Raw genomic sequence first — 64040 nt, 5'->3', positions numbered from 1 at the left:
TATGAGTTGAACTAATTAGATAAAAGTAGTGTGTGATTATCTGCCATTAAAGTTTACTTATAATATCAACTTATAAAAAATCGAACTAAAAGCTCAAGTGACTATTAAAATACAAATTTAATTAAGTTGCAAGAAAAACTTACAAATGATGAAAAAATTTGAGATTTCACCATAAAAGTAATTGGTAATATGGGGAATAACCCAACCTCTTATAAGCCCTTGCATGGTTTGGTTACTCACCATTGGTACTTTCGTCCTCGTATTCTCACAAATAGCATTTTGATTACGTGGTTGGTCGGATCATTTCACAAAGGAATTAAATAGTTACGTATCATTCTGCCTACTTATGTAAAATGAAAAATGCTAAGGATACTATTAGATGGAGACTTTCTATAAACTCTCTGTTACCTCATAATTTAATGATAATTTCTCTACCAACATCATAAAACATTTTGTTAAAAACATAAGGCGATAAAAATTTCATACAAAGTGTCATTATTAAGATAGTTTCCATAGCACTTCTACTTGTAAAATTGGTCAAGCTACCCCATTATTGGGGAGCTCCATCTCCAAGATGATTACCAAGCACATTTACAGGAAGCCGGAGTGGGGAATGTAAAAGGGAGTTGATCGAGGTGACAAAAATGTGGCCTACAAATTCTGCCATGTGGCAATTGAAAGCCCCACACGATTTGTCGACTTGGACACATCATTCAAGTCATGGAGATTCCCTGCTTCCTGTTATGATTCTTTTCCACCTTTATCTTTTCTTTCTGGCTGCTGTTATACATTTACTTTTTAAAGTATACAGTAAAAATAACATGCACTATTTGTTGGAATATTGTTTTTTACTAGAAGATGACTTTTTGTTGCAATATTGTTTTTTATTATGAAACATGAGTTGGAGAATACAATGTTTCTCGGGTAAATTATACTTTCGTATCTCAGGTTTGAGATCTATTTCAATTCCTTACAATATCTTCAAAACATTTCACTTTCATACCTTAAGTACTATTTTATTTCAAAATAATACATCTGTTACATTTTCCATCCATTGATCTATTAAATGCTAACATAGCTGCCACATATACGCCACGTGGCTGCCAAATGTCTGCCACGTGGCAAATAAAAATAATTTTTTAATTTTTTTTAAAACCTGAATTTTCTAAAAAAAGAAAAAAAAAAATTGAAAAAATAAAATAAAATAAACCCACTATCCTCCACCCACCCCCCCCTGGGCGACCCACATCCCTATCCCTAATCCAAAACCCAAAAAACTTGCTACAGCAGCAAGAAGAAGAAGAAGAGGGAGGAAGAAGGAAAAAAAAAAAAAAACTTGCAGCAGCAGCAGGAAAAAGAAGAAGAAGAGGGAGGAAGAAAAAGAAGGAAAAAAAACCCCAAACCCAGATCCCCTTCTTCCCCATAATCCCCACCCATGCGCACCCTCCTACCCCCCAACACTCTTTCTCCCACACCACTCTCTCTCCCTCAGCCAAAGCCTTCACCTCATTTTTCTTATCCGACGAGGTCGTTCCCGCTCATTTCCTAAACAGTTTCCTATGCAGCGCGGCTAAATTCGAACCCGACCCGTTTTTAACCTGTTTTTCAATTCTTCTGCTATCAAATCCAACAGAATCACCAGCCCTGTCGGGTTAATCGACTTGGCCTTGGAAGTCGACTGCTTTTCCATGAACTTTTTCACTATCGTGGAGATATTGGGATTCAGGGGCTTGGATTTGACGACGGCGAGTGAGGAAATGGGGAGCTTGAGCTCTATGGAAGACGACGGGTTGGAGAAGTGCAAAGAGGTCAAGGAACGCACATCGTACGCTGTACCGCGATGAGGGCTTCATTGTAAGCTAAAAACTTACTCTTCTGCTATGTTAGGTTTCTGAGGAAGGGATTGAGAAACTACTATTGTTGTGTCGTTTGGATGACTTTTTGAAAAGAAGAGGAAGGGAGTAGATGACACGTGGCTCTGTCAGCACCAGGTATTTTGCCGTTGCTCTGCTAGGTTTGGAGAAAAATGAACCCCAAATGTCGATTCGACGAGCTCCGACACGGAGCTACTTTGCCGGTATACTGGGGGAAGAGCTCGATGGGGAGGTTCTCATCAGAGATGGAGGCGCAGTGGGGAGAGAAGTGACTGCGGGTGATGCGGAATGGGGGATGGGGGTAGGGTAGGAGGGTAGGGATTCTGGGGAAGACAAAGGGGATCTGGGTTGTGTTTTTTTATTTATTTTATTTATTTTTAAATTTCTATATTAACTTTTTTTAAATAATTATTTTAAATTTTTATTAATTTTTTAGCCACGTGGCATAAATGTGGCAGCCACGTCAGCACAAATGGATGTATGAATTTGCCACGTCATCACTTAACGATTTACTTAACAGATTTTCTAACGGATGTATGAAATTGAAATAAAATGATAAGTAAATGTGTGAAATTGAAATGTTTTAAAGATGTTGTAAGGAATTGAAATAGACCCCAAACCTAAAGTATGAAATTGTAATTTACCCATGTTTCTTTGTTGGGAATGAGTTCCGTACTTGTGACTTACAGTTTAATACATATAAAACTTTTATTTTGTACATTTGACGAGTTGTTTCTATATATGTTTGCACACATTGTACTCTAGTACTTGAATTCAGAACCTTTCCAGATTTATGTGTTTGGAGTCAACGGACCAGAGAATTCGAACCACTTAATTTAAATCATACCATCCTCATTAGCTCATCTCACTGATCAAATTCATACAAAATCAAGCCCTTGAACAACTTGAATCTCTTTCTCTCGTGAACAGCCCAAATTTTCTAATCCGTTGATTCCGAACACTGAGATTTGGAGAAAATCTGAATTCCTTGTACTTTAGCGGAAATGAGTTGAGCATTGTTCTTTTGTCCAAGGAAATATTGGCGCATGTGTAGCGCATCACTGTAGGCTACTACTCTGTAATTTGTACATCTACAGAGAGTTCATTCATATCAAAAGAAAGAAAAGAAACAGCAGAGTTGAAGTGTTGCACAAATCTCAATGAATTCTTAACTTCCAACTTCCAAGACAAAGTTGAGCATAAGCTGCACGCATCAACAACGCAGTGCATGGCCAGTGAGGCAAGGAATTTACTTTGATCAACTTTTTAAGTTTGGCTTCCTGGTTCTCAGTTTTGGCCAGGATTTCTGCTTTTGGATTAATGAAGGTGCTTAGAGTTATTTAGTACTAAGATTGTGATACAAGCGATATTCTACTTTCAAAACTACAAAAAAGAGGATTCAAATTTAGGTGTAGAGAAGAACGCACTATTCTAACTAACTTGAATAAGTCAATGTCTGAATTTTGACACTAAGGTTAACTTAATGAGCTTTTGTTGAAGTGATTAATAGTAAAGAGGGGACTGGGGAGGCAGAAAATCCAAGTGGGGTTGAGGGAGTGACACATTTGGTTTCTGTTTTATGAAGCAAACAGACTTATATTGCTTTTGAAGGACATAGAGTCGTCTAAGACACCGCCAAACCCTAGACGGGTTTTGAGGAAGACTAAAGAGGAAAAGTGCCCTTCCTACACAACCATACTACGTACGTACATCCTGATCTCTGTCTATGCTTCCTTTTTATCAGTTCTTTTTTTTTTTTTAATTTAATTTCCCTCCCTCCGAAAAATTTAATTAACAGGTCGAGTTGATTAAACACTGTTGTTTTGCGTTGGGTTTTGGTATTTTGGGTCCTGTTAATTACCGTGGTGACAAAGTCTTGTGTTCAGGTTTCACGTCTCAGTTCTCCAAATTTGTCTTTGTTATTTATGTTGCTCTTCAAAATTAGTTGATGACTTTATGGTAATTCACTGCAAAGTACGATGGAGCAAGTGCAACCCATCAACAACGTCCAGATCTCTTTATACCTGGCGGGACATGGTGGTGCATATGCATGGCTTCTCCAAGGAACTGTATCTAATCCTCATTGGTTGCTTTAAACAGACAAGTCTCACATCAGCCTTGGAAGTCACCGGAGCACCGGTACGAATCAGTCTCTCGGGCGTGGGTGAGGAGAAATTTTTCATTGTGACGGGAGTATGGATGGTACATCACATGTTTTTATATAAGTGGTGGGAAATTGTATTTTTTAAGTTATTAACTTTTTAGCACACATATTCCACCATTGATATAGTAACATGTGGTGTACCATTCCGTGTTCCAAGCACAATGAAAAATCTCTCATGGGTGAGAGATATCTGATGTAGCAGTGGCACCTTAGCATGTGATCAGCACATGACGCATGCATAGCATGAAATGGTTGTTTTGGTAGCTATAACTAGACTCTAGTAGTGCCACTGTTCCAAAAATTGGCCTAGGCGATCGCCTAGGCACTGGGCGGTGGAGCCCCGCCCTAATTTTGGGCAAGGAGTTTGGAAAAGTCGGTTAGAAGCTAGGCGGCCCTAGGTGGTCCTAGGTGGCCCTAGGCGGTTTTTTTTTTATATATATTTTTATTAATTGTGTGCTTTTTTCTTTTTCGGTTTCATGATGGTATACTTGTGGAAATGGTGCACCTAATTTGCAAATGATGGATTTACTACAAGTTCATCCAATAGTGAAACGTGTTTGTACCATACTTGACCAATCTCGAAACTACTAAGCACCGGTCAACAGTATACCATGAAGGACCCACAAGACAATCACAACGCGACACATGTCGATATCAGAGGCCAATCATAGCGCAACACGTGTCGATATCAAAGGCCAATCACAACACGACACGTGTCAATGTCAGAACAAAGCTATGAACTCTCTTCTATAAAAGGGGATCATTCTCCCACAATAACCCCTAATGTCATTTTTACTAAACTATTCGCTAGAACTCACTAAAAGAGAGCTTGAACCTATGTATTTGTGTAAACCCTTCACAACTAATGAGAACTCCTCTACTCCGTGGACGTAGCCAATCTGGGTAAACCACGTACATCTTGTGTTGTTTGCTTCCCTATCTCTATTCATTTACATACTTATCCACACTAATGACCAGAGCAATCTAGCGAAGGTCACAAACTTGACATTTTCTGTTGTACCAAAGTCCTCGCCGATTTTGTGCATCAACAAAACGAATTGGAGCACTTTTGAGGGGATACATACAAAGAAAAGAAATAAACTAGATACAACAAGGTTAAATAATTTAATCTATGTCTAATCCAATATAAAGATCATGATTCATAAACAAGAAGAATTTGGTCTATCATCCAAATCATCCTTATTATGATTATATGCTTACTGTTTTTTAAATATTGAACTTTTTAGATGTATATAATTTATGTATTCTTCTACTTCTATTTTTGCAATTTATCATTCTTTTATTATCCATACAAGTATAGTTTTTTTTTTTAGGTGTAAATAGACACTTATTTACAAGATATATAATAAATTTACATAAATCCACCTAGGCGCTAGGCTTCTGCCTGCCGCCCGACTAGCACCTAACAATTTTTAGAACCTTGGGTAGTGGTAGATGAAAACCGGGCCCCAAAATTTGGAGAAAATTTTCAAAGCACCCGGTACTAAAGCGATTACTCTACATGTCATAAAATAAATAAAGAAACACTAAAAAATATATCATTTTCTTCAATTATATTATGATATGTAGAGGATCGCTTGAATGCCCAGTAAAAAATCTCTTTACAATTCGAGTTCATGTAAGGATTTAGGGTTTGGATATTCTATTGGTGCAATATTTTTCTATTAAATATTCTTTCTATTGGATATTATATTGGTCGATCTAGAGCCAGAGGTGCAATATTTTTACGTTTCAGATTTGTCAAAACCATTACCCTATTCAAATTAATTACCATACTAGAGAATGCTAAGGAGAGTCTCTCAAATGGGACTCTCGATAGACTTTCTATTGCTTCAGAATTGACATCAAACTGTTAGGTGGTAAAAAATTCATAAAGAGTCTCTTCTTAACATTTCTCTTACCATGCTACATGGATGCGTGAGTGTGTGTGTATGTATATATATATATCCATTCGACTCCAATATCTTAAAAGCATCATAAGGAGTACTAGTAGTAATCATGATACCCAACTGCATATATTTTCTGCATCTGCATGATGTGTGTGTGTGTATATATATATATATCATTGTAATTTCAGTGTTTTGTCACGATCACTATGCCTGCTGCAATGCAACAACAGATTCGATCATTTACTTGGTAGCTCATGCAGCTGCAGCATGTGGTCCTAGGTAGCTTTCATTCTTCCTTTATACGTACAAATCTAAACGATGACTTTGCATATGTATGTTGCACATGACCAATCAGTACCCTTATCTGAAACCACATTTGTATCACTTTAAACAGTATCAGATTCAAGAGTGGCAAAAAATGCATGCTAGCTTGCTATACTTCTTCCCTTTTGCCTTTCTGAAAGGGTTTCAAAAAAAAATTAAATGACAATAGTTCCCTCCTTCTCATAAACGTGGAAAGTCTTCTTTCTCCATTAACGTTGCAATATTTCACTATACAAATGTCATGGTCTAGGTCTCATTCCCCACTACACATTGCAGCATTTCACTATACAAAAAAATGCATGCTAGCTACATCTTCCCTTTTGCTTTTCTGAAGGGGTTTCAGAAAAATTTAAATAACAATACTCCCCTCCTTCATAAATGAGGAAAGTCTTCTTTCTTCATTAAGAACGTAACATTTTACTGTACAAATGTCATAGTCGGGTTCTCATTTCCCATTAATAGGTCTTCAAATAGAATGATTTTCTTTTAAATAATTTTTAGATAATGATAAAGAAAATAAACAGTTATAATTTCAACATTGGTACGACATAATGATGTCAAATTAGAGAACAAGACCTTTTCTCCTTACAAGGAGGGGATCTTTTTAAAATGAAAACTAATGAAAAAGACTTGAAAATTTTAAGTTTTAACGATAACGACAAAATAAAGAGTAAAATAAATACAACCAGGATTAACTTTTTATTATAAAAATATGATATTTCGTTAAAGTGAACAGTACCTAAAAATTTTCGTTAAAATTCAATCTTTTTAAAATGAAGCATTTCTAGACGCGAGGTTTGTCCAAGAAATTCTGACAATATTTGCCGCACGCTTGAAGTTGAAGATGGCACGAGGGCATGATCTAAGCATGAGTTTTTTTTCTACAAATTCCCACTCAGTCAAAGTTGTGACCTCAAAACCCTACTCATCCCACGCCATCATCAAACTATTGGTTTATAATTACAGTGTACATTAAAAAAATCCACTTTCCCCACTTTTCGAAAACCTAAAACCCCTAGAAACCCTAAAACCGATGAATATTGTAAACAACTTCAAGAATCAAGACAGCAAAATGCCAAAACACAATGAGAGGATCGATTCAGAATAATAAGGTGTGTGACGCACTAAATCCTAAACCCTAATCTGCATTTGTTCACCCTCTAGATTCGCCCTAGGTCTTGTGGGTAGGTCGGAAATTTAATTGAACATGAAATTAGAGATGGTTAACGTGTTACTACTAGTTACTGTTAGTAGACGATATTTAAGTGATGGAGATTGTGCTATTTGACTTCCAAACAAAAAATTGTTCCACTACTTGGGAGTGGCTCAACTTAAATTCTTTCTTTGCCTTAAAGTCAAGAATTTTGCTTATATAGAGAAATAAATCACAATATGGAAATGGTGAATTAAAGTCTTGACACAAAGAGTTCAAGCTATGATTCAAAGAGAGAGAAAATTTGCTTATAGCTTTGTATTAAAATGACAATAATGAGAGAACTTGTATCGAAACGACAATAGCAGTAAGAGAGATCTTGTATCGAAATGACAATAATAGTTTAAAGAGAGAACTTGTATTTGAAATGTCAGTAGCTATTAAAAAAGAGAGATTTAAAGAGGAATACTTGTAAAGACAACAAAACTATGATAAATTGAAAGAGTAGTTTGACTTTCATTGAAAGAAATGAAAGAGCTTGCAATATTAAATAAAGCTTTCAAACAAAAATGAGTTCTAAAATTAAAGGTTTCCTACGTTGGTTTTCTAGAGAGATATTTGTTTGATTGTTTTGAGTGTCTCCAACTTCATGAACTGACTTTCTTTATATAGAGATCAAAACCATAGTGGCAAAACAAAGCCACTTGCTGAACATTCCACTGTAAACTTTGTGGTTATATAATTAAAACACAAAACAAGGAGATGGTTGACTTGATCATGAAGCGATAGCCATTGGAGACCAAGCGGTGGTTATATAATTAAAACACAAAACAAGGAGTGTTGGCTGACCTAATCATGAAGCGATAGCCATTAGAAACCAAGCAGTGGTTATATAATTAAAACACAAAACAAGGACCTAATCATGAAGCGATATCCATTGGAGACCAAGTGGGGAGGAGAGCCATTGGAGACCAAGTAGAGAGGATGTATGTTGCGGCAACACCAAGGTTTCTACAAAACACCTAGCCTAATACAACTACTTTATGGGAATCATTTGTTGTGTATCTAGGGTTTGCAGAGACTTTAATATTTATGCTGGCTAAGGTATTAAGGTTCTTTCCATAAAGAAATCCCAAATTCCATTTTTTTAGCCTATCAGTTAGGTATCATAATCACATAAAATTAAGAACTTTGTCAATCTTACTTGTATTACAAGACTAATATACAATTGATATCTTTAGAAAATCAAATCACAATATCTACATTACATTCCTATTTTATGTTGTAGACCATTTGATTTACATTGGAATAAATACAACGTATCACCGCCAAAACCATAAAGGAAAAGCATTCCTTTGCCGCCAAACATGTCAACTTGGCGCCATTCAAAATATCTTGATGCAAGTTTAGCCTAATTTCTTAATAACTCTACACCATAATTTGGCTTTAAACCCAAAAAAGTGAAATTTGACAATTTTGAGCACAGACAGCATTTACTTATTCTCTGGAAGTATCGACAGAAAAACGAGGTCTTAAACATGGAAATGGCAATTTCTCGGGTCTTCAGGAGATAACTTCTGAAAGCTAATAGAATCTAAAGCTAGATATAGATAGGACGATCATATGATCATACAAAGTACAAAACTGTAACGTTTTGAGTGATGTCATGGTTAATTACTTAAGAACTTTTTACTAATTAGGGTTTTGGGAGAAACTTAAAGGCATTGTCCATTGCTTGTTGTACAAGGCATCAGTGCTGCATGCTGCTCAGGCCGACTCAGTGAGTCAGAGGCGAGTCAGATGCACACGAGGGCTTGCGATGATCCAACGGTAAACAGTCAACAGAGGCAGATATTAATTACTCACTGACCACAAATATTTTGTGATTCTGATATCATCGTTAGTGTCAAATTTGGAGACTAATTAATTAATTAGTTAATAACTAATTGGCATCTTGTGTGATTCTTGATGAAATCCCACATCTTGTATTTGAAGGATGTCACTCGTTAATTACCTCTGTCATTGGCTCTAATAATTCTGCAAATGATTTTGGATTTTTTATTTTATTTTTAGAAATGATTTTATCTATACTAAAGAATTGGGAAGTAAGTTAAATCTCATAATGGGTTAGTAATACTATCCTTAGTTTTTTCGAGGTTGTAGCAAGTGATTTGGATTTAAGTACGTGTTTGATTATTTTCGTGGCTAAACATTTTGCGATTGAGAATATTCCTTTTGATCACAAAATTAACAAGGACAACTTAATAAGTCCTTCCCTTTGACTTAGTTGTAGATCTAGGAGTCTAACTTCGAGAGTCCAAGTGTAAAACATCCAAGTGTTTTTTTGATAAAAAATAGAAAGAAGTTTATTTATTTTTAATTTTCTAAGTGGGGCATTTTGTCGAACATTAGTGTGCTCATTGTCATTTGCCGAGCCATGATGCACATTGCATTCTGTCTAGATCCATGCCAAGTGATGTCGACTCATCTCGTCGATCATACAATTCATCGAACACTTAATGAACACACAAGGTTCCATATCAGCATTCGAATGGTCCCTAAAGAACATGCCTTGTGTTTTTTTCCAGCCTCTGAGGCCCTATGTGGATGCGTCCATGGACTTAGTGACAACCAGACTTACGTGTAAACTTGAACCTACACATTCGAGTTTAATAGTCGTTTCATGATTATTCATACTTTTCGTTTTCAGTCTTGCCCTTCAAAGCTTCTCTTGATAAGTGTCACAGAAACACAGATGTATTCCTTGTGACAACCAAATTTAATTACATTAAACCTAAACATTCAAGTATACCACTCGTTTCCTGGATCATCATACTTTTCCTTTGAGTCTCGTCCTTGGAGGAATCTCGTGATGAGTGTTATAGAAACGGTTTCATAATCCATAATAATTGGGCTCTAGAACTTATCAACTCAAATTGTTCAAACTTCAAATTGGTCTTCAGAACTTGAATTTTCTCTAGTGCACATTTAAGTAATAATGACTCTTTTTTAAATGTGCACTAGAGAAACCCCCTCTAGAACTTATTAACTCAAAGACTTGAAAATCCACAGTAATTGGGCTCTAGAACACTGTAGCCCAATGCATACACTTCATTGGGCCATAAATCTCTACAAAAGATTAAACCTGATGGGAGGATCGTGGGCTATAAGAATATTAGGCAATATGGATCCAGTATATAATTAATAAATTGAGAGAAATAAATATAATTACCATCCAATCTATTTTTAAAATGTTCAGTTTCGGAAATTTTCAGATTTGGATTCAGAATTCCAATGGAGGAAACGGAAATTCCATTCCAGCTTGCACTCCGAAGTCTTACATAAGATGTTTCTTCTGTTAAGCAGCACGTGTTATTTCTCAAAAAGGACCTAAGAAAAATAAAGAAGTGTCGTTAGGTCATGGAAACACTTTCTGGTTTCGTGCTTCTTTAAACACTTATGAATTTCTCTTTTTTAAAACTTCAACGTGTTTATAATAAACGCACTCCTAGCAAAAACGGATGAATGGAAATGTCCTTACAACAGATAAATATAACGTCAAACACATTGAAAACCGGAAGAAACATCGATAACCTATTTTAGGTTTAAAGTTTCAGATAGCTAAGAAGATTAACGGCTTCAAATCTTTAACTAAAAAGGTAAAGTGAAGGCAGGCTATAAGTTAGTAGCACAATATACTTAGTGATCATCTATTTGGGCAAAGCTCCAGTATGTTTCAGCTCCACGGTAACCACTAAAACAAAGCATCGAAATATATCCAACGATTCTAAATTCTAATCCTTCGAAATAAAAACCTAGTGCTTTCATCTGTGATGATCCCTAAAAGAAACCAGTAAAGCTTTACACTACCTAAAGGGAAGCAGAATGTGAAAAACTAAATGTAAAACCATTGCTAACCGGAAGCGCGTGCCAATCTCAAAAAACATGACTGTCATGCGCGGCCTGGGTAGCGCCTAGCTAGTTTAATTTCTTCAGCCATTCACATTGTTTGTCATGCTGTACATGGTTTTAGTCGATTGAACACGTACTTGCTTTGGTTGGTCTTTTACGTTCTCCATGTTGAATTGCTGGTCACGGCATTGGGGTGAGCAAAAGGCACGAAAGGGTCTGCATCACGCCACGGAATTTTCAGAACACATAAAATTTCAGTTAATTTGCTGCCACAGGCATATAAACAACTCTGCAGTAATGTGAAGTTCAAGTCTATTGACGGAGAATCGAAGTTCAAGTATACTCAAACAACAGAATGGATAGGAGAAGATGAAGAATCATAATCATATTTGCAAGACGGAGAATCGAAGTTCAAGTATACTCAAACAACAGAATGGATAGGAGAAGATGAAGAATCATAATCATATTTGCAACTCAAACATTTTTCCTTTCTACTATACTTCTTTGATTTTCTCAGCCGCCAAACAGAAATTACGCAATCACACAGCGAAAATAGTACTAATGATGATAATTCCACAAGGAAAACAGAAGCATAAAAGAAAGTAAAAGAGAAAAGAAAAAATTTGCACAATTAAAATAGAGGAAGAAGAATTATATATCACAAGTTCACAACTCAAAATTTTCCTTGATTTTCTCAGCAGCCAAACAGACATCAAACAAGTACACCATAAAATTCTTACTACAACGATAATCAAAAACAAAAGAAAAATATCACCTGAGTAATTAGGAAAAGAGCAACATGCACAATTAAAACAAAAGAAGAAGAAGACTTATAAATTAAGTACAACGCAAATTTTTCATTGATTTTCTCAGCAGCCAAACGGAGATAAAAAAATTTACACAATGAAATTCCTCCTATAACGCTAATTTTTAAAAACAAAAAGAAATCTCATAGGAAATCAGTGAAGAAACCTTACCCGTACATGAACACGTCCTCGTTGTGAGGTAGCTTCCGGTGACAAAAGAAGCACTGCTCAAGGAACTCGTCAACCTGCGCCGCGCGTCCCATCCGCGCAGTCTCCGGCGACGACATCCTCAAAACCGACGGCGGAGATTTCTCAGCCTCCGGCGACGGCTTCAAAGCCTTCGCGCCATTACCAAAACCCGCACGGACGTGGCACCGGGGATCGGAGCCCTCGGACGGCGGCTTCGGCGGCAGGAGGTGGTGGTTGGACACTCCGGCGTCGTCGAAGCTCGACGAGCCGCCACTCCGCGAGCGCTTTGCCGACATTGAGATTGAAGATTGAAGATTGTAGGGATTTGGGAAGATTGAGAAGAGAACTTGGAGGTTTAAGAGTGTACGAACAAACAACTACGAAATTGCCCATATCAACACGTGTGTCTATGTTGTGCGCTGTCGTTTCTCCTTTTCTCGGTGGTTTTTGGAAGCAGATGTCGAACTGTTTTCACACCATCAAACGATATGCCCTTCATCCAAGTCCGGATACTTCTACACCTTTCTTTTCTCACCGTTTCGTTGCTTCCTCTCCACCGCTTCCTTCCTCTGCAGTCTGCACCGCTTGCGTTTTTGCCCTTCCTCCCCAGCTGTCGGCCATCGCAGCGTCTTCTGGCATTTGCTCTCTCTCCCTTCTTCTCTGTTGGTTTCTGTTGCTGTCAACAAGGTATTTCATCGGCCTGTACCAGCTGCACAGGAAATTCGAGAGATCGATGCGGCTGGATTCTATGGCGGACATCCTAAGAATCTAGTTATATATATTTGTCATGATTTATATTTGGTTCTTTTAGAATAAATATTTTCGTATGGTTAATTTGTTTGCTCAGTGTCTATACATGATATATGTATATATGTATGACATAATTAACACTCTAAAATCTGTTATATCAATCTTCGTCGTCGGCTTCTAAAAAGAACGGTCGGTTTTCTGAGTGCATTGTGTGTGTAACGTGGAGACTTTTACTGGTTTTGTTTTGTTTCTTTCGATTTGGGATTGATTTTGATTGCAATGCAGGTGAGTAATTTTGCAAAGGAAGAGTTTGTGCATATCCTGCGCCGCCATAGTACCGGGTTTCTGTATTTCAAGTTGGTACTGTAAGAGGACGGACTACTTCATCCCCAAGGCAAGTCCTTTTACACAAATTCGTGCGGAATACATAGTTGTATACGGAGTTTTTTTTTTTTTTTTTTTTGGGTAATCCGCTCCCATGCTGCAAACAGTCAAATCTGAACTAAACCTTGTTGCTCTTCTTTCTTTCCTCGCGGGCAGGAAGCACACCAGCAGCGTGCGTTGCGTGATTCTACTGTGTTTTTTGCACTTGACTGGGTGGACAGTTGACCGGAAGATAACTTTGATTCACCCGACCAGCAGGCGGGCGGCGTGCTTATCTTGTGTGACAACACTACAGAGCGAGTGGCTCTTCTAGGTGGGCAGCTGTGTGACAACACTCCAGAGAAAGCGGCGCTTTCGTGTAACATAGTGAGATGCGCAGGTGTATGAGCTCTGAGATGTGTAGGTAGAATGAGAAGAAGCCGTTCCAACTGGTCGCACGTAATGATAGATCACGGCGATATTATTAAAAGCTTGTGGTAAGAATGAATTTCGCTCTAGTGCCCAAAAATAATATTCTAAAGCTTTCGTATGTTCTCCGTTACTTGTGTGGATATGATCTATGTTATAGAGTATATAACTTCGATCCTTAAAAGCACAACTTTCTTTGTGTACTTTTTATATTTAAATGTGATTTAAGCCCTATGATGGGAGTGAATGTCTGATATTGCTGAAAATACACATAGCTACATCTATTTATTTTGATTTAATATTAATTAATTTTATATCTACTCTTAAACCTTTTAAGGGTATATAATATGCTTGAATTGCTTAATTTGTTAGTTCAAAGTTCCAAATCCATTCATTTGCAGCAAGCAACGAAAAAAGTCACAGAAAGCAAAAGGAGAAAGTTTTGGTTGATGATGTAATTCAAGGCCCTGTTTAACTGTTATTCCTAATTCCAAATTGTGAAACTAATACAAATGATATACATCAGAGTGAAATTAATTAATTGCAAACCATTCTTTAGTTCATGCCAAATCACATAGGCATATCCCATGTTTGTTGATCATTGCAAATTTCAAACTACGAAAAATTCAGAGTAATAAGCAAAAAGAACTCACAATGAGAAGTACAAAGACACAGATAACAATTGATAATTGATACATCTCACAATTTGAAAAATCAGACAAAAACTTTTTCATTCCTTTGCGGAGGATAAAATATCATGTGGATTCAGTTGCTTTCATTTATTTTTGAATAATTTAGAAATGAGTGTGTTAAATTTTGTTCACAATTTCAAACTAGCAGCGGAGCACGGGCTTCTTTGCTAGTAATTATTATAATACAATATTATGCCATTTTGAATTTACATTTGAGCTAATTAGAGTGGCATGCCAATCAGAGATCGTTTGAAAGTGTTTTTAAAATGACTAAAAGCGTTTTTGGTGAAAGTGATTTTTGATTCTAAAAACACTTTAAGTGCTTTTTGGAAGGGGAGGTGGATCGTCTGCCCTCCCATTTTCTTACTCTCCCCATGCTCTCCTATTTGTGTGATCACGGTTAAGTCACGTCAACATTTTATATTCCTATTACTTTTTGTTTTATTATTTCTATAAAAAATTAATATTAATATTGATGTGGCTTAACCGTGACCACACATCACAGGAGGGCATGGGGAGAGTATGGAAATGGGAGGGCAGACAATCCACCTCCTTTGGAAAAAGCACCAGGTATGTGCTTCTTGCATGAAACATTTAAAGTGTCTTTTCAAATCCACTTAGATTTTTACTAAGGATTGGTTTCAAAAATATTTTAACAGAAAGTGTTTTCAGTCATTTTAAAAGCAATTCTAATCCAGTCTTTTAGTGTTCTGTTGATGAAAGTCTTTATATTAAAAAGGGTTGTTGGATGACAGTGTGAAACGGCGTAGTTTTAGTTGTAAAAGCAAGATCAACAAAGATTTTTCACTCGATGGTCTAATTTGGGATGAATAATTTTGGCAATTTCTTTACACGTTATGCATAATTTTGGCAATTGATTTTCTCGAATTCTTGATTTTAACAGGTTAACATAGTGCAACTAGTTCATCCATTATAGCATGAGTGAGTAGTTGGTTTAATATCAAAAAGTTTTTCAATATAACTATCACACCGTTGAATGATATTATTAATTTACTCATACTATATTAAGTGAAGTCGTGTATCTATTATTAATACGTGAATTAATAGAATACGTCGAAGAATGTAAAAAGTTGAGTGGTTTTATTCTTAAATGCATGGATGCCTTTTGTTATAAGATCTCACACTTGCTGACTGGAAAGTTAAGTTAGGGACTATATCAGTGGTGGATTGCTGCTGAGTAAATAGCTAATTAACACATTTAAGCAAGCAAATCATACAATTTTTAACTTATTAGATTGAATTTGAGGCATGTATGAAGCAAATAAAGACAGTTTCCAGCTTTCCATTAGCCAACTCCGACCCAATTCTTAAACGCCAATGCAGCTTCCCTCCTTTTGTGTTGGGATTCTGTCTGGAATTTGGGAGCCTTGCCCTTGTAACTTGTTCTATGGTACTTCAAGAACAGCATCCGGTACTTGTACTTATCAACGAACATCTTACCTTTCTCCATCATCTCCACAATTTCATTTGCTCGGCTGAAAAATCCGCCCCTCACGAATATGTAAAGAACCGAATCCAGGAGCTCCTGATCGAATTGCATTGAGGTGGCAGCAGCAATGGACTTCATCTAGCCCCACAACTCCGTCACTTCTGTATACTTTCCTCCTACAGCAGCATAACCAGTTACAATAGAATGGAATTTTTGTGCATTTATGGCGTGCCCTAGGCTTCTCATCTTCGCCAGCACCTTCTCAGCATCTTGCATCAATCTTTTCTTGCAGAAGAAATGGATTACGTTGTTCCAGTCGTGAACCCCAGAACCGGATTTCTGCCCTTCCTCGATTTCCCGCAAGAGCTTTACCATCAACTTAGGTTCACCATCCCTGTGTTGGAAATACAAATTAAAAGTCATGTGATATGTCCATGTGATGCTAACCTTTCTTTACAGCTTGTTTCCAGCAAAATATAATCATCATTGCTCCTTCATTATTCAGCCGAATGGTGATGAAAGACAGCAAGTGTGCTGCCATGTGATGTGCTAGCAGGAAGACAGCAGTGTGCTGCCATGTGCTAGTTGAATCTGTGTTATTTGCAGCTGGAAAGACAGCTGCTGTGTGCAAGCCGAAATGTGGTTATTACAACCTGCCATGATGCAATGCATGTGTATGCCAACTATCAAAGTTGCTGCATGTGTTTGAAAGGGTGTAAAGATGTGGAACACCATCATTCATTATATGTATTGTTGGATTGTTTATTTTTTCAGTTTTGTATAAATAGGCCATCTTGCTAAGCCTTAGAGCATCCCATCCAAATCCCATTTCCCATTCATTTAATTTCAGCTTGTAAGCTTTAAGAGTTGTAAACTCTTCTAATATTTCAAAGTGCTTGTTATCACCAAGCTTGCTACTTCTTTCCTTTCTTTGTCCAATTTTATTGAGAGTGAAAGTGAGAGGTGTGATAGAGTTTGTAAACTTATCACCCACATATTTTGGTATTGAGTTAGCAAACTCTTCTGAATACCAACAATTGGTATCAGAGCCAAAATACCATTCTGGCAAGTGCAGTAGCTATGGCGTCCAATTTAGTGCAACTCCAGGTTCCCACATTGAAGAAAGAAAATTATGAAATATGGTGCATCCAATTCAAAGCATTGTTTGGATCACATGAGCTATGGGAAGTTGTCAGTAGTGGGTATATTGTACCCACTGCAGAGCAAGAAGCTGCATATACTGCAGAACAAAGGAACACTCTCAAGGACTTACGAAAGAAGGACCAGAAGACACTGTATCTTCTATACCAGGGTCTAGAAGATTCAACGTTCGAGAAGGTTGCAGAAGCAACAACGAGCAAGCAAGTATGGGACACACTCAGTACAATCTACAAAGGAGTAGATCGGGTCAAGAAAGTGAGATTACAGTCACTTCGAGCAGATTTTGAAACTGCTCACATGAATGAAGGAGAGAGCATCTCCGACTATCACTCAAGGCTCATTGTGATAGTAAATCAGATGAGGAGAAATGGCGAGAGACTCGATGAAGTACGAGTTGTGGAGAAGATACTCCGGTCACTCACATCTAAGTTTGAGCATGTGGTGACTGCCATTGAGGAATCCAAGGATTTGGAGGTGATGAGCGCAGAGGAGCTACTAGGATCCTCCTAGTTCACGAACAACGCATTCAGAAGAATGCAAGCCCCACAACGCTAGAGCAAGCTTTGGAGTCAAAGTTGAATATTGACAAACCAAATAAAGGTCGTGGCCAGTGGAACTCACGTCATGGGAGTTCATCTAACCGTAGCCGAGGACGAGCTCGAGGAAGAGGTCGAGGCTATGCACAAAATCGAGGTCAGTCTCAATAGTGGAGATCTACTCGAGGAAAGACGCATATCCAATGTCACAATTGCAAGCAATATGGACATTATGCCAATGAATGTTCACATAAAAATGGTGAGCATGTCAACATGGCAGAATCAAGTGGAAATACTGATGAAGAACTTACAGTCTTGCTAGCACACCATGATTCCAGTAGCCAACAAGATGCTTGGTATTTAGACTCTGGTGCAAGCAATCACATGTGTGGAAAGAAGGAGTTTTTTGCCGAACTAAAAGATGGGGCCTATGGATCTGTAAGTCTTGGTGACTCCTCAAAGTTGCCAGTTGAAGGCAAAGGGAAGATCAAGATCATCTAGAAGGATGGTAAAGAAGAATAAATCTCCGATACCTACTACATACCAGGTATGAAGAGCAACATTCTAAGCATTGGTCAACTGCTCCAGAAAGGGTACATTATACATATGGAGAATATGTTTCTCACTCTCAGGAATGCAAGGAGAAAACTTATTGCACGTGTTCAAATGTCAAAGAACCGAATGTTCCCGTTGAAGTTGAACACAAAGATTGGGAGTTGCAACATCGGTGTGATGGAAGATGAGTCATGGAAATGGCATCTTCGATTTGGCCATCTTCATTTCAATGGCCTAAAGTTGTTGTCAAGTGGAGGAATGGTTCGTGGTTTACCCCAGATTGAAGCCACACGCCAAGTATGTGAAGGTTGTGTGCTTGCCAAGCAAGCACGACTATCGTTCCCTGTTGGTGATACATGGAGAGCAAAGGCACCACTGCAGTTGGTGCACACAGATATATGTGGTCCATTGGATCCCATGTCTTATGGAGGTAATAGGTATTTTATTACTTTCATTGATGATTTTAGTAGGAAGACTTGGGTTTACTTTCTCAATGAGAAGTCGGCTGCCCTAAGAATCTTCAAGGAGTTCAAGGCACTCACAGAGGCTGAAAGCAACCACAAGCTTGTGGCTGTGAGATCAGATAGAGGTGGAGAGTACACCTCCAATGCTTTCCAAGCATACTGCAAGGAGCAAGGAATTAGGCATCAACTTACTGCTGTCTATACCCCACAGCAAAATGGGATAGCCGAAAGAAAGAATCGAACCATCCTTGACATGACAAGGTTCATGCTTAAAGAGAAGAATTTGCCAAAAGAGTTATGGGCAGAAGCTGTAGCTTGTTCGATTTATTTGTTGAATCGATGTCCAACAAAGAGTGTCAAGAGGATGACACCACAAGAGGCTTGGAGTGGATACAAGCTGAATGTTACACACCTAAGAATTTTTGGGTGTGTTGCATATGCTCAAGTTCCAGAAGCCAAGAGGAGGAAACTTGATGATAGAGGTAAGAAGTGTGTGTTTGTGGGCTATAGTGAAGAGTCCAAGGCGTACAAGCTCTACAACCCACTAACTGGCAAACTAGTGGGTAGTAGAGATGTCATCTTCAGTGAGAAAGAGGCATGGATGTGGAACAACAAAGAAGTCAGTAAAGAGAAGATCGTCTCCACTGATTTTGAAGAACCAGAAGTTGTACCACCTGTTGAGCAACAACCTGCTCAAACAATCACAACAACTCCAGTGCACAGAATTGCAAGGAGTGGTCCTACATCTAGTGAGGAAAGCAGCTCCTCAACTCCAATGAGGTTAAGGAGTCTCACAGAGATTTATGGACAAGAAGAAGAATAAACCAATTTTTTCTGCTTCTATGCAGACCATGAACCTCTCTCATTCAATGAAGCTGTGGAAGAAAATTGTTGGAAAAAAGTCATGGAAGAAGAGATCCACGCCATCGAGAAGAATGACACTTGGGAGTTGACAAAGCTCCCACCAAATCAGAAGGCTATTGGTGTCAAGTGGGTTTACAAGATCAAACGCATTGCAGATGGGAGTGTGGATCGATACAAATCAAGGCTTGTAGCAAAGGGCTATAAACAGAAGTATGGAATGGACTATGATGAAGTCTATGCTCCACTTGCAAGACTTGATACGGTAAGATTGCTAATTTCTTTTGCCGCTCATCATAAATGGAAAATTTATCAATTAGATGTCAAGTCAGCCTTCCTTAATGGAGTTCTTGAGGAAGAAGTGTACGTGGAACAACCAGAAGGCTTCCAAGTACAGGGAAAAGAAGATAAGGTGTATCGTTTGAAGAAGGCTTTGTATGGCCTCAAGCAAGCACCACGAGCTTGGAACTCAAGGATTGACAACTACCTTCATCAAAATGGATTTCAGAAATGTCCATACGAGCATTCAGTTTACATGAAGAATGGTGCAAAAGGGGAGTTCTTAATTATGTGTCTCTATGTAGATGACTTGTTGTTTACAGGAAACAATGAAGCAATGTTCTGTGAGTTCAAGCAATCCATGTTCAATGAATTCGAGATGACTGACAATGGATTAATGTCATACTTTCTTGGCATAGAAGTGAAGCAAGGAAGTGATGGTATCTACATTTCTCAACAAAAGTACATGAGAGATATATTGGAGAAATTCAATATGGACAAGTGTAATATTGTCAACACTCCAGTTGCAACTGGATTGAAGCTGTCTAAGGAAGGAGAAGGTGAGTTTGTAAACTCAACCGTGTACAAAAGCTTGGTTGGAAGCCTAAGGTACCTTACAATCACAAGACCTGATATAGTTTATGGTGTTTGACTCGTGAGTCGATACATGGAAACACCAAGGGAGTCTCATTGGCTGGCCGTCAAGAGAATTTTGAGGTACATAAGAGGTACTCTAAACTATGGTTGTTTTATAATTTTGGTGAAGATACAAAATTATTTGGTTATTCAGATAGTGATTGGGGAGGTGACCAAGATGAAAGGAAAAGCACAACTGGCTATGTGTTTTTTCTAGGATCAACAGCTTTCTCATGGACTTCAAAGAAGCAATCAATTGTTGCTTTGTCATCGTGTGAAGCCGAGTACGTTGCTGTAGCCTCAACCGTGTGTGAGGCAATTTGGTTAAGAAATCTGTTGAAGTCAGTGTGTCATCCACAAGTGGAATCGACTGTGATTCATGTGGATAACATCTCAGCTATCAAGCTTGCTAGGAATCCAGTCCAACATGGAAGGAGTAAGCACATCGATACCAGGTTCCATTTTTTGAGGGACCATGTGAAGCAAAAGACAATTGAGCTTGTCTATTGTCACACGAAGGAACAAGTGGCAGACATCTTCACTAAGCCATTACCAGTTGAATCATTCCGGCTGTTACGTGAAATGCTAGGCATGAAGGCGTTTTAATTTGAGGGGGCATGTTGGAAATACAAATTAAAAGTCATGTGATTTGTCCATGTGATGCTAACCTTTCTTTACAGCTTGTTTCCAGCAAAATATAATCATCATTGCTCCTTCATTATTCAGCCGAATGGTGATGAAAGACAGCAAGTGTGCTGCCATGTGATGTGCTAGCAAGAAGACAGCAGTGTGCTGCCATGTGTTAGTTAAATCTGTGTTATTTGCAGCTGGAAAGACAGCTGCTGTGTGCAAGCCGAAATGTGGTTATTACAACCTGCCATGATGCAATGCATGTGTGCCAACTATCAAAGTTGTTGCATGTGTTTGAAAGGGTGTAAAGATGTGGAACACCATCATTCATTATATGTATTGTTGGATTGTTTATTTTTTCAGTTTTGTATAAATAGGTCATCTTGCTAAGCCTTAGAGCATCCCATCCAAATCCCATTTCCCATTCATTTAATTTCAGCTTGTAAGCTTTAAGAGTTGTAAACTCTTCTAATATTTCAAAGTGTTTGTTATCACCAAGCTTGCTACTTCTTTCCTTTCTTTGTCCAATTTTATTGAGAGTGAAAGTGAGAGGTGTGATAGAGTTTGTAAACTTATCACCCACATATTTTGGTATTGAGTTAGCAAACTCTTCTGAATACCAACACCCTGCACATTTGTGTACTAACCTCTTGAACTCCTGATGGCCGGCTTTTGGTATCGTAGCCTCTTTCATCTCTTGGTCAAGTGCAGAGCTCCCTGTGTATCATTTTGAAGCACCCTCGATTGGATCAATGCCTTGCAAGAGCTCGAGTCTAGCTGGATCCCAGCTTTACGAGCATCTCTTAAAAGCAATGCTCCATTTCTCACTTGCTTTGCTTGACAATACGCTTTTAAAAGAGAGGAGTATACAGCCGAACCTGTTCTTATACCAGCCAAGAACATCTCATCAAGAAGGTCATGCGCCTTATCTAACCATACAAGAGATATGCACGAATTAATTACGTGAACCAAGGCTGAATCGTCATTGGATGCTGGGGAGTTTTCTTTGTCTGCCTTTATAAGAAACTTTGTCAAATCCTTGGTCTTGTCCGCTTCCAGAAACGCCTTGACTAATTTTACGAATATTTTTTCAGTTGGCTGAAGGATACCACGGTCAGTTGTTACCAATTCGACTTGGATCTGCAACTTAGCTAACACTGCACCGAGCACTTCCTTTGCCTCAGTCTCGAGTCTCAAGAAATTTCTATCCCTAGAAAACTCTTCGAAGGTTAACAAACGGCTACTGATTAATCCATTATCTTCATAATCACATGATTCTCCACAGATAGAACTTTGCCCGGACACAGACCCCGGTCCAAGAGGGGGGTTGTTGCCCATTCTAGCGGCATCAAATACCAGTGTTGCTGCTGCAAGAGAACATCGTGCTACTTTTGCTTTCCTTAGCATTTCTAAGACCATGTTGGATGCAGAATCTAGATCCCCGAATTTCAAATGGCACGTCAACAAGCAGTTGCAGAATTGCCGAAACTGGATATCTGTAAGGTTGTGCGCTTCATCTATGTATCGTTAAAGTTTCTCTTGATTAGCATTAGTTTTGACTCCAATCGAGTCATCATGTCAAGCAGCTGCTCGGCTTTTCTAGTCGTCCCAAACATGAGACAACCAGCCAAAGCGATGTTGAAAGTGTTGGGGTTTAAAAATGCTTCACTACTTTGGAGATGTTTATCTCACAAAGGAGAATGTAATGCAGCAGAATTTGATAGGCAAGAGAAAGAAAGAACACTCAAAGTGTTATACAAATTTTTTATTCTCACACAAACTTAGTACAAGAGGAAACACTTAAACACTCTTAGAAGCTTTGTTGCTTCTTCTCACTTCTCACTTGGCACTCTCACTTCTCACTAATTCCTCTCTTGGTTGTTACATCACAAAGCTTAGCACCTCACGTATTTATAGGCAAGGTTTGCCAATTAAGGCATTGCTAGAACTTTCTAGCTAATGCTTAACAACCAAACAATTTTACAAGATTCTAGATCTTTCTACAAAAAACCTTAGATATTTATGTATGCATTCCACCAACTTGAATTTGCTAGAATTCTCTAGCATGTGCATGGATCTTTCTTTGTGTATGGGCTGGATCAATTATCTTTGGGCCAAGACAAGATTACAATTCAACAGAAAGCAGTAGTATTAGTTTTCATAGCAATCAAAGGTGCACTACACTTCTTACGCGGGTCGATCTTGTTATCTTGGAATAGGTACCTTATCTCGAGTATCAACTATGCAGCAAGTTAAGCCCCTTGAGCTTTTCGAGACATGTAAGCCAATATTGCAGACCAAGCTGCAACAGGGGGAAATTGTTCCATCTCTACCATCTTTCTCAAAACAGTTGACACAGGAATAGGTAATCCGGCTTTGGCAAGACCAAAAGACAGATAAATCAGCGTCTCCTTCTCTAACAAATTCAGTTTGCTTTTCTCAATAGCATGTTCTACCAACCCATAAGCCTTCTCCAGCCACTGAACATTAAACTCTATACGAGCTCATTCATAACAGATTTCCTAGGGAACCCTTCCATCTGCATATGCTGCTCATGCAACTTCCAAGCATCACTTAGTCTGTGCTCATCAATTGCATCCTTTATCTCCACAGTTAGTTTAGCTGGGTCTCGAGCTTAGACCAAGATTGTTCCTACCGTTCTAAAAAACTCTAGGCGCTAGTCGGATGGCTGGCAGGGGCCTAACGCCTAGGCGGCTAGGCGGGGGGGTCTAGGCGGATTTATGTATATTTATTATATATATTATATAATATAAGTATATTTGTAAAAATTTTAGGGCTTTTTATGTTAGTTTTATAACATCTACTTAGCCTACATATTTTAATTATTATTGGGCTTTGCTTCATTTCTTGATCAAGATTGGGTTTTGCTTTTCATTTAATAAACAACCTTATTTCTTTATATAAAAATAAATTTCTTATTCCTAGTGACATAGATGTGGCAAATAGATAGCCACATATTTTTTTCCACAACTATCTTCCCACTTTAATTTTCTATTTACCCGTGAAACACAAAATCCCATAAATCAATCTCTCTCTCTCTCTCTCTCTCTCTCTCTCTCTCTCTCTCGTTCTTTTTCTAGAAACCTCTAGCAAAGCAACCATAGCTATATTCAAATGCGGACACAGGTGGAAGTTTCGATGCAGATGCGGGAGTTAGAGTTGCAGATCCAATGAAAGTTCGAGACAACAATAGTTGCAGAGCCTTCAACGCTGGCAAGAATTTCAAATTGCCTTGAGCACCGCCTAGAGTGCCTAGAGGGCCTAGCAAGTGCCTAGGCGGCTACCTAGATACCCACCGATTTTTGTAACGATTTCCCCCAAATCGGATCGGGAGACCACCGCCAAACGCCTAGGCGCCGTCTAGGGCAATTTTTAGAACACTGTTCTCGCCATAGTTGACAAGAAGCTTTCTTTAGGTGTAAGTTTATCATGTTGGACATTTGACTTGGCCAAAGAAGAAGAGCCAAGAAACCCAAAAACTAACCCGACACTTGAATAAGCTCGAAGATGAGATTCCGAGACCCGAGCTACACTATAACTAGCATCAGCAACAAGTAGAAGATATAGAACAGATGGGCAAACTAAAGTTGTCCGACGACTAAACTTTTTCACAGAAAGCATCTTAACCATACAAAAAATTTACCCTCAACTCACTACCAAATATAACGAGAAATTCTACCTTCAGAAGCAAGCAAGCAAGCAAAGGCATTGAAGTGGGACACATGGTTGAGTTCCTTTATCGGCAGCTGGTGGAGAGATTTTTCAATGTGACCAATACATGAGGTGGTACACTACGTAGATTATATGTGTTAAAAGATTAATAACTTAAAAATTAAAATTTTCCACCTGTTGCATAAAAACACGTGATGTACCATCCATGTTCTCATCGCAACTAAAAATTTCTCTAGCTGGTCATCGAGTTGAGGTTAGTAGAAGCACGTTTTATTGGATAGGTGGGCTTATAGTAATTGGATAGGCTTAGGGAAGGGAAAAAAAAAAAAGGAAAAGCGTTTTTTTTCACATTTTCTTTAAATTAAAGACACATTTCTTTATGTGTTATCTAATTTTTTTTTTTTTTAACTTAATGTAATTTAAATATTAAAAAATAGTGTGCAGAAGTAGGAAGAGAAAATAAGTATGCAGAAATCGATCGATGCTCTCAAATAGTACTATTTTATCCTAGTACTATGACTATAACAAATAATCACATTATATGGGTCGCTCCAAATTCTGTACGGATCCAACACATCCAAGACTTAGGTTATGGTCTATGTTCTCTCATGATATCAATAAGAAATAATCTCATATGGTTTTATTAGGAATTTTAGCATTTTAAGAAACTCAGTTACGCATTCATCTCTAAAAAATAAAAAATAAAGATGTAGTGCTAATGAGAATCCAATTCTTTTTTATTATGGTATAAACAAATTATAGTATCAATATATTAGCGATCAACATTGTCAAAATAGTAGTGCTAGCTAGTTTTTAGTTTTATTCCTTTTTTTTTTTTTTTTTTTTTTTTTTTTAGAAATAATAGGATAATTTACATTAATATATTTAAATTACCAAGAAGGGGATTCAAATATGAAACCTCGAATTGAAGGTAAGGACAAATGCTCTTAACCAACTATATTAAAGGTCAGTTGCTAGTAATACTAGGTAGTTGCAAGATCCTTAACAAGAATTTTGTTTGTTATTTATTTTGCAAAACAAATTTTATTTTTATTTATTTTTAAATTTAAGTGAGCCATTTAGAAATAATAATTACTCGTTTTGGTTAAGTGACCGACTCTAATCCTTTTTTGTGTTGGTTTTCCTTGTGGTCAAGTGACCGACTCTAATCCTTTTTTGTGTTGGTTTTCTTTCGGTCAAGTGACCGACTCTAATCCTATTTATACCCTTTAAAACCCTAGCAAATTAGCAAAGCTACTACCATATCAAACCCTAGCTAATTAGCTACTACGTACTTCAACAAACTCGATACCTACAAAAATCACCTGCAACCAGAGAAGGAAAAATGGCCATTCTGCCGATGCCATTCTCCATTGTACCACACCATCGTCGCCATAAGCTTGTTTGTAAGGCCAGTTCGGTCATCACAACACATCAACCACAAACCCTTTTCCAAAGAGTCGAGTTTCAAGAGCCGACGCAACATAAACTTGTTAGCGATTACCAAAGTTTGTTTGGGTTGGACGTTCACATTCTCTTGAAACCCGAGCGAAGTAAGAAAGAGTGTTTTGGAGGACAGGAGAAAGAAATTGCTGCTGTAATCCAGAGGTTGGAAGCATTTGCGGAGAGAGCCATAGATTTGGAGACCCAGAAGTTCGAGAATAAAACGAAAGGGTTAGAACTATCAGACGAAGAAAGCAGGATAGTGCAAGATTTGAGCAGAGAGATAGTTAGCAAGTTTTTGGAGAAACCCATCCAGTTCTTGAGGAGCAGTGATGGGGACTTGGAGGAAAAATTGAAGGAACTCCAATTTCTTGCGACCATTCTTGAAGAGTCATGTTAGAAAGGAGGAATTCATCCATGGCTAGCTAGCCGCCACTGCAGAAAAAACCCTCAGACCAAAATTTTGTCGGCTGACGAGAGATTCCATGGCACAAAGTTTGTAGCGGAAAATCCGTCACTTAAAGGTTTGTCCGACGAAATATAAGCATTCGCTTGGCGAACACAGTTGACCCGACGAAACAAAGTCATTCGGTATAAAGGAGCGTTTCTTGGTCTAAGAACTATTTGTTTTTTTGGATCTTTTGTACATGTATTCTTGTGATGCCACGAGAATTATTATTTGTTTGTAATTAAATCATGAACAATATTGTTAATGCAAAGAGTTTAGGTTATTGCCTTTTTTAGGAAAGTTTTTCAAAGAGTTTTTTTTTTTTTTTTTTCTGAACAAACGATATTATCTACGCTAAAGAGGAGGAGGTTGGCTTAACCTCATAATGGGCTAGCAATAATATGGTTTAAATTGAGTTACTTTTCCGCATAATTTATAACATGTTTATATATTTTTATTAATTTACCCTAAAGATATTAACCGTTACATTGTTCACCTTATTATAAAGCGTGAAAGGATTGCCCCTCTTATCTTGATATAGTTTGGGTAAAACTCAAATCTATATCCTTTCACCTTATCTTGGCATAGTTTGGGTAAACTCAAAATCTATAGTACTACTGTTATAGTATTGTGGTGTGTGGAATGATGAGTTTATTTGTTTGGTTCTATGGGATGGATTTATACCTTCGAGCAATATTCTTTGTGAGGTGATTTGCGTATAGAGTGAAGGGCCTATACGGATGGAGAGATTTTTTAATGTGATTAGTACACAGAATGGTACAACACGTGTTATTATACAAATAGTGGGATATATGTGTTAAAAAATTAATAACTTAAAAAATAAAAATTTAAAAAAATACATGGTGTACCAGTCGTGTTCCGATCATAATAAAAACTTTCTCCTACAGATGACCTTAGGATTCGATACCTTAAACTTTCCGAGGATTTGTACGGACATAGTCCAATACCCTGCAAGTGCGGTTAGTTATGTTGTCTGGCCATGGAAGCTACTTTATCATGCCTGGTAGGAGGAGTGGGTCTTAAGGTTAGATACTGCGATACCTTAAAGCGTTTGTGAATGCTAACGTGAGCACATAAGCGTCGTATTGTTACGTATCTATTTCAGCATGACAAAAAGCTGTATATGTTTTATATAAACGATCATTTACACTAAAATTTATCTAAATTAAAACTGAAAACTTAATCTATAACCTAAGTATAATCACAGTAAGCAAAAAAAAAAAATATATATATATATATAAATAAATAAAAATTAAAAAATAATCCACAAGACGTTGGCTGCAGAAGTCATTCTCTTATTTAAGGATACGACCCGAAGTTTACAACATTTAGTTAGCATGCATGTGAGTCATGATCTTTTATTTAAGATTACAACCAAAATTTACATTGGTTGACCATGTTGTAATATACACATCATGTCAGTGCCACAAAACTGCAACCTTCTCCTCCTTAGAGCTTCTTAGTTCTCACAAAACCTCAACTTTTATGCATGAGCCCGGCCATGCTCAAGCTGATCATTTGGTCCTTCGAAAAACAGTTCATCTTTCTGGTTGTTGAAAATACTTTCCACCTCACTCGCCGGCACATTAAACGACAGCTCCTTGGCTTGCCTGTCGAACTGGCTCACCACATTGTTCTTCCCTACCAGTGGGAACCTGATGTTGTCATGAGCGTTGACCTCGAAGCAGAGGACTTGGAGGTTGTTGTTCCTTGAGGCAATGGTTGTGACAGGATGGCCGGCGGGGGCAACGAACACCGCTCCGCGTCGCAAGTCTCCGCTCATCTTTTGGTAAGTTGGGCTGCTCTTTTGTCTCTGCTGTGACCTTCCACTGGACTGACTTTGTCTACCCCTTGACTCAACATGTGGACATGCCATTTCAAAGTAGCCTTCGCCATCTAGCACAACTGATATCTTCGTAGCCCTTGAGTTGAAATATGGACCGGCCATTCCACCCTACGTATATCACAAGGAACATAGAATCCATCATTATTTACTAATTTAAGTTACGTAGGAGTTGTGCTGAATTAATCTGGTAGAACTATTTGAAAAGAAAATATTACGAATGTTGCTTGGCTCTTTGTATTCAATGATTTAGTGAAATCACAGTTGAAACAGATGTAAAGAATAAGTTAGACCAATTAAAAACACAAAAGAAAAGACGAATTTATGCCGACAAGTATGATGTCTAGAAATAAGTCGTACAAAAAAGAACAAGTTCACACGGACCAGGATTGTCTGCTCTCCCACTTTCGGTACCCTCCCGTGCCCTTTTATTTTGTATGGTCAAAATTAAGCCACGTCAACATTTTATATAGTTTTTTTTATAGAGATAATAAGACAAAAATGAATAGTAATATAAAATCAAAAGTGACCCTCCCGTGCCCTCTTATTTTGTATGGTCATGATTAAGCCACGTCAACATTTTATATAATTTTTTTATAGAGATAATAAGACAAAAATGAATAGTAATATAAAATGTTAACGTGGTTTAACCGTGACCACATAAATAGGAGAGCACGGAATGACACCGGAAGTGGAAGGACAGACAATCCTTGTCTAGTTCAAGCATGTGTAAGTAGGAATTGCAAAATCACATATTGACACGTACAAGAAATCAGAGTTTGACACATACAAGAATAAGTGATTAAAAACACGATTATAAGCTTGTATAAAAGAAGTCAATCTGTAATCGACTTATATACAAAAATAAACCACTAAAAACACGAAGGGATGAATTTATAAACTTATGTTCTTATATTCTTATATTCTTACCCGGGTGATGTTAGCAAATGAGACGACGAGGTTAAACTCCTGAAGCTGCTTGAAGTCGTTGAAATCGGCTTCAAAGAGACGGCCGAATTTGTTTTCATGAGAAGGATGCTTCTTGAAAAGATTGAATGAATCTTTTGAAGATGATTCATCACCGCCATGGAAGGGCAACGGCCAAATGCCTTCGCCGCCACCGTGACCATGCTGCTGGCTCATTCTCTGTACTTGTTCTTTGGAGGCCCTTATGATGCTGCCTCGCCTCTGCTGCCCAAATAGCCTATCCAACTTATTCCTATCCGTCTGTTTAATTAGAAGCACAAACATAATTAACTCACCAAATTAGTAATAAAGCACAAGTATAACAGAACGGAGTTGAAGTATGTTATACCTTAAAAGCGGCTTGGAGAACTTCGGGGCTGAATGCTCTGAAAAAGGATTCGGGGTCTTGGCCTCCGGATGAGTGAAACGACGCGTACTCTCCGGGCGTAGAGACTGTTTTGAAGAGTTCGACAATATGGAGCTTTTCATTCTCGTCTCTATTGAGCACATAAAATGGGGTGCCTGCTGGAATCCTAAAGAGATCTCCACGTTCAAGATTGTGGCTCTCTTTCTTCTCCCCCCTCACCATAGTAATTGTTGGTCCGCCTTAATTCCAATAAACAAGGTCAAAAAAAAGAAGAAAAAAAATGGATTATGTGGCTGGGATTCCAGTAATTCACAATAATTAGAAGAATTACTAACGAGTGACCTACTTACCTTGGAAAACAAATAGGATACTATCCGCATCAAGATGAGTCGGAGAAACGAATGCATGAGGCTCCGTGACAAGAAACCCGACTCGAAAGTTCTCAATCCCACGCAGAAGATCAGACCTTTCGTTGAATTTCTGCAGAACCTGAACACTACCTTCCTCGGTTTGAATTCTCGTCTCGAAATGCTGGTCTTCGAAGAAGTAAGGATTCTCGTCTCCTTGTTGTTGTTGGTGTTGTTGTTGCCCTCGCCCCTCGAACTCCTCTCTCTCTCCTGTGTAAAAACTTCCCCCTTCTCCTCCTCTTCCTCCTCCGCCTTCCGACCTCCGCCGCTGCTCCTCCTGCTCCCTCTTCTGCTTAATGTAGTCCTCGCACTTCCTCTCGCACTGTTGCTTCTGCCTCTCATCAAACCCTCGCTGGTGTTTGCACTGGTGCTGGCACTGCTTCAGTTCCGGATCTTCCAAAACCACAGAGGCCGCAAAAGCACTCAGAACAAAAGCAGACAACAGCAATAAAACCACGAAAACCTTGCTTTTCAACTCCATGGCCTTTTTCTAATAACGCAGAAATTATTTTTTTGCTTGATCTTGTGTTTGATGGAGATGATGAACGCAGGTAGCTCTATAAATATGGAGGGATTATGGGATAAGGAAGTGGGATCGAAGCCATGCATAGCGACGAGTGTCCGATTTACGTGTCGATCGTTAGATCAATCCAGAGCTCCAGTGGAGACTACTTTGGTATGCCTCGTAAGCTTTCGTAGCAGCGGTTTCTGGTTTTGGATTTGCATTGAATTGTTTTGCGTTGTACTTCAATTAATTGGGACGGACAAAAGGTCGGGGGATTTTTATTTGGGGAGTTTTGGTGGGCATGCAAAAAGGATGCGACGTCTGATCGGTGTCTTCTGCAGCGCTCACCATGTCCATGTGAATCACATGGCAGTCGCCTGTACGGACATGTAAGGTTCTAGCTACCAAACAATTTATCCATTGACTTCCTCCACTTTTTTCTTTTCTTTCTTATTTAATTTTTTTTCTTTGTCAGAGAATTCTCTCACTACTATAGCTTGCAAAATTCCGTTACTGAGATCAGTGTAGTAATCATGTTGATTAGAACAAGTGTTTTTTTAACTATAAATTTGAGTTAAATTTTTATATACGTTTTTAATTATATTAATATTAATATCGTCACGCATAATGTAACGTAGTTGATTCCTCATTATCTGTATTAGCTCGTGATTCTTTTAATAACTATGCTCATAAGCGTTTTTACTAAAAACATAGCCACTTAAGAAAAAGGTCACAATGCTTTTCATCTGCAATGTGTTTCTCCAGAAAGCGTTAAAAATGATCTTCTAATCTCCTTTAAGATTGTTTGCCAAACATATCCAAATGCGTGTTGCACTATTTAAACACAATTTTATCCGTTGTTTGGGATCCATGTACTAGTATAGCGATGTGAGGTGTTCCATATGCAAGAATAAGTCATTCATCTCAAAAATCCTATAGCAATCAAGCCATCTCGCTTGTACAATGCTACCAACGAAATAACAAAATGTAAGCACAAGTTCAGTACACAAACTTCTCAACCATGTTCCCATGTCTTTCTGCTACAATCCACCCTCCGAGCTTTAGAATGATAGTAGGAAACTCATTCTCTCAAAGTTCAGGCATGCCCTTCCCCGTCTTAGCATTGTAAGTCTTCTCGAACACGACATCGGTCGGAGTGTCCTTGAGGCCAGCTGCAACCAAAGTTTGTTTGGATTATCAGCGGAAAATATGGCAAACTGAGATATGTGTTCACAAGTAGCAACAAAAGAATATAAGATCTCAGGACTTGAGATACGTACCAACTGTAGGTCTTGGAGTAGTCCTTATCTTCAATATCTCAGGACGAGGGATTATAGATCCCGACGCGCCTAATCCCCTAGATACTCGAACTTTCGTTCCATCCTCGAGATATCTCACACCAACCTTAACAGACCTCCTGCAGGATGAAGATTTTGATCACCACACTGCAAGAGTGAAACAAAGGAGGAAGACTTGACGAATTTTAAAACATAATGTTAAGACAAGTGCATCCTTACCCTGTCACTGGATCAACAACTTGAACATTTGAGGCATGGAGAGGCGCTTCGACAGTAAAAATCCCACCTTCATGACCTTGGCCTTGCTTGATATGTTTCTTTACCTGCAACGACAGAGTACTTGTTCAGTGGCAACCAAAATCCACATAATTCATTGGAACCTTGAACATCATATGCTACATGGTTCTCGTCTGAATGGTATCCTTCAAACCTATGGATTTTTTCAACACAACAGGACTCATTCCATGTGCATTGCACAAGATAGAGACTTCACTACTAACATGATCATTAGAAGACCTTCCGACCATTAAAGATACTTTTGATAAATAAGTATACTGTCGACAGACTATCACCCACATTACACTGGTCAATTCTATTTGCTTAATAGTACGCGTGTGGAATGAGCACACACCCAAAAACATGATCACACATTTCTCATGATAATGATAGAGATCATCTACAATCTCAATCTGATTGAAGTGACCAGAATAAAACGGATTTATAGGGCCAGAACGATACCAGATTTTTTCCCTCTACGATGACACGATTCTGAGAGCGAATGACTCGCTTGATGACACCAGTCTCACCCTTGTCTTTGCCTCTTGTTATCATCACCTGTAAATGAGATTAGAAAAACTGTTAACTAATAAATAATGGATAAAGAAAGAGGCACAAAAAAAATGATACACATTCCCCCCTCACATTATCTCCTCTGAGAATCTTCCAGTGCCTAATGAGTTTCTCAGCCGCCTTCCAACCCATTCAAATTAAACCCAGATATCTGCAGAAGCCAAAACAAACATTACAACCAAAAGATGCGATATTTCAATGGAAGATTAGCATAACACTCACATTAAATCTCACAGCATAAGAAACAACCCCATTTCCTAAAATCAGCGAGTAGGGTTCACCGAATTTTTCCTGTTAAATACAATTTTTCATAGCAAAACTTAGATTTCCAAGTACACAAGCAAAGAACCCAGTTTCCAAACGCATTCCCACTTGTCAAAAAGCGTTGAGGCATTTCGTCGAACGCTTGGTGGGCATTCTATGCTTAACGAGTAAATCCAAACAAGCCGGTGCTAACTATTACACAAGCAACAATAAGCTCACCTAAGTGAGAGTAAAAACCGAAATTACATACTGTTAACTCGGCGTCTGCGTCCGCACGGTCGGTGGAGTTATCCCAGAAGAGCTAGCTCGGAAGAACAGGAAGAAGACGAAGTCTGGAAAAGGATCTAGGGGAAGAGGAGCGAAGAGAAGGATTTCTATGGGCTTCAGGTTGGGCCCAGATTCAATTCTTTAACAACAGGCTCAAGAAAGACACTAATGCGATGTCGCTTACGTATTTTTTGGCATGAATTTGGTCGGTTTTATTCAGATACTTATAGGTTGTAGTTAATTTGGATTTGATAGGGTTTTAAGAGAATTTTATTAAGTGATAGATTTTAAATAATTTTAATAGATTCGAACAATTTTATAAGATTTTATAGATTTCTATGAATTTGTTTCTTTCGTAGATATCTTATGATTTTTAGTATACTTTTACAACGTAAATGAATTTCTTTGCACAATCTGAAAGTCCAAGTCTTTAACATCTTTCTCGCACGAGTATTCCTGGTTCGGAACTCTCTCTCTCTCTCTAAATTATTGTATTTTTAATAAACAAAAGTTTGTCCGTAATTAAAGGACACATTGCCTCAAGATAACTACGGAGCATAAACAAAAGATAAAATAAAACACTCATCTTGAAGACAAACTTCAAAAAATAATACACTGCTAAAACGAACTTCGGCGTTGAACACTAGTATTAAAAACCTTCTTTAAAAAAAATGAGTGAGACAAAACTTCTAAATAAAGATAAAAGAACACCGCACATGTCCCATTTAACACGGGTTCTAATATGTGCTTAATTGGTCATGTTCTAATTTTTTAATGGAAAATATGAGGGTCGTTGTTTATAAGGATCAATTCTTCTCTTTACGCATGTCCCATTTAACAAGAATATGTGAATAGCACTATTCTCTTTGTAAACCTTTAGATTATACGCAATATCGGTTTGATTGCAATTAGCCAAAACAAGGGAGAATTTTCATTTTCCTTTTTGACAAAATAAGGAGAGTAATCGGATTGTGTTTGACCTATATATACGACATTATTAATGTAAACAAAGGGTAATCTGATTCTGTTTGTTCTAACACCTTGTTTCTCTGTGTTTGGAGCAACGTCGAATACCATATTTATCTCCTTAAACCTACCCGCTTTTCAAGCCTATAAATACAATTAGGAATAAGAAATGACAAGTAAAGAGCTCCTTGTAAGATTCTATTCTTCTAATATTATTGTATTGTAAAGTTATATAAGATGGCTAATACATTGTCGCTCGTTGGTTTTCTGGTCATTTTTGTTCTTCTCGATTTAGGTAACGTCAACATGTTATCTGCACATGAGAAGGGTATACTTTTGTATACTTCATTTTTTTTTTTTTTTTTTCTTCCTTTGAAAAAGTGTATTCTTATAATATGTTCAATTTCAATTTTTTGTAGCTTCTAGTTTGGTGGCAACGAGACCGATGGATGAAGGCACTTGCGGTTCAACGTTAGAAGATGTCAAATGTGAAATTCCAGGGCCGAGTCAATCATGCACTGATAAATGTATCTCTAGATTTCCTCAGTATCCCGCAACTAAGGGAGTTTGCCAAGAAATCTACAAGCTTCCCATAATTGGAAATATGTTATATTGCTTATGCTCATACCCGTGCTAGATTCTCTTCCTCTCTCTTCATGGATTATCAATAAGAAAGAAATAAAACAAAATATCTATAGCATGTTTGATATCTATTTGATTTTTAGTGTTTAGGTTTTAATTTTTGTTTAATATATGAGGAGAATGTACGAAGAAGAGAGGATAATTTTTTTTATTTTTAGTACGATATATTTTACACTAATGAGAGGGGAGAGTTCGGTTAAACCACAAATGGGCAACCTAATTTGGTATCGAATTCGTCATCCACGAGATTCAAATCTAAGATCTCTCACTTACAAGTAAAGAAGAATATCATCAGACTATAGTACTGAATGGCAGGAAGAGAGGATAATTGAGTAAGAGTGAAAGAATGGTGAGAGAGATAAAGAAGAAATGTGTAAGATCAAGTAGATAACGTGTTGTTAGAATTTTTTATTTATTTTATTATGTTTATAAAAGATGTTGATGAAGGATTAGACAAGTCGATCTATACATAAAGTTTGATCATCAAACTACAAAAGTAGCCTAAACTCTAGCACCATCAACTACAAAACAAAAAGGTTATATCATATTTTCGCATAACCAAATGGTTGGGTATGAGTTCATAGCATCATGTATTAACATTTTGATTTCATCCAACATTTAACTTATATAGTGACTTTCCATATATTTCATCCCTTGCAAAGGTGGTAAAAAGGATTGATATTAATCAAGGGAAATAATCAACAATATCCTGTACATTTGTTTGTATATGGCACATAGTATTTGAAACCATCTATTGATTTACTAAGTGCCGGAACCCAAAAATCACTACGCACGACTTAGAAAGGAATTACAGACTTTTTTTTCTTCAGAAGATGAGAAAGGAGGTGTTCTAAATTTTTCCTGTAAACAACTTTGACACATTGTAGGTAAGAAATCCTTCACAACTGACACTTTGGACTTAATAAGCATAAGAGATGCTATTGACTTGAAGGGATGACTTAGTCTGCTATGCCACTTTGGACTTAATATGCAATTGGGTGAAGGGGCTTGATCCTTCGGTGATGGATTGAAGGAAGCAAGTGAAAGATGGAATACGATCCATTATTGCATAGGCCTTTGAATAGAATTCTCCCTATGGCTTTGTTCTGAATCCAAAAGTAGAATGCATCGAAAATCAACCAAACAGTTATTGTCCAAACAAAGTCTACACACAAACAGTAAGTTATAAGACAACTTTGGAACATATATAACCGTGAATTCAACTTAAGAGGATGAACTTGAGTTCAAAGGACTGAATTCCCTATATGGGACACTTGCAAACCATCACCTTTAGCTGTTTGCATTCATTCAGTGGATTAGATGATGCTAAGGACAAATTGATGAGATTAGTGGTCATGTGGTTTGTAGCACCTGAATCTGTGAGCCAAACTTGTGGAGCAGATGGTGATGCAGACATAGAGCTTGACATAGCATTTGACACATGAGATGAAATAGAAGGTGGCAAGACAGTGGACATATGAGATGGCATTGCATACATTTGATTTTCTCCAGGGAAACTAGAATGCATCGCAGTCATATGTGGTGTAGGTGTATAATTCCTATTTCTGCATAAGCAAGTGACAGCACTATGATTTATCCTGTTGCAAATTTGGCAAGGTTTAGAAGAACCAGTGTTTCTGTAAACACAATTAGCCGCACCGTGTCCTTGTTGAGCACACAATTGGCAAGTGATTGTAGATGAGGATACTCCAGTGTGAAGTTGAGATGGATTTCCCAAAATTCCAGGAGTATACTTATGCATGACAGGTTTAGGTTAGAGTACCTTTGACCTTGATTATACTAAAACCTGCCTTTGCCTTTGGATTTAGAATAGAAAAGGTCGATTGTCTCCATTAGCCCACCTCTTTATCAAAACCTATAGCTTCGCCGTTGTAAACGACGGTGTTTTATGGTGGTACTACTACAACGACAAGCGACCAAGTGATTTTCTTTAACGAAAACAGAAAGAAATCCGTCTATATAGGCAACATCAGCGAAGTAATCGGGTTGTGTTTGTTAGACATTTCCTTGTAGCCTATGCAACACTGATGACTAATAAATTGCTTTAAGACTTGTTTATACACCATTAAATGGAAAATATGTGGCTATTTCCTATAAGGAGTAATATTTCCTTTCAAACAAATCACAATTAGGCGAGTATACTTAGGTTTTTCTTTTTGTGCTTATTGGAATTATCTTGGTACACTTGATTTACATGTAAAATGGAATGACTCCTTGCATAGAAGGAGCTAATTTAGTAGTGTTTATTTGTAATTTACCATGTACGTCTCGCTATAATATGTGCTTGTTTAACATTTCCTTATCTCCTATGCAACATTAATCATTAATACATTGTTGGTGACTTGTAAGAATACATTCATCTTGCAACTAAATCACAGTTTGACATATATACAAATCTTTTTCCTATTGTGGCCTTTGTCAGTTATTTATGTGTACGTGACAAATACGCTTAATTTACATGTAAGACAGAATGACTCCTTGCATAGAAGGAGCTAATTTAGTAGTGTTTAATTTATTTGTAATTTACCATCTAGGTCTCATGATAATATGTGATTGTTTAACATTTCCTTATCTCCTGTACAGCATTAATCATTAATACATTGTTGGTGACTTGTAAGAATGCATTCATCTTGCAGCTAAATCATAGTTTGACATATATACAAATCTTTTTCCTTTTGTGCTTTTTGTGAGTTATTTATGTGTACGTGACAAATTGTAATTCACAACTAAAAAGGAATGGATCCTTACAGATTTGCCCATTAATTTTTATTTTTAATTTACGATGTATGTCAAGAAATATTGTGATACAAAGACAAGTTCACAGGCTCAAAGCTATTTGTAGGTTTTCTTTTGCTCACAAAACGCTTACATTTTAAATGTTTAAGATGGCCAAATCCTTTTCACTCCTCAGCTTTCTAATCGTTCTTGTTCTTCTGTGTTCAGGTAACTACTAGGTCCTCCACGTCCTATAGCAAATATCCATGCATGCCAAATTAACTTGTCATATATATGTGCAGCTACTATTGATGTCAAGAGATGCAAAGTGGTGATAGCGGATTATCGCTGCAATTAATAATACACGGTATGACGAGAAATGTGAAGAAAAATGTTGGTTGCAAGACCTCAGCGGCTCGTCAAAATGCGAAAATGCCCCCGGCGTGTCTGATGACATATTTTGCACATGCATGGTTCATTGCGATTAGGGTTTCTCTTTTATGTTATATTGATTATACACGACGGAATCCGCATAGGGTTGGTCGAGTTTATGCAATTGTCCACCTCACCATGAAATTGTCTAATTCTTCTTTGATGTTTTCCTTAAGCATGGAGCGGCAAGATCAAAATGCCTCAAAATGGCACGCGGACTTCATCTGGCTCCCAAGAGGAAAATACAACGAATTCGCCATTGTAAACATTTGATTGGCTATCACGTATTAGACGACAATCACTAGCCCAAACGATTAAACATCTAATAAGCCAAGGTAACAATTTTTATCAAGCTTACACCATCCCGATCAACACAACATAAAATTAAAGATCTTAAACCATAAAAAAATGCATATGATACAGAGGTAACTAGCAATAACTAGTAAGAATTGAAAACCATAATTCCCAACATTATCAGTAGGACAGATGGTGGGGAAACATAAGATAAACTCGATGCTGATGGGGTCAGCTGTGGTCGTCCGATTCCTTGGGTACTTTGTGTTGGAGCTTCTGATTCATCTGATGGAGATGCTGGCTGCAGATCATCGGATGTTCCAGATTCTGGTGCAGGACCTGATGCAACTGCCTTAGAAGCTGCCCATCAATTCCAAGATATCAACGTTAGTACTATAGCCTTCATAAAAAAGAGTAAGTCTTCTTTGAAATTTAATAGAAAATTAGCTAGTAATCAATAAATATTACCTCTTGGACTTAAAGGTGAAGAAGCTGTTGGTGGACGAGCTGGCCCTAGTAACGAAGGACCTGCCAGTTCAAGTACTAGTTAACACATTGGCACATTGTGAAATGACCCGTTTGGTGTCCGGGACAGGACTACAAAGTCTCACCCAATCTAGATGGGTTGTGTAAGTCACAATATGTCGGACAATTGCCCAATTTAATAAGTCTAGTCTTAATATGTATAAGTTAACCGAAAATAAGACACGAGAGACCATTTTAATTGATTATTAGTCTTGTCTTGTCTCAACACCAAACGAGGTTTAAATTTTTACATCTTAGAATAACATGAATTTGAACATACCTGGAGCAGGTAAAGGACTACCAGAGGCTGCAGATTGAGAAGAAAAAAATCGCAAAATTAGATTTCTTGTCCAAGTGAATTATTGTCACCTAAAGTATAACACAATTAAAAAAAACAAAAAACTTATGTGAGTACGCACCTTTGCATTGCAGTGGGACGCCTCCCATCTTACAAGCTCGAGGAAGAGAAAGCGCGAGGGTTCGGTTAATGGGCAGTTGGACAGGAACACCACCAGTTATAAGAAGACAGGCACAGTCCATGCCGGTGCCCATTAACGACTTTAACAAACTGCAACATTCGGCTGTCGGTGACCCGCCGTTGCTGGTACTCCCGGTGATGTAGTTTACGCATGGAGTGACGCTGCTTATCATTGAGGCTGTGCATGGTGTACTTATCTGCCCATTAACCAATCTTAGTGAAATGATTAGGAGGGTAATTGGGATTAGACTTAATCGACAATCCTTGAATGATTCCATGATTTTGTCTTCAATGGAAGGCTATGGGAATTGAAATACTGGGATTTAGAACTTAGTTGGGTTTGGCTCAAGTTGAGGAGGTATTTTATAGCTGATACAATAGAGAGGTTTCGAGTGAAAATATAAAAATGAATAGTCGGTTTTGGAGTTCAACAACTTTATCTAGTTATTTTTCCTACTTGGACGAATCGTTTTTTACTTATAGCATTCTCTTTTACTTCTAGTTAGCGAGAAGATATTCAATAGGAGATATTTTTCAGTGTGTACATACGCCATATGTTAAGTAGAGGAAGAGACTTGATAAAAAAAAAAAAATAAAAAACTTTGACTTGAAAAAAAAACTTCCTTCTATTTATATGGTAACATATAGAGTACAACTCCGTATTCTGAACACGGAGAAAAATTTCTCATTCAATAGGGTGTGCAACTGGGTCGATCTCAAGGGGGATATCATGTAAGATTAGGTGAAACCAAAAAATAGATAAGGATTTTTTTTATAAAAAAAAAAAGACAATGTTCTCTCTCCTTTTTTTTTTCCTCCCTTTCCCTCATATTTGAATGCTCAAGATTTCATCTTGTAGATCTTGAAGAGAGAGAAAGAATGAAAAAACAAAAAAAAAACCTGTGAGAGGAGGAAGGGAGAGAGAGGGGGGGGGGGGGGGGAAGGGAAAAAGAAAGGGGAGAGAACCCCATCCTAAAAAAGAGAGATTCATACTGTTGCGAAAAGTGTTTAATAAATAACGTGGCATAAATTTTTACAAGAGTTTCCCTAATTAACTTTTGATTTATACCTTAATGTATAAATCAAAACCCTTGGTTTCATACACATTGAGGGATATAGATCCTCTGGTGTACTAGTAAACTATTTTAATAACTTGAGATGCTTTAAGTGTAGAGATAAGCACGTTTAACAACTTGAGTTACAAAACATTTACCGGATAATTGATGATCAAATTATGTAAATTTTATTCAATTATGTATGACGTGTTCCTCTCAAATATGAATATTGTATATGTTTATCAACTTTATCTTACTTTTTGCTTTGACATATCAAGTTGTTACTGAGTAGCTCCAAAAACTAAGGTAGGTAATCTGATTTTGGAGCATATCATTAGGCATGCTTATTATTGTATTCTAGTAGGATGAACATTATTAATTAATGACAATTTATTATCTAATTTTATTAAAAAGCTATTTTTAGTTGCCAGCAAACACTAATTCAGTTGAAGTTGGCCACCCAAATTCACCAATCTTTTTTTGACAAAACATACCAATCTTAATTATTGTCTCTACAGAAAAAAGAAATCCCTATATAATTTCCATCCCATCCCTTGTCTTTCCTCACTCAAACCCAAATCAGAAATATACAAATTACACACACATCTTTTAAAATTTTAATCACCAAGTCCATCTCTTCTCATTATTTTTAAACAAGTCCAGTTGGCCATGTCATTCAAGGGGATTGAGATGGCTCTAGCCCTAGTCCTTGGTCCATGCTATTGGGTGGAGCCATGGCTCAGTCAAGCTGCACCAGCACAATCACAAGCCTGGCTCCATGCCTCAACTTCATTACTGGAAACTCATCAAACCCTTCATCTTCTTGCTGATCACAGCTCTCCAATGTTGTCCAGTCATCTCCACAGTGCCTTTGCTCGTTACTCAACGGTGGCGGCGCCTCATTGGGCATCACCATAAACCAAACACTTGCTTTGTCTTTGCCCGGTGCTTGCGAAGTGAAAACTCCTCCCCTTAGCCAATGAGGTCAGTTGAAATTATTTAGTAGTGATTTTTGCAGTCTCAGTTTATTTCTTTGCACTCGACAATGAATGCAGATAATATATAAATTATAAAATAATTAATTTGAAGTGTCAGAAGTTAAACTAAGAGTGCCAAAATAGCTACTCTTATTTAGGTATATTGACCCAACAATACAAATAAGTTGGAGCTGATTTGATTATTGTTGAAGCAGGTGCCAATGGACCTTCAACTTCATCAACTCCTCCAGCAAGTTCCCGAGCAGCTTCCTCCAATGAAACACCTTCAGATGCTTCAACTCCTGAAGGTGCCATTTCGCCTTCAGCCTCGGACATTCCTTGAGCTTCAGGTAGAAAATATATTCAATAAATAGATATGCATCGAGCAATGTTGTATCCTCTAACGGTCCGCTACGTTATGTTGTCACAATGTCAATTTACTTCTCGACATATATACTGATAATATGACTTGTGTTAATGCAGGAGGAGGGTCTAAAACAGTACCATCCACCGACGATAACGCATCCAACGGATGCGTCGACAGAGCACCTTTTCACTTTGTGCTCGTCCTCGTTTTCGTCATGCCATGTGCTTCTTCTCTGGCCAAATTTTGAGTCTTCTTGTCTGCAGATATTTGGAGCATGCGATCTAGTTCTACAAATATTTCACTACATTTTTTTTTTCATTTCATTTCATTTGAGTGCTTTTCTAGGAGTTGATCATTTTTTATTTCTCTCTCTTGAATCTTGACGATGGAGATCACAATTCGCACTTGTGTGTTGCTCTTTATACCATTTATTTGTACTTTTACCATTTGATAATGAAGGCAAAATACCACTCTTCATAGATTAAAATAATTTTGAATATCATATTGTAAGAAAAAAAAATACAAAAACAAAGTAGGAATAAAAAGAAAATGTAACCACTCACCAAGTATTGATTGATATTAATGTTAGATGACCATTTGATTTAGCGGTACTTGATTTTTACTTTGCTATGCTTCGGCTTTGTAGACACAATCCCAACCCTTTATAGTTATAGGGCCCAAAGCTTGATCTTAATCTCCCATTTGAGCCATTTTAAAACGGCATCATGTTCTAGAAAAACCACTTATGTGGTCCAAAGATTTCCTTGCACCTCTTAATTTTTAGGGAGTTTTAACAAAAAATTCATTATACTGTTTACTTTAACCAAAAATCACATTTTTACACTAAAAAATCAATCCTAATACTATTCACCTTACCCTATATTTTGTCCTTATCATTAAAACTCAAAATTTTCAAGTCATTTTTATTAGTTTTCCTTAATTTTTATTGTTTATTTTATACAACAATATATTTATATTTACACAAATAAAGTTAATATTTACACTAATTAAGGGATAGGACAGTTTTGTCACATAATGTGCTAGGTTAATAAATTAGTAACGAACTTATCATGTGTGACAGTTGAACGCAAAATCTTCTACTATAGATAGATTATAATCATAGTGGTAACCCCTCCTAAATTTTTAGTTTAATAAATAACAAAATCTATTGCAAAGTCGGAAAAGTTGGTGACAAAAATGAAAACCAGCTGCCTCTATTTCCTTCAATTCCCCATTTTATATATACAAATCCCAAACCCCTGTTGCTGACACAAAACCCAGATAAACCCATCACCAAACATCTCCTTATTTCTCAAATTTCACATAAATATTATTTAATTTCAGTTGCAAATGGCAATTAGGAGGAGGATTAATGAATTGAATTCATGGTGCTAACTTTGGTCTTTGTATGGCTTTGTGGGAAGGAGACATCGTTGTTGCTCAATCTTCAAGTTGCACCGATGTGATATTAGCAAGTCCGTTTGCCTTAATTATGTGACAGGAAACTCATCATCCCCATCTTCCTCATGTTGCTCACAGTTTTCCAATGTGGTCAGCTCTCAGCCACATTGCCTCTGTGAGGTTCTCAGTGAGTTCTTCTTCACTTGGTGTGAACATCAATCAGACTCAGGCCTTGGCTCTCCCCTCTGCTTGCAATGTCCCCCAATTAGCCGCTGGGTATGCAAAATGAAGTGTTATTGTCATTAAAAAAAAAAAAAAATCATTTTGTACTCCTCTGAGTACCAATTCTCTTTTGTGTACTGCATTTTAGACACACAAAACCGACCACGTTCCTGATACAGTTCTATTAGAAAAGTGTGTCTGCAGTGTTTTCACTTTCGTGAATCTAAATGACATTATTATTATGGTTTATCCGTTTATGTAATTCTATAACACAGGAGTGCAACATGACTTTATTAATCTTTGTGATTGTGCTGGGTTTAGTGAACTTGTTGATTAAGTTTTAATCACGATTTTTCAGGGTCTTCCACTCTAGCAGATTCTCCTTCTTCAGGAACACCAACTTCTCCTTCAGGGAGTGGATTTAAAACTGTGCCATCAACACATATGGGGTCTTCAGATGGAAATTCTAACAAGATGGCATTTTATCTTCTGTTCTTCTTGCTCTTCATTGCATCATATGCCTCAACTTCCACATCCAATTACTAAGCTTTTCTGCCATGTTATTGGTCCACTTTTTGCATAGTGTAGGCTTTTGGTGTTCATTCTTATACACAGCGGGATATCATCGGTTACACAGTAAAATTTATCGACGGTTAAGGATGGAATTGGTTATCTTTCATATTAGCAAATAGCAGTAAGTGTACGTGATTTCTGGTTTGTATATTGCTTAGTGTATATGGATTACATTATTTCTGATTATATATCTCATCGTGTCTATCTTTGTTATCACATGAGTTATATCTCTTCGTATCTATCTTTGTTGTCACGTAAGTTTCACTATCTATTTGCTTATGGAATTGAAATAAAGCAGGCACTGAGTTCTACTTTTCCATGTACAATACAAACCATGTACTGGAATCATTGCTTGTACCAAAAGAAGCAAACAGATTAATTAACTTGTCACCAGTAAAACGTTGATTTCAATCCTGAAGATGAAAGAACAACCATATCAACTACAAAATCATGAGTTTTGACCAATATAATCGTGTTCTTTAAGTAAATTAATCACAAAATTAAATGCTAAAATTCTCTTCTACAAAAGCACTTTTGTAGGTCCGTCAAATTGCTCCATGACACGCAGCAAACGACCGATCGTCACAGTGCCCCCTATGCCAAGGAAGGAAGGCTTATTCTGCAGTCAAACATGAATGCATCCAACCTTCCGTTGATTTTAATATCTCTTAATTGATCTTGTTTATCGATGATCTTCGTTGTTATACAAATTTATAAAATAATGCTAGGGAATATATGAAAAATAAAAGAAACACACCACACATAAATACAAAGAATTTAGTGAAGTTCAACAAACTTACCTACTTTTCGTGTGATCTCTCTTGAGAAAACATATGCACTATTAATAAGTCGGTTACAACAACTTATCTACAACCTTTATGCTAAACCCCAAAACATTGCTTTTGATCTCTCTATCACTCTTGGCTCTCTCCTGTTGTCTTCTCACTGTAGTCTGTTGCTCATGTGAATAGACAATCCACAAATATTGAACGGTAAAATTTTGTTAATCGTAAGTTAGATAACAAGTAAGTTTTTCCATACGAAAACACAAGCTCTATAGAAAAGACATTTGATATACCTAATCGTTTTCTTGATACACTGAAAGATTTCTTCCTATAAAAACGATTGACAAAACTACTTTATTGTAGCAGCTCTCGCAATTAGTGGGACAATCATAGAGTTGGATAAACAAAAGTACAAAAAAAACCCCATACTTTCCTGCAAAGTACTGCACGAATAACGTAAGTGGATGCCATTACCCAAGTTTTAATCTTTTTGGTAAGATTTTGAAAGCATGTGCCATGCACGTTTCAACCTAACCAAAACTAACAAAATTGCCATGGCAAAGCGCCAAGGAAATCAGAAGCAAACAGGAATTAGGAAATTAGGAATACCCACAAATGGTTATTCGGTTATTAGGGTTAAGTGAAAGAGAAAAGAACACAGAAAATTCCCCAATTTCCAATCCGTCGCTATAACGCTCGAATTCTCTCGCGTTGCCTTACAGACAAACAGCACGCACAAAATAACAGCTCTGATAAGTCATCCTCTCAGCCAAGAAAACCAAACGCCACCCTCTCTTTCTCTCTCTCCTCTTTGTCTCTCTCACTCTACAAATTTGAGCAGCAAAGCACAATCTTTGTGTTCTTCACCCGATTCCCGTATTACAGGTACATCCACTTTCCCTCTATCTTTCTCCCTTTCTCTCATGGGCAAGGAAAAAGAAATTGTAATATGTGATTAGAGTGGTTTCAGTTGTAATTTGCATTTTTTTACCATAATTTTGGGTGAATTGTGGTAAATTTTTAGTTAGTACTGAAATTATTGATTGCCCAGTTTTTGTTATGTGGGATTGGAGGTGGGTTTTGTGTTAAAAGTCAAGAATTTTAGTGTAATAGTGGGGATTGAGATTCAAAGTTGTGTGCTTTGTGCATCAATTGGTGCATGAATCTGATTGGTTCTGTTTTTTGGATTGAAATTTGAAACAAAATTTTCATGCTTTTGTTGCATAAGTAGTAATGCATGTGAGTTACATACCATTTGGTTGAATGAGTCCTGGGTCATTCTTAAATGGAGTCTGATCGGATTGGCACCAATGCGTTTTCGTTTAGTGTGTAAATCCACATTAAGCCAAATAGTTATGCCATAGCTGACAGTGGTGTATCCTTGAATGTAGTGAGAATTTTCGGACCGACAAGAAGTTTATTTGAGATGCTATGAGTTTGTCTGATGTGTTTGAATGCGGGTAGTCTTGTACTGTGAGATATCTATAATTACTTGTTAGTTTTAATGTTTTGAACATCGTTTATACAAGCTATTATACCTCAAAGTTCAAATTTTTTAACTTTGTCTTTGTTTTTGTGTTTGTAGGGATTTCTGCATAGGGAAGAGAATTGTTTGGTTTACGTCTCACTAAAACTCGTAAGTAACAGAGAGCAGTCATATGCAGCTATGTTTTGGCTATATTAGCAATATCAGTACGTTAGCAAATCTCTGCGGCTTGGATTTCTAACATTGGCGTTAGTTTTCTTATCCTGTATTGTGCAGAATTAGTTTTACCTTATGTTATTTTGTTTTAGTTGTTATGTCTTTTCCTATGTCTTTTGAGCATCACGGTTAATTTTCTTGCGCCACATTTCCTTTTCTCTCTTTTCTAGTTGAGAAAACTGCCTTTTCTATGACATTCAGTTTACATGATAGCGTGCATTTGAATGAAGCACATTATGTTCCGACGTTTTGAAAATTGATGAACGTTTTATGCTCTTCAGGATGGCTGTCATTTATGCAGTGTGGGATTCACATGTAAAGATCCTTCACGATGTTTTAGCAGTCTCATTTGGATGCTTTTAGTAAATGATGACTATTTTTTATCTTTTGTTTTGGGGCTCGGTGATAACTTTGGTGATTGAGAATCAGACCCATTTCATTTTCTAAATTATGTTACACTGTGATTGTCTTTTGTAGCAGTATATGCACATAAGGGCATTGAAAATTGCAACACAATTGACGAGATGATTTCAAATGTTGAGATTTTGTTGAAAGTTTTTGTTGTAACTTGTCGCATTTGTTTGCTGATTACTTATGAAGTTTGATAGAAAATACATTGAACTTTATTGTGCACCTTCTTTGATCTTAATACACCTTCATTGAAACTTTGATTTTGAAAATTCGAAATGAATATTCTCTTCTCGGCATAACCTCATATTTTGTTGTTTCAGGTTGTTTTGCGGTGCTGCGCTCGCGTGGCTACAATCAGCTGTGAAGAATCATCTGAAACAGATGAACTGTGATTATTATGTCTGAACAACTGATAGAAGGTCTTCCCGACGCTGTTGCCCTTAGGTGCCTTGCATGGGTTCCCTTCTATCTCCATCCCAAGTTGGAGCTTGTTTCTCATTCCTGGCAAGCTGCCATTCATAGTGCTGAACTTTTTAGAGCTCGACAGGAAGTTGGCTCATGTGAGGATCTATTATGCGTGTCTGCTAATGAACCAGATAATTTATGGCAGCTATATGATCCACGTCGAGACCTTTGGATTACACTCCCTGTTCTCCCCTCTAAAATTAAAAACCTTTCCAACTTCGGCACTGTCTCAACTGCTGGAAAACTGTTTGTTCTTGGTGGTGGCAGTGATGCCGTTGACCCACAGACTGGTGACCATGGTACCTTTTCAACCAATGAGGTTTGGTCATACGATCCTGTAATTAGGCGATGGAGCCCACGTGCATCTATGCTTGTTCCTCGTGCAATGTTTGCATGCTGTGTTTTAGGTGGAAAGATTGTGGTTGCAGGGGGTTTAACCAGCTGTCGGAAATCAATCTCTTTAGCAGAAATGTATGACCCTGACAACGATGCGTGGGCTCCAATTCCTGATCTACATTTATCTCATAATGCTGCATGCTCAGGGATAGTGATTGGAGAAAAGATGTACGTCTTGCACAGGGGTTTATCAACGGTGCAAGTCTTCGACAATGTGGGGCTTCAATGGACGGTAGAGGATTATGGTTGGCAACAGGGTCCAATGACAGTCATTAAGGGTGCACTTTATGTGATGAGCCATGGAGTTATCTCCAGGCAAGACAGAGAATCAGTGAAGGTATTGGTTTCGGCTTCTGAGTTTGGTGGCAGAGTTGGGTTTGCAATGGCTGGGCTAGGAGATGAAATTTATGTGATTGGTGGGGTGATCCTCTCTGAACATGGGACATCTGAAATCAAGCAAATATCAGACGTTGATGTTCTCACGATCGGAGGTGAAAGACCAACTTGGCACCAGGCAGCACCAATGACACGGTGCAAAGGAAGTGTTTATGGTTGTGCACAGTTGAGAATTTAGGTCTCATTTCTGGTCGCTATTTGTTGTTGTTTCGTAGGTGCTCTTCCTGATGCTTTTCATTCCTGCTAGAAGGAATTGGCCATATGCCAGCTGCCCTTTTGTTATCGCCGGTCGGCTTTGTGTCATGTTACGACTTGAGTTCCCCTCGGAACTCCTATATTCGAAGGTAGCACGGTAAAAGGCCGAAGCGCCATTGGAAGAGGTAACAGTTTAGCAGTACAAGAATTATATGAAGTATCTCATGGATCAAGCACTTGTTTTCCTTTGTTTTCTTTCCCGGATAATTGAACAAAGAATCTTAATGTATGTCCGCATCTTATTTAAATTTCTTTCATTCATGTTTACCAGATGGGGAAACCTATGCTGTTCAACCCAATTTCATAGTCTGTTTGTTTATTATAATTATGATACGTTGATCCAACACGATGCCAATTAGGGTATAGGGATACCAGCCACTTCGTTCCCCTGTATTCTAGTCTCATTTACTCCACACACCAGTCTCGCTCCGTGTGAGAGTTGCCTACCACCACACACTAGCCTCACTCCATGAGAGAGCTACCCTACTGAAGTTTCTTTCGCAAGTTACACGACTAACTAAAGTTAAATATCATAGGCTCGTTTGAAACTGATTTTGTTAAAATCAATTATGCTCAAAAGCTCTTTTGTTAAAAGTGTTTTTATTATGAAATGTCACAAAATTCATTAAAATTTATGTGCTTCTCCAACAAAACGCTTAAAAGTTTTCTGCCCAACAAAGTCCGAAGAAAACACTTTCAACCCTTCAAGAAGTGATCCAAACAATTACGTAGTTGCAAATTTGCAATCAAACCATTTTCAAACCGAATATTTATTATTTTCCATTGGGCCATTGGGCCCAAATACAATTAGATGGGCTTTTTACAAAACCCAAAAGATAAACCACAAACTTGGTACGAGCGCGAACCAGAGCCGTCTCTGAGCGACAATGGAGGACACTCCGATGGAAAACGGAGAGACCAACAAGGATTCTGAGGTGGCCCCAGCCTTAATTGCAGTCCACCCTACCCAGAGCTCCGTCGCAGTCGCCGTCGGGTCGGACCTCCGCGTCTTCGACCTCCGGTAAGCAATTTCCCCCCAGTCTCCGTGCATTGTTGCTTTGGATTTCAAAAATTGGCCTCGTTGAAGTACAACACGGTTCAATCGTGAGTCCCTGAAGATTGAAACGTCGACGGTCTCTGTGTAGTTTCAATTGTACATGTTGAACACAGTGTCAGTTTTGGTCAAGTTTGAAACTTTAAGCTTTGTTTGGCTCTGATTAATTTGTCAGGAAAATTGGAAGTTGTAAATTCAGTTTCTTGTTGTATTTATGTAGTTAATTGGCTTTTTTTATGTGAGTTTATGAGAAAATTAATCAATTTCAGCAAAATAACTGTTTGATTGTATGGTTTTGTGACAGTGGGGGTTGTGCGGTTTCTTTGGTGGATAATTCTGGTAGTCCTCTTCATAAGGATTCGATAAGAGCCATTCGCTACGGAGCAGACGGGAAGCTTTTTGTGTCGGCTGGTGATGATAAAACCGTCAAGATTTGGTCGACTGAATCTTGGCGCTGCATTACTACTGTGTAAGTTATTCAAACTTCATCATGGAAATAAAAATTATTGAAACACCCATGACGTTGTGGTAATCTTATGAATGGTATTGAGGATCATATCAACGAAATCATCTGATATTATTTCCGCCTTTTTTTGTTATAGGTGCTCAGAGAAAAGAGTGAGTGCAGTTGCCATAAGCAATGATGGTTCCTATGTTTGTTTTGCTGACAAGTTTGGGGTTGTTTGGGTTGTGGATGTGGATATGTCTGATGGACATCAAGCTTCTGTTAGTAAGAAGGCGGCACCGCTGCTTTCTCACTATTGTAGCATCATAACAAGCCTGGTGAGTTGTCTTCTGTTGCTCGGCATTTCTTTGTATCTTACTCACACGTAGATAATAGTGGTTCTTATATCATAGGTGTACATTGTTTCTATGACCGCATGATATTGATAAGATTAGTAGTAATTAATATTGTAATTTTGGCAGGAGTTTTCACCAGATGGACAATTTTTCGTTAGTGCTGACCGGGATTTCAAAATTCGAGTAATCCAACATTACAATCTTTTGAATAATCTGATAGCTACATTTGCACATAGTTTACATGATTTTTCTTTTGGCAGGTTACAGTGTTTCCTAAGAAGCCTTTAGATGGAGCTCACGAGATACAAAGTTTCTCCCTTGGTCATACAGAGTGAGTGGCTATCTCTTCTGTTATAAGACAACAGAGAAACTATATAGATAAAGGAAGAAGCATTATGTAAACTGTCGTATTTGCTATGTGCTTAGTCAAGTCCTTCCTTTAAACTTCAACCCAATATGCACAAAACATGCAGTGAACTCGAAATTAAATATACAGGGCTCGGTGTTTCTTATTAATTTTGGCAATTCGATCTAAAACATATTTAGGAAATGTTCTGGTTACTAAACTTTCACTTATCTTCACTTTCATGCATCTATTGGCAGGTTTGTTTCATGCCTTGCCTTTGTTTGCACTCAGGAATGCCCCCAGGGGTTTCTTGTCTCTGGAAGTGGTGATTCGACAGTAAGCAATCGTAATAACTCATGGTCTTTGAACTGCTTCCACATGCATCTTGTGTACGGTAGATTAATTGATCCACATTGATTTTGCAGGTTCGTCTATGGGATATTTCCTCAGGATCTCTCCTAAACACATTTGATATCAGAGAAAAGGTACTTCAATAGTTCTATGTTTCCTGGGATTCCCATTCACCTTTTTGTTGTTTCTGAAATACTTTAGCATGTTCGGCTAAAATTTTCCTATTTCTCTAGCTGAGACTTACTAGCGCTACGAGAGTCTTGTAATTTTTCTGTTGGCATGCTGTTTACTTGATTTCATTCTGAAGGCAGGACTTTTAGGGTCCAATGGAATAGAAGAGTGCCATGGGGCCGTTACAGATTTGTGCAGCATCCCAGATAGCACCCTTGTTGCAGTGGCTGTTCAAAGGCAAGTTTCTATCTATTGGACTTTATCTCTTCTTTCGTTGTGCGGTTGTTTATTTCATTACTTGATCCTCAATTTGATATTCCATTGTAGTTTGCAAGGAATAACATTATTGAGCTGTGATCTTTCTGCTAAAACAATCCATGTCGCCAAGGTAAGGACCTCGATTAGTTAAGTAATATGAACTGTAAGTACACATCCGTACAAAAGTACACGCTGACCTGTTATCAGGCAGTTGTAGTTGAATTTACTTCACGAGAAATTTCTTCTTTATACACTTCACATATTGCATAGCGTTACCCTTGATTTTTATCGTTTGCCCTTCCTGTTAACGCCTTTATCCTAAGTCTTAACTACCTCATTACCATGAAATATAGCTCCTTGGAGCTAAATTACTGAAGATTTATCATGACGCGCACATAAAGTAGGCATTGACATTTCGTGTGATTCGAACAGGTGGTTTCTATCGAGGGAGATGCCTTTATTCCTACAAGCTTGGGAACTAGCTTATCGTCAGGATTATTGTGGATGGTAACGGGTGCCTCTAACTTGCATGATTCTCAATACCCTTGTGTGGCCCGTGTCAAGGTTATCTCTGGCGTCAAGGAAACCAGTCCTGATTCAGTTGAGCATGGGCCAATTGTTTTGAAAGACGCTGAGATCCCCGGAGGTGAGAAATTGCTCGAGAAGCTGCAGGGAAGAGTGTCGTTTGACGATAACTTTTTCTTGACAGCTGCTGAGGCTTTGAAAACATCCATGAGCAATTTGTTAATAAAAAAGCAGTACTCTACGGAGAATCGAGAGTTTAGAAAGAGAACCAGAAATGATAAGAAACTCAAGCAGTGATGGGATTACAAAACCGGCAAAAGTTCCTCTAGAAATCTGTTTTGAGAAGGCCTACTGTGAACTACTTGTATTACTATTAGCTTGTGTAACCCTAGGGATTTATTTTTTTCATATTCTTGGTTCAGATCTCCACCTTAATGACAGAAAAAATGATTGATCAAATTCTATTGAGTCTAACTCATGGTAATTATTTATCAAAAAATGATTTTGGTGATCAAATGATTGAACAACCGGAAGTAATTTACTTACGATACTTAGTTGATATTCATAAAAAGTGTCTAATGTATCTAGTATTGTTCTTGTAGTGTGTAAAGTTGTATTGTAATGCGGGTTAATTTAATATAGATTAATATAGATCAATCTACAATAGTATCATCATATTCCCTTTTCATATATATTTATTTTTTTCATATCTTTGTAAGAAAATGGTTGTATTCTTTTGAGAGATTAGAAAATCTGCGCCTCTGCAAGTTGCAATCAACTCATAGTCAACAATTTTGAGCCGCGTTTGCAACTGAGATCCATTTCAGATCTATGTGTCTGAAACCAACGGATCTAGAAATTCGAACCATTCATTTTAAGTTTCTAGTTTAGCAGTCCAGTCCACTAACTCATCTCAGACAAACCAAGGGTTTGAATCTCTCTTTCTTCAATAGCCTAGATCTTTGGATCCTTGAGCTCCGACGTAGAGATTAGGAGAGGATTTCTACTCTCATGTTTGTATTCAAGTGATCGCTTTTAACTACAATAATTGTTATCTGGTAAAGTTTTGTAGAGAATCTTCAGTAGGGCTGCTCTTATACAATTTGAAACCAATGTGGGATCATTGAGACCAAAATACACGGCCCTTATGTATTTGTGAAAGTTTGACTTACCTATAACGTGATGGGAGCCGCCCCGTTCCTAAGTTTTCTTGAAAAATTATTTTTTTGGTCAATTCTTCCAATGCCATAAATTTTGTGTGCAACATAGTGGATCCTGTGTGGTACAACCTACTACCTGCAAAATACGGACTATGGACCTACCACAGCAAATGAAGGGCTTGTATCTGCTTTCAATCAAACAATCAAAGTCAACGACCACTTGATACTACGATCTAATAATGCTCATTTTCACTTATAAGTTTGATGTTAGGTTTGATCTCGTCAAAAGCGAGTTTGAATCATATGCTAGTTAATTGTAAGGTTAAACTTATTCCTCTTTCTAATATAGATAATATCGTTTATTAAAAAAAAAAATCAAAGTCAACATTTTTTTTTCAATTACAAGCGAAGATTATTGGTATCGATATTTAATCAAATCCTGCCTAAACATGTTTTGGATATTGACTTTAGAAGAAGAACAATAAATCAAACCTGAAATCATTAAAATTTAAATTCAATAAAAATACAAATGACGATGTTTTTCTTGTACTAATTACCCTCTAATTTAACTCGTAACTTGGATTATTTCACCTTTATTGTTTATCTTTATTATGGTCTTGAAATCCGCTACCGCACATAAGGAAATAACTAACCCATCAGAAGGTCTATAATACACCTTGTGTCCGTCTCTCTTTTCATGTGACATTCATGCTTCTTTATATAAACATCATGGTTTTGAAGTTGACTACCATGCAGAAGAAATTAACTTATCCGTCACGAAATGTCTGTAATAAATCATTATATTTTGTCTTTTTTCACATGTGACATGTAAGTTTCTCTCCTTAAATTTTGATCGAGTTAGTGGTTTTATCTTATTCTTTGATCTTTTTGGGGAGGAAGAAAAGTTCTGAATTCAGAATGCATAGGTAAAAATTTAACACTTTATCCAATACCTAATTAGGTCTTCACAATCACAATACAGACAGACAAATCCGTCCGGGAATTGTCTACTGTATCCACCAGGTGTTTTGAACATTTTGTAATTATCATCTTAATAAACCCCAAAAGCTTTAAGTACCTTCTTTTATTCTTATTCGAAAAGTTGGTTATCTTAATTAATCGAAGTTGATTATCCTAATTAGTCAAAGTTGATTATCCTAATGCATTACTCCACCAAAAGACAAATTTGGACCCCATTTTCCACTTCATTGCCCTCTTTCATTTCTCTCCTTCCACGTGGTCATTACAAATCATCACGCAAAAACAAATGGAAGACGTCAAGGGGATCACATAATCATGTCTTATTAAACTAATCATTTACTTAATCCATAGCATTTTTTTTCTTCTTGCCTAACTATATTACGCCTTTTAAGTTTGGAGTAATTTTTGAAAGCGGTTAATTACAAGGTTTAGATTTTTTCACATTGCATCATGGAGGTCTGAAATTGCGTTACTTTGTATCTTTCGCTTGTTTAATTGTCTGGTCATTCTAAATTGATGATATATCAAGTATGGGAGTTGAGGCGGAAGCCGCAATTGCACAACATAGACCTAAATTGGAGCTTCGGCTTTTCTAACTCTATGTTTCATATTTCAACATGACAAATCAATCACACATTTGCATACCAACAGAGATCTTACTTCTGTCACGTCAACAATATAATGAAGGATCATATGATCAAAAGAGACAAAAAGCATAAATTGAAATAATTTCAAAACCATAAGGATGCAATATAAGAAACTGAAATCCCGCAAGTCACATAAAACAAAGACTTTAAAATGTAATTAGTTTTTCATTTTCTTTTCAAACTCTATTTTTACGTGGATGATGAAATGTCCAAATCAGTCGACTTGGTGCCAACAATATAATCCTATCTTATCCATGAAAAAATTATCAATGCCTTGAGGAATTGAGCAAAGTCAATAAACCAAATATGCATTGTATTTATCTTTCTTTCTTTCTCTCTATAGAATTGAGGGTTACCAAAAAACAATTGACTTACAACATTATTTTATTTGGAGAAATTTTTTAGTGGGTCGGGAACATGATGCATGTGCAAAATATCATAATACAAGTGGTTAGATATTTAAAAAAAAAAATTAATCATTTATATTATAACACTTAGTATCGAATGACTATTTTTAACGCGATGAAAAATTTCTTTCTTGTTTGAGATCATATTAATGCCGCTTGGCAACGGTGAAAGTGACTGAAACTTGTTTGATAGCAATTGCAGTGGGTTCATTTGTTATCGTAAGTTTTAACCCCATCGATCAAGACATCTCGAGTGGTTCGTTATCCATCCCTGCATTTGGACAATGCCTCGAGTGTGTTGCATTTACATATTGCCACCTACTCCTTTCATATCATTGAAGGAGAGAGAGTTAGGCTTTGAGAGAAAATCTACGTCTATTTCTCTTATCACGTTTCTGTTCGAATAAATTATTAGAAGATGTAAAGATAAATTTATAATTAAATTTAACTAATGACGCCAAAAATATCTCGTATTTAGGGTGGTCAAAGATCGCAAATCATAAAGACGACAACTATTTCACAGTTGTAGTAAGAGATGTGTTACATGATCAATTTCCTCTTATGTCAATTTTTGTATCACATTTTTCGTTGGTTTGGGATGGCTTATATATATATATATATATATATTTTTTTTTTTTTTTAAAGCAGCTTCTAAGAAAAGTTGGGGACTTAATTGTGTTTGGTAAACGAAAGAAAAAAACTTTTTTTCTTTTCCAAATTATGGATTCAAAACAGCATAAGCAGCTCTACACATACTTCTCACAAAACGTTTTTTTCATTTAAGGCAAGTGAACGTATAATACCAATAAATGAGATTTTCATATTGACAATCCTATCCTATCATTTTTTTTTTTTTTTCTAAAAGCACTTTTGAGTTTTTTTTTTTTTTCTTTTTCGAATGTAACTATTTGAGCATAAACAACCTTTTGTTTGCTTTCCTATTTGTTGTGTCATTTCGGTAAAAATCTGAGCTGTTAAGAAAAGCAAATTATTAAAGCCACTTATACAATTAGTAATGATTTTGTTTCCCATTTCTTCGTTACATATATCATCACCTTCTCTTGAGTTAGAAAGTACAGAGTGCAGTCCTGTATCACTATAGAGCCCACATTTTGACTGAACCTACAACTTAGGCCTAAGTGTTCGACCCGGGTCCATAGTGGGGTTCACGATACACATCCAGATTGATTTTTGAGTAGAGTTAAAAATCAAGTCTAACATTATTAACATTATAATCTAGTGATATTCAGCAATAGTTTTTCGATGATGATATGAGCGCATCCGTCATGGTCGCTTATTGCATCTCTACCACCAATAATGATAACAACTATAGAGATGCACTAGGCGATGATATGATCACTTTTGACAAGTTCGCCTAGTCCACCTCTATTGCCAACGAGGACGATGGCAAGTTGGTAATTGGCAAGGCTGTTATCGTATTGGAAAACCAATGCAAGATGAATCATCTTTACTTGCAAATAAGATATCTTCAATTTAAATATTACGAATACCAATTCGATACCGAATTATCGTTCACCTCGTATGTTCTATAGCCAATCGCTCACCTCAAAACCTTTGCATTTGAAAAAAACAAAACGGCTCCCACAGTTTTTTATGTTTCTTTTGTCAAAGGCCCCCACAGGTTTACGTAACCAACGGCAAAGGAGTTGGGATCGGTTTGTACGTCTCCTCCGGTGCGAAAGAAAGAATCGAAATTTTTCTCGCTACCCGTTACTCTCAATGAGCCCACCCACTCACTCTAGCCACGCCCATTTTAATTTTTGAAGGGCCCCACTAGTCACTTATTCGAGAGCTAACAAACAAGCAATCCCCACAAACCCTAATCACATAATTGGGCCAACCCAGAGGCCCCACCCCTCTTCGGAATTGACACAAGGGGTAGGCATGGTTGAATTCGATGTGATTTTGAATGAAACTAAAATAAAAAAATTCTTGCAATTTGGTTTGATGCGGTTCTGAAACTAAAACCGAAATGGAAATGACAAGTATAATTAACGTTGTCTCTCTGGTATCGCTTTGTCGAAAAACTCATTTAGAAAAAGGAAAACTAATAAAAATTGATTGAAAATTTTGAGTTTTAGCGATAAGACAAAATAAAGGATAAAGTGAATAATACCAGGATTGACTTTTTAGTGTAAAATGTGATTTTTCATCAAAATAAACAGTATCGAGAGCTTTTCGTTAAAAATCCTTATAGAAAAGAGCATCGTTGTATATAAAAATATAATTGTATAACTTCTCTAAGATTTGATCTCTCAGTCAAGGAAAAAGTGGGGTGAATTACACGAATGCTTACTCAGATATGATACAGAAACATAAAAAATACGGCAAAGTAGATGAACCTAATCAATTTAGCTCGTTTGAGAACTTTTTTTGTTTTTACTTTTTATACGTGCTTGTGACTAAAAAAAATATAAAAAAATATGAGGGGAAATGATAGGTGAAGAAGGTAATGAGAGGGATAGGAAGAAACAAAGAGGAATGGTTGAAAATAAAATCTAATATTTTTTTATTTTTTGTTTTAATTTTCACTGTATTTTTTTCTTATACAGCTCTTCCACCGCTCTCCCAAAATTCTTCATTCAATATTCTTCATCCATCATTTTCTATGTATTTTCCTTCTATTTATCAAAACAAAAATTAAAAACGAGATAATTATAAAACGCACCTTCTAATTTTTTAAATATTGTATCAAGAAATAAAATGTAGGAAAACCCAAGTCAAGAATAGGATAGATTTACCATGTTAATTCTGGACCAACTTTTTCATGTTGCGAGGACATGGCCTCCATAAAAACTTGATAATTATTGGAGTAAACTGAAAGTTCCAGACTCTGTAAACTCTGGGGTCCCAATGCTAAATTGTTCAAATATAACATATAACTGAAGACATTTAAATAGTACTGGGAAAGGCCGGACATTTTAGACTAAACTCAAAATTCGAAATCCGTTAAAGGATGAATGGATTAATATTTCTAACTATAGAAATGCTATGGAGACCCTCTTAAAAGTGAGACTTTCTGCCACCTTATGTTTTTGGCACAATAGTTTATAATGTTGACACGATAATTGACATTAAACTATGAGGTAGTAGAGAGTCCATAAAGAGTCTCACTTTGAGAGAGTTCTCTTTACATTACTCTTCTAATTATGTGCAAAGAAGAGTAAGTGTGTACTACACAAGTAATGTAGCACATGTGATATGCTCAGTTTTATCGTATGTATAAAGCTTCTTCTGTTGAAAGTATTTTAACTTTTGTTATTTAGTACTATGATCTGATGAGAGGTCTTATGCTCGAATCTCGTGGATGGCAAATTTAATACCAAATTAGGCTGCTCATTGTGTAGCTTAGCCAAACTCTCCCTCCCTTAGTGTAAAAAATATCGATGTACTAAAAAAAAATCTTTTCAACTGTTGCTTCATGAAGTTTTGGTATTCTCCCAATTTTTAACCTAATCTAGGTTAATCAAGAAGATGAGTCGTGGAAGTGATTTTATCATACAACAGGTTGGTCTTACAACGAAACCTACTAATTGTCGTTGGCGAATTCAGAACTTTTTTTTTTCTTTGATTGGGCAAAGTATAAAAGCTTGGTGGTTATTGTCTAAGTTTCCTTATTTGGTAGGTAAGTGCTAGCGATCGTTCCGCTTGAGAGATTAAGGAAAAAAGTTAGATGGAGAGATTTGAGTGAAGCGAGTTAATTTCGGTGAATGATTTTGAAATGAAGAAGAAAAGCCAAGCATAGTTGATAGTTGGAGTTGAAAAGTGTATTTAGCCGCGTGTTATTTTGTTTTGTACAACTCTTGGATGATAATTCAGTCAATAGCTTTTTTTAAATCGAAGTTTTAGATTTTTCGAAATATGAATTTGTAGTTGATTGTTGGAGTTGAAGTAAGTATTTAGCCGCGTGCCATCCTGTTGTGTCCAACTGTAGAATGATAATTCAGTTAGTAGCTTTTTCAAACTCTAAGTTTTAAAAAGTTTTTTTCGTGCAATGGATCCCTAAAAATCCTATAATTGACTCCGCCTTGCTAATTGCAATTCTTCCAATAAAATAATGATATACTCATGATTTACAGGTTGTAATCACGTTTTTAATCACGTAATAAGAAAAGATATATCCGATATTACACTAACTGTTTCTCAAGTCCAGAAATAGCACCAATAATTTGTGCATAGGAATTACCAAAATATAAAATATATAACAATTTTGCATGGTGAATATATATGAAAAAAATGAATCAGAAACGTAGGGATGAGCTCAACATTTCCTATGAGTGCGTGCGTTCATTTCTGCGTTCCTAATTGCACAGTCCACACAGAGACTTTCACACAAAGTCCAAGCCAGCCACGACAAAATACAATCACAAAGAGTTTACAAAAGACAAAATTCTATCTGTTTGAGAAATGGGATGCCTATTTTATTAGAGAGAAAGCTAATCATATCAGAAAACTACAAAAAGAAGCTTATTAAAAAGAAGAAAAAAATGGAATTTCTGGGTTTTGAGGCTGTGTGGTCAAAACCACAATTTCTCATGCACACGCCTCCTTTTGTTTCTCGAAAAAATTGGCATGTGGCAGTTTGATCATGTCATTCGTAAGTAATTTTTAAGTTTTTTATTATTATGAGGACCGTATCCGAACGGTGAAACATAAAATATTAAAATATAGGAAATCTGTAAGAGTCCTGAATCTTACATTGGTTGATTAAGGAATTTTGCTTTATATGCTAAGTTACTTCTTTTATTGTTGATTATTCTTAAACTAGATACGGAGGATTACTCCAAACCTATAACCTAATTGTCAATTTCGTTTATGAACTATCTTTTTAGCTATTTTACCCCGATGAACTAGATATAATTGGCCAATTCAAGACTTTCATCAATTTTGCAAATGTCCATTACAACCAGAGGTGGATTCACTCATGTATGTGGTGGTCCCGGGACCACTCGAAAGCCCGAAGAATCGTTTATGAGGACCTTTCGAGGACCATCCAACGGTTTAAGCATGTGCTAAGAGAGAAGATCGTTATGAATGTGCAAATGTTGTGCAATAGAAACTTTAAACCAAGAAGAAAAATCTAATTTTAGACGAAGAACCACATGGCTCTGCTGTTCTTGTACCTTGGTAGAAGAAAGACTCTATCTCTATTTTTCATGTGACCAACTCCTCATTTTTCTCTTTTGTTTTTTTAATTATTGTCCAATCAGATTGTGTCACCTAGCATTTAATTAATAAAGATATGGTATACTACTCAAATAATACTTTTTATATCATAGGTCTAACACTGTTAGTTTTTTAATTCACTATAAATTCATACAATGTTTGAAAAATATTTCGTAACATATTATGAACTTATAGTCACTTAAACTTTCATTGCAGACCATCAAATTCACTACTAAAGGAAAAATTAAGATATTTTAGTATGCCATATGTTAAATAATATACCTAATTAAAATAATAAACTCAAATTGTCAATACAAATATAGTTTTAGACGCTTATTTATATGGCATATAATAAATTTAATTAAATCTGTCTAATATGCCTAAGTCCCTGTTTAGACCTCATTTAGGTGCATAGGCACTAGGCGTCAGCTCGCTCCTCGACTAACGTCTAGTGTACCTTAATCTGAACCACCCAATGTTCAAATTATGAACTCGCCATTGATTACAACCTCTCATTTATATTTAGATAATTGTCTTATAAATGACATGACCAGTCCAGCTAAAAATTTTATCTTGTTTCTCACTCTTTTTTTTTTTTTTTGGAAGATCTTGTTTCTCACTCTTTAAAAGGAGAAAAGGCTCACTAAACCCAACCCTTCTCTTTCCCTTTAAAACATGGGGTCTGGTCCCTTCTCATCTTTCACTTTCTCTGTTGGCCAAGTTGAAAATTCCTGCCCTGATGTTTTTTTCACAGGAATTGAAAACTGAATAAAGAGGAAGTGAAGTCGATGGATGGGATGCAAAACCCACTAAGCAAAAGGTGAATTTTTTTTTTTTTTGAGAGAGAGAGAGAACTTCTTGTGCTGCAAATCGCAGAGCTGCTCTCTTCTTATATTTCCCTGCCCCGATCACATGGCATGCATGCCCTTTGTTATGATGGGAATTTGAGTCCCAATTTTGTTCCAATCCCCCAGAAAGTTAACTCCAACTGAAAAAAAACCCCACTTCAATTTGTTTTTGTTTTTTATTTTTTTTAAGCTTTCAGCCATGGAGGCCACTGAGATTTAGCAAAAACCCATTTCACATTTTTTTCCTCTGAGATTCTTCCCTTTCTTCCTTTTTCTTCCTTGAAAATAAAAAAAAATCCCTTTAATTTACTCTACTTTTCAAATTCAAAGTGATTTTTGAGCCAGACGTTTGTTTCATAGCCGAATTATTGACCTAGTGAAGTAAGTACTAAGTTCTCATATGTATTTTCTTTGTTGTTGCTATAGTATCTCTCATGGCAATCTTGGATTAATTTTGCTCTACCTTTGGTGCTCCATAGCCTGACTATTAGGGTAAGTTCCCAAATACTGCTTTTCGAATATTGTTACCATCTCTCATGCATATCTCGGATTAATTTTTTTTTTTTTTTCCCTGTTTTATGGTGATTAATTTGATCATTTGCTATAGAGCAAAGTAATGCTGAGGAACAGATCCAGAGCAGTGACCAGCAAGCAACCTCTGATGGCGGATTCTCAACCATCTCCAACTCAAAGGAACTACTCAAACATCCCATCTTTTTTCGATTCTCCAAGGTTCAGAGCCTTCACAATAAAGGGCAGTTCTGAAAACGATCCAAATTTTATCAGCCCAACTTCAATTCTTGACGCTACCAAGCCATTTGCTTTCGGAAAAAGCCCGTTTTCGGGTGATCAAATCCAACCCAGAACCCCAAAAACTCAATCCGGAAACAAACCCTTATGGGAAAAATCTGAGGCCAAGGGCATTGGCCTTGCTATGCTTCAAACACTAAAAGATGAAAACTTTGAAGACAAAAATTCAAAACCCAGTAGCCGTAAGGTCCTGTTTGGCACTAAGCTCAGAGTTCAAATCCCCAAGACTGAGAGTTCCCAGTTTTCAGAAACTGGGTCTTTTAACTCAGGCACCCAAACAGAGAACCTGAATTCGGGTTCGAATTCGGCTTCAGGGTGTGGTTGTGTGAGTGAGAGAAGTGAAATGGAGCTTTCTGAGGATTACACTTGTGTGATTTCTCGTGGGGCGAATCCGAGAACGACTCACATATTTGAAAACTGCATTGTGGAAAGTTACTATACTTTGTCAGATCAGTCGAGCTCCTGTTCTGAGAATTTTCTTAGCTTTTGTTACACATGCAAGAAGAATCTTGAGCAGAAGATTGACATCTACATTTACAGGTTTGTTTCAATGGCCCCTTTCTTACTCAGATGATTACTTTGAAACTGTTTTTGTGGCAAGTATTTCTGTCCATAAGCGCTTTTGTAAGTTTTTTATTAAAAGCACTTGTATGTGCTTTTTCTTAAAAGAATATCCTAGAACACACTTCTACGACCTACTACGATGTTATAAGTTTTTCTGTCTAGCGTAATCAGAAGTGCTTTGATTGTCAAAAAACACTTTTAGCTCTTCTAAAAGACGTCTCAAACAAGTTCTTAGTCAATTATTAGAAGTTTCATGTTTGAAGAAAAAGATATTGGATTGCATGCTGCTCTTAATAATCACAAAAAGTGTATATACAACTTACTGTTTGTTTAGTGTTTCTAATTCTACTTTTGATTAAACGTTTATAGCCGTTGTGTGTATCCTACCCTTAACTCATTTTTTCGATTGTTTTATTCAAATAACGATTCATTGTCCGTTTAATGTCTCGTGTAGAGGTGAGAAGGCTTTTTGCAGTCGAGAATGCCGCAACCAAGAAATGCTCTTGGATGAAGTTGGGAGCACATAACTTGGATGATTCTTTTAGGAGTTGTTCTTGAATGATTGATTAAAGAGACCAAAAATGTAAGGTTTTGCTATTTAAGTTTTGTATTTGCCTTTTTTTACCCTCTCCACTGCAGATGGAAATAAGAGAGGATGAGATATTGTGAGTTTGTAGAGTTTTGATTTTTATTTAATTAATAAATTATTTGATTTGTCTTTGCTACTCTTCTGTTTAAGTGAAACTTACATGCAATCGAGATGCTAATTCCTCATAACTATCACGAGTTGTTATGTATTTGAACATGTTTACCTGACATCGAGTGATATACTTGTAATATCGACGTCCCGATTATATGTAGAATTTTCTCCTCCCCACCTGCTTTGGATGAAAGACTCAAAACCTGCCCAAACTTTTGTTTTTTCTAATCAATCATGATATTTTGAACTGTACAATATACAGAGTTGAGACTTGAGATCCCCTCCGATCTTATTGTCTGAAAGGCCAAGGACAGCAAAATTCGAACTACTTAAATTAAAACTAGCAGTTTCCGTTAACTCGTTCTAATGGCTCACTTCACATAAACTAAGAATCCATATTCTTTCTCTTTTGAATGGTCAAATTCGTTAACCCTTAGACTCTAAACAATGAGGTCCTCTCATCTCCAATAAACACATCAGAATAATTAAAAAGTGGCGACATTTTGATCGAATAAAGTTAAAATAAATAGAGAAGAAATGGATCCAAAGTTGCAGACCAATATTATACGTTACTCGATGGCCCGTACAATTAAATATCGGTAGCAGTTGAGAACCGTGATGCAAATTGCAGAAGGTAGTCCCA

General features: G+C 37.1%; 7 protein-coding genes and 2 pseudogenes across 12 annotated transcripts; 4 read left to right on the top strand and 5 right to left on the bottom strand.

The window, feature by feature from the left end:
- Positions 1–11011: 11011 nt before the first annotated feature.
- Positions 11012–13005, bottom strand: LOC125477939 (FCS-Like Zinc finger 16-like). The gene is made up of 2 exons (XM_048585458.1): positions 12315–13005; positions 11012–11553 (listed from the first exon to the last, which is right to left on the bottom strand). The coding sequence occupies exons 1-2, from the start codon at positions 12626–12628 to the stop codon at positions 11418–11420; spliced, it is 450 nt and encodes a 149-aa protein (XP_048441415.1). The 5' UTR covers positions 12629–13005; the 3' UTR covers positions 11012–11417.
- A 2867-nt stretch (positions 13006–15872) lies between these two features.
- On the bottom strand, positions 15873–24780 carry LOC103960147 (annotated as a pseudogene).
- A 2913-nt stretch (positions 24781–27693) lies between these two features.
- LOC103960149 (vicilin Jug r 6.0101-like) lies at positions 27694–30934 on the bottom strand. Its single transcript, XM_048585545.1, has 4 exons — positions 30270–30934; positions 29902–30158; positions 29517–29813; positions 27694–28697 (listed from the first exon to the last, which is right to left on the bottom strand). The coding sequence occupies exons 1-4, from the start codon at positions 30805–30807 to the stop codon at positions 28227–28229; spliced, it is 1563 nt and encodes a 520-aa protein (XP_048441502.1). The 5' UTR covers positions 30808–30934; the 3' UTR covers positions 27694–28226.
- Positions 30935–31734: 800 nt separating this feature from the next.
- LOC103960110 (50S ribosomal protein L24) lies at positions 31735–33708 on the bottom strand. 4 transcript variants are annotated; one of them, XM_048585542.1, is made up of 7 exons: positions 33493–33702; positions 33201–33269; positions 33051–33129; positions 32868–32963; positions 32349–32452; positions 32112–32248; positions 31735–32003 (listed from the first exon to the last, which is right to left on the bottom strand). In XM_048585542.1, the coding sequence occupies exons 3-7, from the start codon at positions 33108–33110 to the stop codon at positions 31921–31923; spliced, it is 480 nt and encodes a 159-aa protein (XP_048441499.1). In that variant the 5' UTR covers positions 33111–33129; positions 33201–33269; positions 33493–33702; the 3' UTR covers positions 31735–31920. The 4 variants fall into 4 exon arrangements, with proteins under 4 accessions (XP_048441499.1, XP_048441501.1, XP_048441498.1 ...); XM_048585544.1 differs by lacking the exon at positions 33201–33269 and having other exon boundaries at positions 32099–32248; positions 33493–33708; XM_048585541.1 differs by lacking the exon at positions 33201–33269 and having other exon boundaries at positions 33462–33702.
- Positions 33709–38599: 4891 nt separating this feature from the next.
- On the bottom strand, positions 38600–40163 carry LOC103960150 (non-specific lipid transfer protein GPI-anchored 16-like). Its single transcript, XM_009372564.2, has 4 exons — positions 39524–40163; positions 39385–39411; positions 39048–39107; positions 38600–38939 (listed from the first exon to the last, which is right to left on the bottom strand). Exons 1-4 carry the CDS (start codon positions 39858–39860, stop codon positions 38725–38727), a joined length of 639 nt encoding a protein of 212 aa, XP_009370839.2. The 5' UTR covers positions 39861–40163; the 3' UTR covers positions 38600–38724.
- Positions 40164–41223: 1060 nt separating this feature from the next.
- On the top strand, positions 41224–42435 carry LOC103960111 (annotated as a pseudogene).
- A 3092-nt stretch (positions 42436–45527) lies between these two features.
- LOC103960113 (F-box/kelch-repeat protein SKIP30-like) lies at positions 45528–48854 on the top strand. 3 transcript variants are annotated; one of them, XM_009372527.3, is made up of 3 exons: positions 45528–45847; positions 46548–46598; positions 47396–48854. In XM_009372527.3, the coding sequence occupies exon 3, from the start codon at positions 47473–47475 to the stop codon at positions 48508–48510; it is 1038 nt and encodes a 345-aa protein (XP_009370802.2). In that variant the 5' UTR covers positions 45528–45847; positions 46548–46598; positions 47396–47472; the 3' UTR covers positions 48511–48854. The 3 variants fall into 3 exon arrangements, with proteins under 3 accessions (XP_009370802.2, XP_048441631.1, XP_048441632.1); XM_048585674.1 differs by having other exon boundaries at positions 46548–46654; XM_048585675.1 differs by lacking the exon at positions 46548–46598.
- Positions 48855–49443: 589 nt separating this feature from the next.
- On the top strand, positions 49444–52552 carry LOC103960112 (tRNA (guanine-N(7)-)-methyltransferase non-catalytic subunit wdr4). Its single transcript, XM_009372526.3, has 10 exons — positions 49444–49608; positions 49946–50110; positions 50244–50424; positions 50569–50625; positions 50703–50773; positions 51046–51124; positions 51214–51273; positions 51447–51547; positions 51638–51698; positions 52001–52552. The coding sequence occupies exons 1-10, from the start codon at positions 49475–49477 to the stop codon at positions 52388–52390; spliced, it is 1299 nt and encodes a 432-aa protein (XP_009370801.1). The 5' UTR covers positions 49444–49474; the 3' UTR covers positions 52391–52552.
- Positions 52553–61135: 8583 nt separating this feature from the next.
- On the top strand, positions 61136–63422 carry LOC103960115 (FCS-Like Zinc finger 8). The gene is made up of 4 exons (XM_009372530.3): positions 61136–61295; positions 61750–61815; positions 61931–62673; positions 63152–63422. Exons 3-4 carry the CDS (start codon positions 61940–61942, stop codon positions 63222–63224), a joined length of 807 nt encoding a protein of 268 aa, XP_009370805.2. The 5' UTR covers positions 61136–61295; positions 61750–61815; positions 61931–61939; the 3' UTR covers positions 63225–63422.
- Positions 63423–64040: the final 618 nt, after the last annotated feature.

Source organism: the organism of the source record quoted next, unplaced genomic scaffold (genome assembly GCF_019419815.1).
Source record: "Pyrus x bretschneideri cultivar Hongxiangsu unplaced genomic scaffold, Pyrus_bretschneideri_v1 Contig23, whole genome shotgun sequence".
Lineage (NCBI taxonomy): Eukaryota > Viridiplantae > Streptophyta > Magnoliopsida > Rosales > Rosaceae > Pyrus > Pyrus x bretschneideri.
This window is presented reverse-complemented; position numbering and strand designations above follow the sequence as displayed.

What these genes read in the sequence shown, in the direction of transcription:
- LOC103960150 (XM_009372564.2), bottom strand. Translation starts at nt 39,860, where the DNA reads ATGGAATCATTCAAGGATTGTCGATTAAGTCTAATCCCAATTACCCTC. An exon ending in CGTCCCACTGCAATGCAAAG is followed by an intron (nt 39,412 to 39,523) that starts GTGCGTACTCAC and finishes CTCAATCTGCAG; the next exon opens with CCTCTGGTAGTCCTTTACCT. An exon ending in TAGTCCTTTACCTGCTCCAG is followed by an intron (nt 39,108 to 39,384) that starts GTATGTTCAAAT and finishes TTGAACTGGCAG; the next exon opens with GTCCTTCGTTACTAGGGCCA.
- LOC125477939 (XM_048585458.1), bottom strand. Translation starts at nt 12,628, where the DNA reads ATGTCGGCAAAGCGCTCGCGGAGTGGCGGCTCGTCGAGCTTCGACGAC. An exon ending in GAGGACGTGTTCATGTACGG is followed by an intron (nt 11,554 to 12,314) that starts GTAAGGTTTCTT and finishes GGCGTGATGCAG; the next exon opens with ACCCTTTCGTGCCTTTTGCT.
- LOC103960110 (XM_048585541.1), bottom strand. Translation starts at nt 33,110, where the DNA reads ATGGGTTGGAAGGCGGCTGAGAAACTCATTAGGCACTGGAAGATTCTC. An exon ending in GTTGTTGATCCAGTGACAGG is followed by an intron (nt 32,249 to 32,348) that starts GTAAGGATGCAC and finishes TTCATCCTGCAG; the next exon opens with GAGGTCTGTTAAGGTTGGTG. An exon ending in TACTCCAAGACCTACAGTTG is followed by an intron (nt 32,004 to 32,111) that starts GTACGTATCTCA and finishes CTTTGGTTGCAG; the next exon opens with CTGGCCTCAAGGACACTCCG.
- LOC103960115 (XM_009372530.3), top strand. Translation starts at nt 61,940, where the DNA reads ATGCTGAGGAACAGATCCAGAGCAGTGACCAGCAAGCAACCTCTGATG. An exon ending in ATTGACATCTACATTTACAG is followed by an intron (nt 62,674 to 63,151) that starts GTTTGTTTCAAT and finishes TGTCTCGTGTAG; the next exon opens with AGGTGAGAAGGCTTTTTGCA.
- LOC103960112 (XM_009372526.3), top strand. Translation starts at nt 49,475, where the DNA reads ATGGAGGACACTCCGATGGAAAACGGAGAGACCAACAAGGATTCTGAG. An exon ending in CTCCGCGTCTTCGACCTCCG is followed by an intron (nt 49,609 to 49,945) that starts GTAAGCAATTTC and finishes GTTTTGTGACAG; the next exon opens with TGGGGGTTGTGCGGTTTCTT. An exon ending in TTCTCCCTTGGTCATACAGA is followed by an intron (nt 50,774 to 51,045) that starts GTGAGTGGCTAT and finishes ATCTATTGGCAG; the next exon opens with GTTTGTTTCATGCCTTGCCT.
- LOC103960113 (XM_048585675.1), top strand. Translation starts at nt 47,473, where the DNA reads ATGTCTGAACAACTGATAGAAGGTCTTCCCGACGCTGTTGCCCTTAGG.
- LOC103960149 (XM_048585545.1), bottom strand. Translation starts at nt 30,807, where the DNA reads ATGGAGTTGAAAAGCAAGGTTTTCGTGGTTTTATTGCTGTTGTCTGCT. An exon ending in TTCTCCAAGCCGCTTTTAAG is followed by an intron (nt 29,814 to 29,901) that starts GTATAACATACT and finishes CTAATTAAACAG; the next exon opens with ACGGATAGGAATAAGTTGGA. An exon ending in CATTTGCTAACATCACCCGG is followed by an intron (nt 28,698 to 29,516) that starts GTAAGAATATAA and finishes TGATATACGTAG; the next exon opens with GGTGGAATGGCCGGTCCATA.